The sequence below is a fragment of the Podarcis tiliguerta genome (assembly GCF_965153285.1).
Source record: "Podarcis tiliguerta genome assembly, chromosome: 7".
NCBI classification, from domain to species: Eukaryota; Metazoa; Chordata; class Lepidosauria; order Squamata; family Lacertidae; genus Podarcis; species Podarcis tiliguerta.
In genome coordinates this window covers 42,807,572-42,868,045 of record NC_139540.1, presented here as the reverse complement: position 1 = coordinate 42,868,045, position 60,474 = coordinate 42,807,572, and the positions used below count along the sequence as shown (strand labels likewise).

At 40.7% G+C, this 60,474-nt stretch overlaps 1 protein-coding gene across 3 annotated transcripts; it reads right to left on the bottom strand.

Annotated features, from left to right (window-relative positions):
- Positions 1-4,183: 4,183 nt before the first annotated feature.
- CHST9 (carbohydrate sulfotransferase 9) lies at positions 4,184-58,833 on the bottom strand. Of its 3 annotated transcripts, none has more exons than XM_083451660.1 (4): positions 58,480-58,833; positions 46,844-47,055; positions 11,604-11,641; positions 4,184-5,567 (listed from the first exon to the last, which is right to left on the bottom strand). In XM_083451660.1, exons 2-4 carry the CDS (start codon positions 46,941-46,943, stop codon positions 4,470-4,472), a joined length of 1,236 nt encoding a protein of 411 aa, XP_083307786.1. In that variant the 5' UTR covers positions 46,944-47,055; positions 58,480-58,833; the 3' UTR covers positions 4,184-4,469. The 3 variants fall into 3 exon arrangements, with proteins under 3 accessions (XP_083307786.1, XP_083307787.1, XP_083307788.1); XM_083451661.1 differs by lacking the exon at positions 58,480-58,833 and adding an exon at positions 47,516-47,799; XM_083451662.1 differs by lacking the exons at positions 46,844-47,055; positions 58,480-58,833 and adding an exon at positions 15,025-15,125.
- Positions 58,834-60,474: the final 1,641 nt, after the last annotated feature.

Sequence of the window (60,474 nt, the reverse complement as noted above, 5' to 3'; positions counted from 1 at the left end):
TGGGGAACAAAGAGGAGAGCTGGAAGCAGAGTAAATTAGAAGACAAAGGGAAACTCCAAAGGGGAACATGAAAAAGCCCTTCCCAGAACACAATGTTTTACAAACTGCCATTATTATTGTGAAATCAGTGCCAACATTTATTCTTCTGATTTGCCCCAGATATAATGTACTTCTGCACACAAGAAGGACAGGAAGTCCTGTAGAATCCTAATAGAATCTCTGGGGTCAAAAGCCATCCATGTACCAGACAAGACTGCCATCAATTATCAGCATGGGTCCATACTTGTCAGCAAGTCTAAGGAGGCTCCCAGACTGTCACTAGTTTCAGGTGGGATTCAAACACATGCTGGCAAATGCAAAATTGCAGTGGATTGGGAGATCTTCCCCAAAAGACTGGACTTTTTGTAATGAGGAAAGTGACGGGAAGAGGCACTATAAAGTGAGGGATAGCACTTGCTTTGACACAATAAACTCCAGCTTTGAATCAGGATGAATGCTCAACAAGCAGGTCATCTGGGAGTACCCTGAATCTCATCAAGGAAAGGGTAATGCATCTGTGGGCTATGAACAAGACCAGGCGTCATATCAAGTTCTTATAAGATTCAGAACCAGCTGTGTAGGATAACAGATCTAATCCAGATGGAACAATGCCAGATCTGGTCCTTTCCATAAACCTGTCTCAATAGGTTTCAGTAATGCTTGCCTCCAAGATTGGGTGGCATATGGTTTGGGAAGCACTGTCCATACCTCTTTGCCACTTTTCCCTACATGCAAAGAGCACATATTGACAAGAACAGGCATGAAAAGGAATAGCAATTTTTAAACACAGAGTTACATTTTGCTGCAGCTTTGCGAATTTACACTATGCCATTTAATGGTACAGGAAGTTCTCAATACATAACTATCTAAGGATATCAGAATGCAGCTATCCCAACACTAAAGTTCCAGGAATCAAGCTTTTGTTTGATATGAAAGTGTAGCTACATCAACATCAACACTTGTTTACTGATATTAGCAATTTTAGATCATGTTCGCAGATTCAAATGACCACCATGGTTTTAGTGAAGAGCATACAATTATTAGATTAGGCCTAATTTTAAAATTTCACATTTAGTTTTTGCTCACCTGACCTTCGCTTTAAGTCAGGAATGGGGAATTTGTAGCCCTCCAGGAGTTTTTCAGAAGCTGGAAAACTGAAAGTTATATAATTTAAGCAGGATTTCAGCTCATTTCTAAAAATGGTTGGAATGGCACAAATATGTACAGATTAATTGCTTTATTAGTCCAACCTTGTTTCGTGAGCACATCTGGCTTCTGGACACACACACACACACACACACACACATTGCCATAGTCTCTCCCTGCTCAGGCCAAGAAAGACAGGCTTCTTCATCACAGCAATGAGTAAGAAGGTGGGATTCAAACACATGCTGACAAATGTGACATTACATGGGTCTCCCATTATTGCCACTGCTCTCATGTTCTCACAAACATGGGATGCATCCAACAGAAATGATAAGAATGGAGAACCAATCTCAAGATGCTGAAGAGTACTGCACTGTTTATTAGTGCTTTGTTTTCCCAAAAGGTTCCTGCCATCCCTTCCCTTTCTGTAATGTCGAAACTGCAGATCCTCTTGGGCTTAGTTGGCTATAAGAGGAGGGGGAAAAACCTCAGATCAGGACTGGCATTGTCACTTCCCATCTTACTTTGCTACTGAAGAAGACTGTCACTACCATCACAGATTTGCTTGCAGACATGGCCAAAGGAGGGGAATGCAGTGACTTTTGCTGTTGCATTTCAGCTGCTATGATCCTAAGCCTGGAGAGCAGGTGGCTGCCATATATTTGTCTCATTCATGTCTCTTAAGCACCAAAAATGACCCTCAGAATACAAGGGAAGTTAGGTATGGGAAGGGTTCTCTCTCAGACTCCACTGCAATGGCACAGTGTTCCAGAAGGGGTAAAGGAGCACCACGTGAACTGTGTTCCTCCCAGCCGGCCCCATAGTTGATTGCTGGGTTGGAGGGTGTGTGATTGCAATGGGGAGGAAGCTGTTTGGGGGAACTAAAGGAAGCACCTTCTCTCGTTGATAGGGTGGGGAAGGATCTGCTCTCCTCTGCCTCATCAGGGACTTTGAAAGTGAGGATCACGCTGGCTGCTGCCTCTGTAATCCCCACTTTAAAAGGATTTCTTACTCATTGCTGTGATGGAGAACCCTGCCTTTCTTGGCCTGAGCAGGGAGAGACTATGGCAGTGTGTGTGTGTGTGTGTGTGTGTGTGCGCATGTGCACTCAGACCACGTTGATGCCACCAACTTAGGCTCTCCAATGGTCACACATTACTCCATGTGGTCCTTGAGGGCAAAAGGCTTGTCCACCTCTGCTCTAGGAGAATATATGGAAAAATTAATCATAGGATACTTGTGCTAACAAAATATGATTTTTAGCAACTAAGGTTATGGTCTCTCTCTCTCTCTCTCTATTCCCATCTGGTGCTGAGCACTGGAGCTATCATTTAGCACAGGGCTGGGTAACCTCAGGCTGGGAGCCTATTTGCCTGGCCCTCAAGACTCCCCCAGGCCACCCTTGGCCCTGCTCCAACGCCTCTTCCTGGAACAGAATGAGGGACATGCAGTTCAGCAAGTGATAGCAAGCTGGACAGCTGTAATTTTGGCCCACAACAAAAGAAAATGTGAGTAAAAAGCAGAAGCTGCTTACTTTTAATCACCTTCTGTAGAGTCATCTCTTCCGCCTACCAGCTCACATTTCACAAGGTGACCATTCAGAGGGTCAAAGCTGAACACATATTGTAAATTCTTCAATGATTTTAGCTTGATGTGAAAGTTTTATCAGATTTCCTGGTGGGAAAGTAACTGAGGAGTAATTAGCCATGTCACAGTATTATGGTCCAAGCTGGATGAGATGGTGATCCAGCTGCCATGCATACGCAAGTCTAGTTAGAAAGCCAGTTGGTACTACACAACTGGGGACAGTGAAGGAGTGGTGGTGGTCTGAGTTTCCCATGCTCCACAAACAGCTGCTTCTCCCATTCTCATAGCACTAGGACTCAGGTTCAGCCAATGAAGCTGAATGTTGAAAGATTCAGGATAAAGTGCTTCTTCACACAGCACACAGTTATGCTGTGGAATTTGCTTTCACCAGAAGCCATGATGGCCACCAACTTTATGGCTTTAAAAGACAAATTCATAGAGAATCAGACTATCAATGGCTACTAACCACGATGGGTGTCTTGCATCTCCGTTGTTGGAATGCTGTTGTGCTCTGGTCCTGCTTCTGGGTTTCTCATAGACATCTGGTTGGTCACTGTGAGAATAGGATGCTGGACTAGATGAACTACTTCTTAAGTTCCTATGACTGGTAAAGGTAAAGGGACCCCTGACCGTTAGGTCCAGTTGTGGACGACTCTGGGGCAGCGGCGCTCATCTCGCTTTACTGGCTGAGGGAGCCGGTGTACAGCTTCCGGGTCACGTGGCCAGCATGACTAAGCTGTCATGGTCCAGTCTACGGGCAATCAAAGTCCTGGCTGAGGACGTCGGGACCGGGGGCAAGATGGCGGGGTGGGAGCAGGAACAAAAGTCCAGAAGCCAGGGGTCCAAGGGTCAGGAAGCAGGGAGTCATGAAGTCAAGGGTCCGGGGGTCAAGAAGCAAGGAGTCAAGGAGCTGAGGTCCGAGGATCAGGAAGCAAGGAGCCAAACGCAGCAAGGCAGGAAACGTGTTGCTGTGGCAAAGAGCCGGAGGGAAATGCTGACCTTATATCCCTTCCTGGCTCTTGCCACCAGGTGCAGTGAGTTACCAAGCGGCCTCACCTGTGCGGCCACGCCTTGCCTCTCCAGAACAAACTTAGGAAGGCCCCAGTCCTGTGAAGCCCTACTGGTCACAGGGCCTGGCTCCTGCATGCACTCCTGACATAAGCTGCTTCTGGCGAACCAGAGCAGAGCACAGAAATGCCATTTACCTTCCTGCTGGAGTGGTACCTATTTATCTACTTGCACTTTGACGTGCTTTCGAACTGCTAGGTGGGCAGGAGCTATGACTGGTACAGCCATTTTATTTCTAACAAAGTTCTATGTATGCACACAGCTGGACTTGCTTACTATCAACCAATCCAACCCCAACAGTACATTTTGATGTTCTATGAATGCTTGAGATACAACATACAAATTCGTTAAGAAAGCTAGTTTTTACTTAATATTTCCTTGGAAATACAAAAATACATTCATGAAACATGACTAGATACAATAATATTATGCCATTTCAGAGGTTTTGAATGCTTGGCTTATTCCCTTTAGATACATTGCTTTGAAGACTCTAAAACTTTCTTAATGTAAAAGTGTTTTTCTGTCCAGACATTTCAGGGCAATTAATTTTCTTCTCATAACTTGTTGCGTTTCTTCTCCCAAACTAAATGGTAAAAATTGCTTATATACTAAACCAATCCAAGTCAGGGTTATACATATGGTACACTGTAGTTAAACATTAAATAATCCAGATAATAAAAGTTGTAAATCTGCTGTCTTTCTGTGGCGGAAATTTCTGCCAAGTATTGTCTGACAACTTCTAAATTTGTTCTTTTTTCACTGGAATGCCTGTCTTTGAAATTAGGAAAAGTCAGCCCCTCTGGTGCACCTATTAGTCTCAAAAAATAATTGGCATCGTCTCCCAAAGTCTCAAATTTTCCAATGTAATCATAGTTGATAGCACAAGGATAACAGAGTTGGCTGATCTGTTCCCAGTGAGTGTCCATACCTACTGGCCGATGGGAATCTAACAAATACTGGATGAACTCTTTAAATTTCACTCCTGAGCCCGTTGCCAATGCCACTCTATCTGCATTAAGTCTGTATTTCTTAATAATTGCCTTCCCAAATACAGGGTGGTAGTAGCTGTTTGGATGTTCAAACTTATCTCTGAATGCAGACACTAATCTTTCCATGGGATCCCGTACAAATATAACTTTGGTGTACGTCTTTAAACGCTTGTGTATCCCTTTTAGATTGTAGCTGTCTAGTTTTCTGAGATGCTTTCCATAATGTGCAGCATCATGCGTAATGTTAGCAGCAGAATCAGCAACGCCACTGAGCACCATCAAAACCCGCTTCCAGTTGGAACAACCTGCCTTAGGCACCTCACAGTACAAGACTTTGTGCTTATCTTCCACATAGATTCTGGACACCATGCGCGTAAGGTGAGTCCGGGGTCTGCTTTTGCCAGTGTACCTTTTGCAGAAATCGTAAAGGAAAGATCTTCTTTTCTCTTGCATCTCATCTGTGGTTTTCCAGTGATTGCTTTTGATTAAAGTTTTGTTTAAAGGGCGCAGAACTGGTGGTAAATTCACTTGCCTGAACTGTTTAAGAAGCGATTTAATCTTCTGCGACTCTTCAGATAATCCAGTAGTCAAGGAGCCTGCCATCCTTAGAATAGGGTCAGCATCTCCCTGAGAATGTCCAATCTCAATAAGAGCTTTACGTGGCTTGTCAAGCTTTTCACCAGTGACCCAGTTTTTTGGTTTTCTTTCAGGTTCCTCTGAAGAATAGAATCTGAAGTTCTAAGGGGGAAAAAAGAAACCAGAGAACTCTTAGAATGTTCCTCTATTGGGGCCTGCTAAAAATGTTGCTTCATAGAGAGCTGCTTTTCATGATTCCATCTGCCCCATTCCTTTCTCTCTTCCCTCCAATTTTTCATCCCCCCCACTGCCCCAACAGTTACCCAGCATGCTGTAGCAATTAAGCATGTTTTTGGGGACTCTCACTCCCTTAGGGTTTTTGTTTCTTTAGAAAAAACTGCCAACTACTACTGCAGCCCTTGATGTTTCCAGTGTATGCTTGCACTTCCCTCTTGAGCATGGGTGCTGTCTGCTTTGGCCACATAAGCCAAACAAATAGCACTTGCTTGCTGAAACAGATCTTATCTGCATTGCTCACCACCAGTCAACCTTCATTAACAAAGTAATGAAGTGATGGGTAATGAGTGAAATTTGCTGTAGGAAGGCACTCTGGAATCCTTGTTAGCAGATAAGGAAAATGGCTTCTGAGTATATTTTCTATTGAACAAGTAGTTCTATGTTCTTTAAAGGGGAAAATGAATATTAAGAGATGAGACTTATCTTTTTACAGAAGTTGAGTAACAAGGAGTCCTCTCATGCATGGTTCTCAGGGGTTTGCTAGATTTATTTATTTATGAGCAGATTTATAACCCACATATTTCACAAATGCTTGCATAAGGAATTGTGCAGTACTATAATACCAGGTTCTGTGGGACTTCTGATTTATCTTGTACTAGAGAAACCACATCTTTGGATTCTGCTTAACTTTTCTGATTAAAAAAAGATCTAGGATGTGGTATGAGCTATCCTTCCATGACTAGAAGACACCTTTCACATGTGGAAGGGAAGGACACTTTTGGAATCTTCCAACTGATTTTACTGGTGGTTTTATTTGTTTTATTTTGTATTGCAATTTAGTGGCTTTGTATGGCGAACTGCCTACAGGGCTTAGCACGGGTTGAGGTGAAAGCTGAATAAACAAACAGACAAACGAACTGATTGAAATTGACTAGCGACCAGGAATCTATTTATAACTGTACTTTTCTGAACGTTGTGTAGATTGAATCCCAGGAATCCCTAAATGATACAAATGTAGTTCTGCAGCTGAGAATATATACAGGAAATATGCAAATACAGGTAACAACACTGATATCACAAACATCTATAGATCTGAAATTTACCCTCAGTGTATTATGATTGGAAAACCTTTGAACGATTTCAACAAGAGGGAATGAGATATAAAAAGCCAGGTAATGGCTATTATCCAAGAACTGATTTAAATAAACAAGTCAGCTGGGACCCCTGACCAAAGCTCAAAGTTATCCCTAAGGACATTGCGGAGAGGTAACAGAAAGTGACCAGAGGACTTCTAGTGCAGCTACCTGAGAAAGAGAGTACGCACTTGCAGCAGGAGATGCTGAACCACTATGACAGGAGTGACTTTTGTTGTTGTTTTGTTTGCTAGAGCAGCTAAGCTTCTCAAAAGTGCCTCAGGTAGCTCTCCCCAGGTTCAACTGGCACACACACAGCAGGAGTGCCGTGGAACTGCTCCCTGCTCAGCTCTGGGAGAGAAATTGTCAGTCAGGAAGAAGGCAGCACTAATCAGATGTGGGGTGGAACAAGAGACAAAAATAAGGGGAAATGGATGTTGCAAGGTGAGGGTTACATTATGTAAAGCACCATTTTTGCTATTTTGTTTCATGGCCCCCATACTTAATCTTTCTGTAGTTCCAAAGTCATTAACAATGGTGCCAAGTAGTGACTAGTGGCTGGTGATTATCAGGTACTGAGTAAGTGAGTGCAGAGTGAGGGAAGGACAATCCGTGTCAGTCTGTTGGTTGCTGGTCCATGGTGACTCCACCACAGCCCAGCTTGGGTGGGATGCTTCAGGGACCAAATAGAGTACCAGTATCTGTGGGGAATGCTGATCCACCACATCAGATAGCATAAGAAGAACTGAATATTTTGATGCAAGTAGCATGAATAGTCCCTGTATTATCCTGCTTTTTGTTGAAATTGCAATGGTATACTGGCTTGTCAATAAATAAATCATCACCATGGCCTATCTTCCTTTTGTGAACCTGTGTGGTTACAGTGTCAGACTATGGCTTAGGAGACCAGGGTTCAATTCCTCACTCAAAACCTTGGGCCTAAACTACCTTGCAGGGTTGTTGTGTTTAAATGAGATGGGGAAGAATCCTGTATACCACCTTGAGCTCCTTGGAGAAAATAGTGGGATATAAATGCATTTAAATAAACATAGATAAAATAGGTTTATGTTAAACATAATGGGTGGAATTCAATGTTGCACTAATTTGATCATTCTCTCAGTGTTTCCACATGCTAGAAAGAATGTTCTCCACACACAGAAAAACACCTGGGCTGTTCTGGGAATTCTCCTGACCCCCTAGAGCTAATTTGGTGGGAGGGCACAGGGGAAGAGGGGAAAGAAGTCCCATTGCACTAGCAGGATTTGTTGTTCTGGCTCCTGCTAGGGCAGCTGAATCTGGCCCACTAACTGCTGCAATTAGTGAATGAAAACAACTAACGTTTGAACAGAGGCAGCCTCTATAAGTGCTTTGTTTTATTGACTCCATTTAGGAAAAGGAGCAAAGAGAAAAATGTAAAGTGCAAAGAGCAGCTGGCCACCTACTCAAATGGATGCAAGTTAGATATCTTGGAACTTGTTTTCATGTTTTCTGTATAAATTAAAAACCTTGGAAGTAGTGATTTTGTGTCTCCCTGTATTAGCTAATCAGCTTTCAGTGCTCCTAAGCAAGAGTCCCACTTTCACCTTCCGAGCATTCCCTGCAGTGCATCAGATGTGACATTCCAGGAAGCAGAGTGTCTATGTGCATTTCTTCTTGCATTCCCCGTACTGTTGAGGAGCTCGGAAAGGTCACTTTACCCTCAAAGCAATCTTGTGGAGATGGACAGGGCTTGTGAGACACACAGAGGGGCCATCACTGGATGCTCTTGGTGCACCCATGCAACACTGGTTTACTGTGCATTATGTTCCTCATGTTATGGCCACCTGCGTGGAGCAGCTCTCTACCAAGGTAGTTTCATGTACTTTCTACATGAAATGTGTGACCTCAGTGAACTCACAAACCAGGTGACCTTTGAAGGATGATCTTCCCCATTCCATAAGGAATCACAGTGGCCCTTAAATGTCTCAATAATAGTTAGCCTTGGGGTTGTGTCTAAGAATACCCAGGATTTCCTTGTCCAATGCAAGTGAGACAAGGGTCTCAGTTGCCTTGATAAATCAACCACTATGGTGCCCTCCGGATGTTCCTAGACTACAACTCCCATCATCCTTGACCATTGGCCAGATTGTCTGGGGTTGATGGAAGTTGTATTTAAACAACATTTGGAAGGCACACGTTGGCTATCCCTGCCGAGATACAGTAACTTCTGCATCTTGACTGCATAACCCAAGCAAGCCAGAACAGTTCAGAAAAGCAGGGATTTCCATTAGGGAAGCTATTTCAAAGGCTATTTAAGTTGCAATGATGTTTTAAACCTTTTAAATTTAGGAGTGTGGTTGCTTAAAATGTAAAAAATATACAAAATGTGAAATAAAATATATTCTGTCTAGTCCAGGAAAGGCAACCAGAAAGAGAAAAATGGAAGCAAGCTTTACTGTGTCTTAAATTTTATTCTCCATTCACTTGTTTTTGTATTTGTGTTATGCTGTGCCCTGAAACTGGATAAGATGAAAGTTGGCATTAAAATGTTTTAAGTAAATAAACTTGGGAATGCAGCAGGCAGTGCCCACTTATAGAAGACAAAGGGTTAAAAACCACAGAAAGAAGCCACAAAAAGAGGATGAAATGGGGTTAGTGGTGCAGGGGGAAAGGTTTAACCCTTTCCCCATGAGTAATTTCCCTGATTCTCATCTCTCAAAACATCAAGAACAGCTGTTAGTCCCATGGAGTGGGCTGTGGTGAGCTAGACTATCTTAAGTGGGTGGGAGTGGCAAAGAGAAAGTATCAAGACATAATTCCTTGGCTAAGTCAAAACATACCACTTTCTTTTAGCTTCTGATTTGTTCATACAAGACTGTATAAAATCACATGCATTAATGAAATGAGACAGTTTGCACAATCTGGTTCAACAAACTGATTTGTGTAGGCAGTAACTTGGATAAATGGAATTAATCTCCAATTTTGTTTGCCAATTCTTGTTAAACTGCTAATTAATTTCCCCCTTGTCTTCCTCTTACAGTCAAAATATTATGCATTTTTTTCTTAATAAGCTGAACTTCATGATGGCTGAGGAATTCTGAATCTTTGCCAGCCTAGTAGCATCTCCACATTAGGGCTACGCTCTATGATCCTATAAATGGAATGAACTGCTGGTAAATATTTATATGAATGCAGCTTTTGGCTCTAATCCAGAGAAAGTTAGTTGTGCTTAAGTTTTATTCAAATAAAGGAGATGAATTACTTGCAACTAAATTAAGCTCCAGTTAGATCTTCAGCAAAACCAACTTACTCTGGATAGGAACAACTGAGCTCTGTTAGATAATTTCAAGCCAGCTACAGAGAAAAGTGAAAAACCAACCCAACCCACTGGCTTCAGCAAGAGTTTTATTCTATGTCAATACATTATTCTTTTTGTCTGTATTCAAACATGGTAATGGATTAAGTTGAACCTTGAAATAATAAGAATACAACAAAAGATTAAATTATTTTGAAAATACCTAATCAATTTGTTTACTTTATGTTTTTAGCTGAAACTGTTGTGCTCCTTTTATTAAATGTTAAAATAACTATTTTAATCTATACCAAAAACCTGTTTTTAATGAATCTTCTCATTACACACAATGTCTGGCTCCACCTCCAGTCTGCAGTTTCTACATTTTCAATTCCTTCTTGTCTATTCATTGAATTAGACATAATTACTTCTAAACAATTTGTTTTTATTCACATTGTTTTTATGTTTCAATCCTGCTTTTAAGAGGGGTTTGTTTCATATGACTACAGTGGTACCTTGGGTTACATATGCTTCAGGTTACATACACTTCAGGTTACAGAGTCTGCTAACCCAAAAATAGTATCTCGGGTTAAGAACTTTGCTTCAGGATGAGAACTGAAATCGTGCAGCAGCGGCGTGGTGGCAGCAGGAGGCCCCATTAGCTAAAGTGGTGCTTCAGGTTAAGAACAGTTTCAGGTTAAGAATGGACCTCTGGAACGAATTAAGTACTTAACCCGAGGTACCACTGTATTTGTTCATAGGGAGTAAGGTAAAGGTAACGTTAAGGGATCCCTGGACAGTTAAGTCCAGTCAAAGGCGACTACGGGGTATGGCACTCATCTCATTTTTCCTGCCAAGGGAGCCGGCGTTTGTCCACAGACAGCTTTCTGGGTTATGTGGCCAGCATGACTAAGCTGCTACTGGTGCAACAGGACACCGTGACGAGTGCCAGAGTGCACAGAAACACCATTTATCTTGCCACCACAGTGGTACCTATTTCTCTACTTCCGCTGGTGTGCTTTTGAACTGCTAGGTTGGCAGATGCTGGGACAGAGCAGGTTATGCAGGTGACACTGTGGTCTAGGCCACTGAGCCTCTTCGGCTTGCCAATCAGAAGGTCGGGAGTTTGAATCCAGGTAATAGCGTGAACTCCCATTGCTCTGTCCCAGCTCCTGCCAACCTAGCAGTTTGAAAGCATACCAGTGCAAGTAGGTACCACTGCAGTAGGAAGGTAAATGGCATTTCCATGCATTCTGGCATGGTGTCCTGTTGCACCAGAAGCAGTTTAGTCATGCTGGCCACATGACCCGGAAAGCTGTCTGTGGACAAACACCAGCTCCTTCGGCCTGAAAAGTGAGATGAGCGCCACACCCCATAGTCACATTTGACTGAACTTAACCATCCAGTCATTTACCTTTTACCATAGGGAGTGTAGTGTGGCAGAAACAACAAACATCTGCCTATAAATTATTGAATGGGTTTTAGCCTAATACAAAGTACTGCATGTATATCTCATGAACTATGCAGTTAAAAGATTTATATACATTTTTAAAATACCTGATTAATTGTGTGCTGCTGTATTTTTTCTTCAGACACTGAAAGAAAAAATTAAAAATCAGTAAGTAGTAGTATATTACAATGAAGTGATCATGTACATAACAAAGCTAAGTTAAGAGGGAAAAGTTATGAAACAAATTGCAAAAGTATACAGAAATATTGAAACTAGCTACCTTTTTAATCAGTATTTTAGAATATGTTGAATGTTCACACATTAGGAAAAGCATATTGGCCTAGTTTGCATGTAACATTAAAACATGGTTTAAACAAACCGTAGTTAACAAATCATGGTGTAGTGTTACATGCAAACCCAGCCCAGCACCTTAACAATTAACTGTGTGCTGTTGCAACACTATGAAGCAACACCAGTAGTAGCACACCAGTGACACTGTGAAGCAACACAAGGAGTAGCACTGTGGCTGACCACTTCTTGTCCGATCTTTTGATCCTCATCTTATACCTACATCTTTAAAAACTCTTGCCTGGGAATTAAATTATATTTCCTTAATAAATCCAAAAGGACAAGGGGTTGAGCAGAAATATACTAAATGACTGCCAACAGCATGGTACTTAACATTTTATAACATAAGGAGTTTTCACACACCAGTCACTGCATGCCATATATAGTTACATCTTAATAGTTTCATTCCCCTTCAGAAGAGGATGCTCCAAATACAAGAGAATTTTGCTTCTGCCTTTTGAAGACAGCAGGCATTAAACACAGGCTTCTTGGGCAGTTACCTCAGGCCATGCAAGCTCCAGGATGGATTCCTAGAACATTTCCTAAGCCATAATACTGAGGAGCTGATGTACTAGAGGCTTGCCTAGGAAAGTTTTATTAGCGTATTCTATTACAACACAGCTTTATCTAGGGCTGCAGTCCCCAAAAACAACTACATATGAAAAGATATGACAGAAAGAGATGGAGCTTGCACATGCAAAAGTGATCAGGGACTGCATACATAATATGGAATACTCATTCTACAACAGAAAACGCCAGCACTGCAACTGAGGCAGGTAAGGTTTGAAAAGTGGTTTGACAGATTCAGGCATCTTGTTCTCTTATTAGAAGTGACTTGGGAAAACCAGCAGGGCCATTTAGAAAAGGGAAGTGCAGGCTGAAATCCTCTTTTCCCCTCCCTACTTATGCAGCTTAAAAGAATATGTTGAAAATAAAGGCAACAAAGGTTGTTGTTGTGTGGTTTTTTAAACTTTTCATGTGCACTAGGTTACCGTTATCACTGAAAGGCTTTCACCTTGTTTGTGGGAATTTCAGTTGAACTCCATCAATCACGGTTTTCTGGGCCAAGGATATGTGGATGGCACTCCTTTTACAGCTTGTCAGTGTCACAATTTGTGTAGCCAGAGGGATTGCTGTGGAGCCACATTAGGCAAACTATCAAACTGGCAGGTTTAAAGGCATTGACAAATGCGCTCACTTTTGTTCTTCTTCAAACACAGAAGGTTGAAGGTTTGCTTTCATGTTTACAAAATTGCATTTTTTCCCTTGCAGGACAACAAATGGATCAAACCTCTTTTTTTAAAAAAATAGTATTTTTCACCTGATTTACAGGTGCTGATCTTTCTACATGGCAGAACATCCAGTAATACCTTCGTGGTTACTTTTGTTATTGAGCATATTCAATCCAAATAATCTGGTGATTAGTATCTTTAAAACTGATAGGCTGAATTAAAAAGGTGGCAGATCTAAATTAAATGACCAAATGAGATAAGGCACACATTAACTAGAGATGTGAAATATACATATCTTCCTAAGAGACTCCCTTAATTTAACAGCATACTGTATATTATCATATCTATCCAGTAATGTATGCATGTCATAAGCTCCCCTGCAAACGAGATGGCTTATTCATTTTGGTGGAGACCTGTGTGTGTACTCCTTTTTGCACATAGACCAACTGATAAGAACATGTACTTTATATGCAGATTGGAGCAAATCCCAAAATCTCCATGCTCAAGTTCTGCATGTGTTACCAGGTGCCCCCAAGGTCTTCCAGTTGAATAGAAGAAGCATTTTGCTTCAGTCTTACAAATCAAGAAATTGCTTTTTGACTCATCTAGTACCATAGCTCAGTGGCAGAGCACTTGTTTTGCATGCAGAAGGTCTCAAGTTTAATTTTTGGACATCGTCTCTGCTTGAGAACCTGGGAGAGCTGTTGCCAGTTAGGTAGATGGCATGGGGCTGGATAGATTAATAGCATGATTCAATAAACCAAGGATAGAGCACCTATGGCTAGCTAGATGTTACTAGACTCCAATTCCCATCAGACCCAACCAGCATGGCCAAAGGTCAGGGGTGATGGAAACTGTAGTCCATGAACATCTGGAGGGCCAGAGGCTCCCTATTTCTGCAACAAAGCAACATAATATGGTTATTTCTTGAAATATGTGAGTTTCTTCTGAGAGCTGCTGGTGGTAAAGAATGTCAAACTGGAACTGGGTATATCCAGGCTCATTTCTCTACTCAGCTCTAGGTGACAATGAGCCAGGGACCATATATCAACCTGTCCTACCTCACAGAGTTGTTGTGAAGGTAAAAGAGGGGCATGAATTCTGTATCAAGCTCCTTGGATGAAAGACAGGATAATAAATAATAAAGAATTATAAAGAGTGGCTGTTAGCTGTGGAAGATAAATATCTGGAAGTGTAAGTAATTTTCTGGGTGATAACAAGGAAACCCAAATGGACTCAATTATTGGTTTATGACCAATGGTGTCCTGAATTTTGGAGTGCTTGGAATTTGGATTCTAGGTCTCTACATCACACAATTCCAAGTAAGGCATTTGTGAACACAATCCTAGTATTTTCTTACTTTGAAAGGTAAGTTTTAAAGAAGTATCTTGTCTAATGATCTCTTAAAGTAACTATCTTCCTAAAAAGAAAGAGAGAGAGAGAGAGAGAGAGAAAAGGATCAAGATTACTTATTGCTTTAGGCTATGGTAGAGGATTGTCTCTTTATGGTAATTACTTCCTGCATAATGGTGTACTATTTTGTTTTGTAGATACAAGTGTTACTTTTTTGCTTCAAGAAGGAAAATTAAACATTATTTAGGCAGTCTTTCAGTAGGCACTGCTGTGTTCATTGTGACAATTGAAATCACATCTTGAGGCTAATTTTTGTAACCAAATAAGGCTCTCTCTTTTTGGTAATAAAAGATTAAGGAGTATGTGTTTTAAACATCCTTTAATGATGTACAAGATGCTTGGAAAGACCAATGTTTGCAATCTCTGGTTGGATCAACTCTATTTTGCTCAAAGGTTTGTGGACTTTGAATACTGATGCTTTCCTGCTTCCCAGTACATTTGTTTTTAGGCTATTTTTATTTCACTTTAAAGGAATTTTAATAACTTTGTGTTGACAGCATAGACAGCTGGGGCTGAGAATTAAAGAAAAACTCACTTGCTGACTGAGGAAGGAAGTGACATCAATGAGCTTCTAAAGACAGCCCAGAGGGGAAATTGAATTTTGTGCATGTGGCCTGCCGTTTCACTGTATTTACAGGAATGCCTACAAATGCAAATGGGATCATTTATGGTATCTATCTCAAACATACCAAGAAATTGTAGAACTCTGGAAAGACTTCTCCGACAGTTTCATTTTGAAGGATTTGCAACAGGATCATTGGTCTAAGTCCTCATTACTAAGGGTAGTTTCCCCTAAGTATTTTGACTTGCACCATTATCTGAAACTATTATATTCTGGAAACTCAACCCGTTTGTACCCATGTTCTTTTCCACCACAGTGGCAACATACAAAGTTTTGTGGTGTTGCAATAGTATAGAAAAAACGATGCAAAATTCTTAACACACAATTTGCTGCCCTAGCATACAAGCCTTTACGCATTTCTACACAATCAGACAAACATTATCACAATTCTGTTTATCCACCTGCGTTACTACTCCTGCAAGCTCTGAGACAGCAATAGCAGTTTCTTAACATATCCCAACGTTATCACTAGGGAGGCTAGTCCTGAATGTCTTACTTGCACATTTGCTACTTTGCAGCCATTAGTTCTAATAACAAGCACCTTCTTCAACCTGAATGGCTCATCTACTGTTATTTGTATCTGTTGCATTTGCAACAGTGCTTTCACATTGTCTCTCAGGCACTTTTGCCTTCTCTAAATGTAGCAAACTCTAAAAATATAGGCTTGTCAAATGAATCTTTTCTCCTTGCAATCATTCTAGTTACTGCTCTTTGCACTTGCTCTCGTTTGAAAGCACATGCATATAGCACATAGTGGACTGACTAGCATTGAATGAATGATTTGCGTTGTAGGCTTGACTTATGCTGGAAGGTTGGACCACAGAAATGTTTAATACCTCAACAGTGTAAAATTGGAGAATTGCTTCTTTGCTTAAGAAGCATGCAAGCTAGTAGATTAAATACCCCCCCCCATGAACCATTCCAGTTTGACCAGATTTGAATATAGATATGTAAACAAAATTCAGTAAAATATGGTAGAAGTATGCGTCCTCTCCCTATTTTTTAGAGTGCCTTATAGCTTCACCATATTTATTTTGTGCAAATTAAGTGACAGGGTATGATGAAAAGGTCCCGCCATGAATTAATTGCCTTTTCCTTAGTATTGCATAATCGTAGCAAGCTGTCACGGTGCCAACTCACCAGTTACCCTGGCAGCGTTAAACATAAAAAGGAACCCCAAGTTGAAACTGATTGAACCAAATGAAGGAAAGCTGGCCATTTCAGAGCCTTTGAATTCTCACAGCATTCTACAGTCTTTCCCTGGCTAATTTTTGGTGATTACTTTTGATATGAAAACAGTTCTTTAATTGTCAGTCTCTAATAAGGATGCAGAGCTGTTCCTAGGAGGTTCAAAGGACCCTGGGAACATAAACATTTGCAAAAGTTAATGCAGCCAAATATCTTGTGCTGACCCACGTGTGCGCATTCAGCTTCTGCCTAATGAAGTCATTACCAACAATGCCAACCAAACAAGATGTTCTCCTCAATTTGACAAAGGGACTCTCATGTGAAAAGAATTTGGGAGTACACATTCATTATTGTTTTTGTGAATAAAAAGGGGAAAGTGAAATTAGACTTCAATTCTGAGCCAAAATTTGCCTTAGCTCCTTTTCTAAGCACAGCAGTATGTGTAAGAGGTATACATACAAGAGGTATGTATAAATAAAGAGCTGGCATGGTGTAATGAGGAAGAGACTGAGCTATGAATCAGGAAGTCCCTGGTTTGAACTTTTGTCTCTGCCATGAACTCAATAAGAGACTTTAGATAAGCAACCACTTCTTAGCCTCAGTCTATGTTTGATGGTAGATAATAGCAGTGATTTACAGGGTTGTAAAGATTGCAACGAGAAAATCCATGTAAAATGTTTTAAAGCACTATACAAGTGTTAATGATTCTTATTCATTATTATTGCCACTATGCTTAAACATTTCATTATTTTAAATATCGGATTTTACTTTGCACTGGAAAGCTAAAACAGTAACCGCAAGTGTTCAGAAAACACAAGAACACTATACCTAATTTCCTAAATAAGAACCATATGGCTGCACACTAAGTCAGCCTGATGGAATAATTTGATTGTTATCAGGAATCAGCAGCTCATGGATTTGGTCATGATTGCAACGTGGAGGTTATGAATGTAGTTGTTCATTTCTTGGGAGAGGTAAACCCCTAGTTTTGCCATACCAATTCAAAAGAGCTGAAATCAGGCTTTACACTAATTTTAAAACATTTACTTGCTCTTTAACAGGCTGTAGAATGAAGTGTCAGGTCAATTCTTCTTCCTCTTTTTAAATATTGACTTCTTTGTAAAAGTTCCTGTGATGGGTGTGTCATGAAAATGAGTGGAATTATAGCTGGCACGAAGTCATGTTATTTCCCCCCTGTAGTGGAACATTTTCTTCTTCTCCTCCCTTGCACACACCAAAAATTTGTTCTAGGGTTCCCTCAACCTCTGTAGCAGATTTGGGGGCAGTGTGCTTGTGTGTGTGTGAGTGTAAGCTCCATTGTGCAAGTGGAAGTCATTCTGCTCACACAATTATTTAGTTGAATATGGCCCAATGGTTTCGTGTTGCCACTCCTGTTCAAAGTTTGTATCATCATCATCATCAACAACTTTTATTGCACAGTAATTGTCTCCTGCTGCTTGGATGCCAACCCCCCCCCCCATTTTTAACACAAAATAGCTCTACATAAGCTCAATCAGGGTCCATGTGGTGAACATGACCTCACAGTGCTTGGTAGCCAATCAAATTTGAATATGCAATGATGCCACTGAGAGTGAATGAAGTTCTCCCACTGCTCTCGTTCTGAAGGGTGGGGGCAACAGAAGTTAAAGCAAACATGGAAGTTTGCTGCCCCAGCAAATCAGATTGGTAGTCCCATCTTGTCTTTCTGTGCTTGTGGTTTCATTACCTACCAACACTTTAAGGCAATACTTTTGCCCCAATCCAGCTTGTGTAGTACAGGTGTCTCTGCACCTACGAACAATTGACAAAGCACTTAGTTGTGTATAGGTACCAGGAAATAATTAAATATTTCAATTCAAACTCGGAAATGGTGGGAGAGAGCTGGAGAATCCTCATGGCTCATGAGGAGACCCTCCCCAGACCCTGAAGAGAATGTCAGTGAGGGCGGAGAAAGCCCTGAAGAGACCAGAGGTGCAGTGGGGTTTTGTTTATGCTGCTCTGCCTCCCGGCTTAACAGCTGATGTGTGGAGTAGTGCAGTAGCAGCCCCTTTCCTGCATGTCCTCCAACCTCCTGCCGGCTCCAAAGCTTCAGTTCTAGTTGTGGATATTTTTGGATACAGTATTTTTTGTATGGATTGAAGAGAGAGCAGCAGAGAGTGTGTTTAAACACCCTTTAAATTGGTGCTCCCCACTTTATGCAATTTATGCATGTGGGGCCCATAACTTAACCTCAGTGTAAGTGGGGGGATGCCTGTACACTACATGTAGTACATTTGTTGGCAGCAGGGAAAAGACCAAAAACATGGATTCAAAGTGAAGCCTTACTCGAATGCTAATTGATTTCAAAAATAAAACCTGTCTTGCTGCCAAGGTGGTTAAATGAGCAGCAGAATGGAAGAAAATTGCTCTTTCAGTTTACTAATGATGCTCAACTCTGGTTTATAGAAGCCTCCACAGCAGCAGCATCCTGCTCCCATGTGAACCTGTCCAGTAGTAGGCAAGGTGCCTCTTACTTTCAGAGATGAGAGGGATGCTGCGAGGGAGAGGACTTTCTATCTGTGGAATGCCCTCCTCAGGGCTATTTATCATGCACCTCTTTTCATCGCATTTAAGTGGCAGGTAAAGACTGCTCTCTTTGCCCAGGCATTTATTTGTGTTACGATCAATCTGACTTAGGCTTTTGCATTGTAATGTGGACAGTTTTATTTTAATCTGGCTTCTGCATTTGTCTTTGGTGCCTGGTGAACAATTTAGTTGCAATAAGGAATATCAATAAAAATAACGAATATCCATAGAGAAAAAACAAAGGTCCAACGGAGTGATAGATTTGGATGCTCTGAAAAGTGTGATTCAACATAAATACTTTGCTTGATCTATGTCCATGAAGATGGAAAGTGAAATGTTACCAAAAAAAGGGGGCTCTCTAAAACTGAATGTAAAACGCTTTCATCTTGTTTTATTATTAGAGTAAAATAAAGAAGCATACTCCAAATTATCTTATTTGTAGTGAAGCATGGCAGTAGCCAGAATGTGGGAAGAAACCAGGCGAGGCCATCACCTTTAAATTCATTCCTAATGCATGAATTTAAATTATAATTATACTGATGTCACACAAAAACCTCCAAGTAATCAGTTGCTGCAGGGAGTTCATTTTACCTACATTTTCCATAGTTAGATTATGACCTTTCAAGGCTTCTACTTAGATCCAGCTGCATTTATTGGAAATAATTTGTTAAAGGTCATTCATGAATGGGAATACTGCTTTTATATATGCAAAAGATCAAGTTGGTACCGCTTTACACCCTAAAGTTGAAAAAGGAATATAGAGGAAGATCATTATCACATCAGATTTGTGAGTTGTTATTTAAAAAGCGGAGGGGGGTATTCTAAGGACACATTCATCTGCCCCAGCTGCAACAAAACATGTCTCTCCTATATCGGCCACAGGAGGCACTGTAACTCTCCAATGGTTTGACATCACCTTAAAAGGCACACTCCTCCATTGTCACCCAAGACAGATGGATGCCAAAAACAAAGCTACAAGAATGAGGCAGTGGTGGAGAATCTGGGGTCCTTCACATTGTCGGACTCTAATTCCCATCAGCCCTGGCAAGCACGGCCAACCATCAGAGCTGATGCCCAGTAACATCTGGGTGCAGGGGGACCACAGACACTTCAAGAGAATTGAAGATTTTGGAGATGCTCAACTCTTTCTAGCTGCCAGTTAACATCCCACCCTTGCATTCTCAGGTCTCAACCAGCTACTGCTCCCTTTGTGGCTACCACTTCACTTTCGTTTGTTTTCCAACAGCTTATCAATTAATGGAGTTCTCTTCTGATTGAACTAGTCCAGTTCAGGTAAACTACGTCCCACTAAACTGGTCCCCAAACTTTATATCTTGATTCAGCTGCTAAAGGTTAAGCTGTAGAGCATGCACTTTGTGCATAGGAAGTCCCGGGTTCCATTCCTAGCATCCTCATGAAAAGAGCAGCAGAGCAAGGAAAGATTTCTTTTTTATGCCTTGAAGACCCACCACTAATAATAATAAATAATAGCCAATACCTAGTTCAATGAATACTTTGACTCACTATAAAGACTGCTTTATATGAACACCTTTTGGGTAAGAATTTGCCTTCCTTGCTGATGGGCTCTAGGACCAGAGATATTACAGCCAGTCTAAGCCAGAATCTGGGTTATTTGCAAATATTATCTAGGCTTTGGCCTGAACCCCCAGTCTCCAAGCTTTTTCAGTTGGAAATAGCAATCTCCTTGAAAGAAGTGGGCAAAAGTACTGTAGGTTGTGATCTACTAGTAGATCTCTGCATAATTTGACACAGATTTGCAAGGACTCCCAACTGTTTAACAATGTTTAACAATGGCAGCAACAAAATGACGGCCTCCTGCCAAATTATGTTGCTGAAATGAAGACATTTTGGGGTAAGGAGGAATGCTTTTGTGCGTGGAAGTAGTGTGATTTCAATTCCTGCATTCATAATTCTTTAATTCTGTGTGTAGTATTTTTTTGAACTGGATTCTGGTTTGTGGATCTCAGTGTTCTAGAAAAAAAAAGTAGATTCCACAAAACTGATGTTTGCTATGTATTATAAAATTCCACTGTATATTTTTTAATCAGCATTTGAAATATATAAATGGGAAATTATTCTCAGTTTAGCCCCAGCAACTGCTGAGATGTTCATTTGGCATGGTTAAGACACAATTAATTCTCCAGTATTGTTCTGAACTGAGAAATGTTGAAGACAATTTTCAGGCAATTGGTTCCTTTTGCACCTTCTATTGAACACTTGCTTGAATGTCAATTTCTTTGGGCCCCCCTCCAGATGACCCATTTATTGAGCATTCATCATGATTTGCGTGTGCAAAGTGTACACAGAGGTTAGATTATATCTGGTGTTTATTGAGTATTCATTCTGATTTGTTTTTGGTTCAATTACATGATTTGCAGGTGATTTACATAACTTCCCATTAGCCATTCATTCACCCTACACATTTCAATGCATTTCCCCCCTTATTTTTCAAATGGTAGAAAGTATGGGGTTTTGGTTTTTGAAGTGGATTTGCTGTGCTAGGGTGACAGAGAGCTTTAATCTACTTAAAATGCACAAACCACAAGTTCTGGTGTGCATTTGAAGCCTCCCACAAAACACTGATAGACTGGAGATGCCCTATATATACCCCCACCTTTCATCCCAGGGCCATCTCTATGTGGAGATAAATGCAGATTATTAGTATATTCCATATATGACTCTTATTGTTATGTGTGGGAGTTATTAAAAATGTAGTATTGTAATTAGCCATCTGGCACATGATAACTTCAATTAGCCTGATGAACAGACTCCTTTTTGTTAATATATTGTGTCAATGGGATGTTTACAACTGCCGGTTTCAAGCATTTCCCCCCTTTGGATTTCAAAGATAACTAGCTCCCAAGACCACAGAAAGAAGACAAACATCTTCGCTAATTGTGGCATGGTGCCATTATTGCATAATACAAGTAATATAATTGGGGGGTGGAGGAGCTGTATAAGCCTAAAGAGAGGCAAGACAGAGATGAATGTCAACACAAAAGTAAGCATATATATATATGACTGCATATGTCCTTGATATTGCACATTCTTGATGATTTGTGTTCATGATGCTATCAGGGCAGTCATACATGACCCGACTTTCAATACTGTTTTTGCTTGCTAAAGCTTTGTGGCGGTCATATTGCTTTCCAATCAGTTCATATCTAATAACTTCCTGCTGAAATCCTGTAACTTTTTATAACACAAATATTCTGATTCATTTCTATACCGCTTTTGTAGTGCTACAGCCTTTCCAGACAGCAATAATGTGGTAGCATTTTGGAAGCATCACCGAATGATTAATATAGCAGAATAAATCAATCACTAATGCACTATTGTTGTGGCATAAACATGTATCAGAATATACCCAGAATAAAACTCCATTCCTAAAAGGCCATTAGGAATGCTTCTGAGTCATCCCTCTTCAAATTTCACCTAGAATTAATGGTCCTGGTTTCTCTTGCATTGACCAAAAAATGTCACAGACATTTTTTTGTTTGGCTTTCGAGGATTTTATAAGTCTGTGTTTTGAATAATCAATATTCTGCTTTTCTTCTTTATCAAAGTTAGAAGGACATAAATCTATAAACAGTAAAACAATACTGTATGAAGAATCAGAACAACAGAACTGCAACTCAAATATCTAGAAGGGCTCAATAGCTTGATTTTAAGAAGAAAAGCTTTAATTGCCTTCTAAACACTGTCATTGGACTGCAAGAAGAGAAGATCAAACCTATCCATTCTTAAGGAAATCAGCCCCGAGTGCTCACTGGAAGGACAGATCCTGAAGCTGAGGCTCCAATACTTTGGCCACCTCATGAGAAGAGAAGACTCCCTGGAAAAGACCCTGATGCTGGGAAAGATGGAGGGCACAAGAAGAAGGGGACGACAGAGGACGAGATGGTTGAACAGTGTTCTCGAAGCTACCAGCATGAGTTTGACCAAACTGCGGGAGACAGTGGAAGACAGGAGTGCCTGGCATGCTCTGGTCCATGGGGTCATGAAGAGTCGAAGAGTCAGACACAACTAAACGACTAAACAACAACAAACACTCATTGAAGAAGACATTATTAGACATCTGGGAGAGAGGGAGGTCTAGGGGAGGGAAGACATCACAGAAAAGGCTGCTCATGCACTGTCAGCTTACCCTGCAACTTTAAACAACCACTCAGCATGCAAATATCAACCTAGCTAACTGCAGCAACATTGGAACCAAAATGAATCCCCTACTAATTTCACCCAATAAACTGGTTGTTATATGAAGAAAAACAGTCACAGCCTATAAAAGTACTCAACTCCATTAAAGACAAAGCAACCTGTTCAGGAAAAAAGTTGACAACCTTTCTTTCCCAAAACAATCAAATAAACATATAAATAATACAGCATGTTAAAATGACAGGTTACTAAGGGCTTTCCATATTCACTCAAGCTTCAAAATGAATGGCAATCTTAATTGAATTGACTGCTGTAACTTTTACTTCAAGAATCCCTAGATGAACACAGAATTTGAAACACCCAGTTTGAAAATAGTTCCAAGGGTGAAGAAATCTAATCAATGAGAAAATGTACTGTATCATTTTTTTTTGTTGAGGCACAAAATAATAATACTTGGTGCATATAGTTTTGACTATCCAAGAATTTACATACATTTTCAATGTAATCCTTACAAGAATGCGTATTTGTATTATAAGCAAGTCCATTTTTAGCCAGAGCAGCAGGTATTTGAGAAAAAGAAAGAACTATCAAGACAAGCATTGTTAAGTTTCCAGAGGAAAAGCCTTTTTCATCTTTTGGAGCAAAAACACTCTTGTAGCACCCAAAAAACCAACATACAGTATTAACTGTAAAGGGAGACTGCAACATGAAACTGTTGAATTGCAGTATGTCAAGGATTGCCAATGCTATCATGTGCAGATTTTTAGCCTGGAATAGGTGTTAATTGGCTTACCAAAGCCAGAATGTCTGTGTCATCAAGAGTTCTCTCTGTGTGTGAATTGCTGCTATTAAGCACCTAATTAACACAGTACATTTATACATTTCATTTTCACTTGACCTCACTTTCTATCATCTGTCTCTCCCTCCACTTAGGGGTGTGTGTGTGTGTGTTTGTGTGCCGCCACAACTCAGAATAACACTCCATGCATCTGATGAAATGGACTATGGTTCACAAAGCCTAAGCCATAATAAATCTGTTAGGCCTTAAGGTGCTACAAAACTCTTTATTGTTACAGTTGTGTCACCGCACAGATCAAGAGTGAAGTCTTTATAAATTAACACTTGTGTCTATTGCATAATTCAACATCCAAGTAGAGAGCATTAGAATCCCAACATGCCTTCATTGCCCATGGTGACTGGCGGTGGCAGCAGCAGCAGCAGATCAGCAAAGTACAGCAAGCCACTCAGGGGTCTCTCAATTTACTTCTCCCCATAGTTTGAATAGCTTGGCCACAGGACAGAGTAGGAGGGGGTGGGGGAAGAAATATTTTGGCAAGCTGGCCCTCTGCGTGCCCATGCTAGGTAATGCAAACTAGTAGACACAAAAATAGCTCTCCACTGATGCCAGCAAAGATCCATATAAATAGTGAAATTTCATAGAAATCATACTGATCCCATAGTGAGGGAAATAAATTAAGAAATTAAAATATTGTCCAGTAGCAGCTTAGAGACCAACTAAGTTAGTTCTGGGTATAAGCTTTCATTGCATGCACACGAAATCTTATACCCAGAACTAACTTAGTTGGTCTCTAAGCTGCTACTGGACAATTTTTAATGTTTTCAACTATGTCAGACCAACACGGCTACCTACCCGAATCTAGAATCATAGTGAGGGGCAACTCTGGAAGAATAAAGAGAAACAATGCATTGTTTTGCAGCAAGTCCAATTTTGCTGCTAGTTTTAGATAACTGCTCATCATTCTATCAGCCATCAAAAATCTCTATGCACCTGTGCAAAACAGAACACTGTAGCACAGCTTGCACTCCTGTGCTGCATTCTCAAACACACTCCAAAATACCTTCCTGCATCAGAAGCAGAAACAGTGACCTATGTTATAGTTAAAGAAGTCTGGTTATGCACCAAGCATTAGCATGCAACTAGTGTTAGCACTACTGCCCTCTATGTTTCTGATGCAAATATTGAACAACAGTTTTTAACTAGTTCTTCTCTCCCAAAGGGACTTCTGGAACAGTGTTCTTTTCTTTGAAGTCTTCTCTGATTCTTTTCATTCAAGCTACTACAAGAAACCTATAGTTTTAGACTTTTCAGCTTTGCTAAAATGCATTCTTTATTGATGCCCTCAACTCTAAAGCCATTAGTTTCTTTTTTATACATTTCACAGCTTACTTATGATAACTTTCTTCCCTCTGCTTTGACTCTTTCTGAATGCTAAGCTAGATATGTTGCAAAACCTCCAATCTGATTTCCAACATTTTTTTTTTAAGGTTCAAAACAACTATTGTGGACCAGATAAGAGCCATGACACCACTTCCCTAATTTATTCACCCATTGCATAGATTGACATGGCACAAAAAAAGGTTAATCTTCCTCTCCCCAAACACCATGGCCACAATTCAATTTGATATCCTCCATTTTTGGCTTGTTCTATATCTGCAGTTTGCCTCCATTCTCCTTGGTTATGTTTCACTTCACAGGCCCCCACCTCCTTATCAGACGATTAAGATTCAGTTTTAAAAACAACAGAGTGATTTGGGCTGCAACAGAATGGTTCAGGCTGTGTTCCATGACCAATGGACTGCCTGCTGGTCACAATGTGGCAGCAGGCCTTCTCGGTGATCACCATCTGAAATGTCCTTCCTCAGGCGATTTGTGAAGTGGAAACAGTAAGCTTTCTTGGGCTCTGACTTTTAATGTTTTAATTTCTTATACTGCCCAGTTAATTTCTTATACTGCCCAGTTTCTGATATCCAGTTGTGTTTGTTTCCCTTAAATCATTTTTACCTAGTTTTAAAGGAAAGTTTTACTGAATGTTGTATTTTTATTACTTTTATGGAAACTGCTTAGATATTTTTCTTATATGAAGTGGCACGATTTTAAAAAATTAAATCCTTCCTGCAAGTAATCCCACTTGAGCACAATGGGACTTCGGCAAGGATACACACAGGGTTGCACTGTCTCTCTGTCTGCTTTTTACATATTTTCTCACTTGGCCTTCTTAATTTCTCTGCTCTTGATACTTTCCCTTGTCTAAACCTTCTATTCCACTCCTCCATCCTTTTCAGTTTTGCTTCCATTTCTGTGCAACTTGATGCCCCCCTCAATGTCTCTCTCTCTCTCTACGAAAGCATTTAAATGTATTTATTCCCCTAAGCCTTTAACACCTGCCTCTTCTCTTCTTTCCCCTTCCTTTTTAGATTGCAACCCTGTGAGCAGGGGTTGTTCTTATTAACCTAATTGTGTGCAGTGACTAGTATCAGAGGCACTTTTATACATAAATATTTTTCTTAAATAGATCACTTTCCTTTCAAGTCAGCATTCTCAAAAAACCTAAAAACTCACACCCGTCACTAAACAAGTGATGATGTGAATTGTGTTTTCTCAACACAGTATATCTGTGTAAGAGCAATGTCTGAATCACCCTTAATAACAGCACCACACCTTTGGTGACAGTCAAATAAGTTTTACTCAGAGTAGACCTACTGAAATTAATGAACACTACTAAGCCAGCTCATTAATTTCAATGGGTTTACTCTGAGTAAATTTTATTGACTACTACCCTGTGTATGGACAGGAATGCCAACTTATATCAACTTCAAAACTCCTGGAGGTTAGTAGTTTCCATTTTAAAGTACCTCAACTGCTGAAATTAGATGCCAGGTCCACAGCCTGCACATTGACAATATACAGGTAACTCTCCAGAGCTAATCTTGCAGAAAATCAACTGTATTGTATAGGGGTTGAACAAGATCACCAAGTTTCACTTTCCTTTTTCTGTATGATGCTGCTTACATCTGAAGTTTAAAAGTACACATGAAACACATTTCTCTCTCTAAATTAAGCTCAGTATTAACACATGGAATTTTCACGGTTTTTCAGATGTAGAATTAAGCTCCCTACAGTGCTTCCTATTTTTTTGCATGTAACATAAAAAGGGTTTCCTGATTTTTACAATGATGATGTGTGCATCTCAAATGAAGTTACCTTAGATTAAATTTAACTGACTATGTTGATTAACACTGTTAACCAGTTTTTCAATGGGTCCAGGAAGAAAGCATCTCTTGCAAGCATCACTTCCTTTTTAGTTGTACCAGGTATCATTTCAAAATGCAGTGAACTGAGTTTTCATACAGGGGAACCTTATATTGAAATAAGTGCTGCATTTCCAAGGAACAAGTTAACAAAGATGATTCTGTGTGGTGAAGTGCCCTCTAGTGACAAAATGAAAATCAGGAAAATAAGTTTTGCAAGAAATAACCTCCAATTGGTTTTCCGTTTTTAAAAAATCAGTCTGAAAGTCTTCACCCTTACCCATCATATTAATAAATTTAATGTCATGTTTTATTGTATTTTATTACATTGTGGATTTTAAATAGTTGTAAGCTACCCTGAGTTATGCCTAGGGACTAGAAAGGCAGGGTAGAAATATCTCTATAAAGAAAACAAAATAGTTAATAAAAATAAGAATTTCAGTTATAATATTTTGTAGTTGCTAGAACTTAAAATAATAAAGCAATAATGTCAAATCAGTTGCAGCAATGGCTTACCTTTACAATCAAGAACTGTATAAGCCCCTTTCCCAAAGTCCTCTGGCATGTGCATGGGTCTTGGGAGAAGGATTCATTTTATGCTGGGGTAGAAAATATGTTGAAGCTGTGAGGATTCCCCATCACTGCTTGTTTCTCCCAGGCTAGCTTGAAGTGAAAATCTTGTGCCTGCCCAAGGCTTTCTGCAAGTGCCACCGAGGTCTGTAAGGAGTGGGAAATGTCTCTGCTTCTGTCATTCACTGAGAAACCCAGCCCCTTCCAAGACATGTGTGGAAGGAAGCTCTTCCACTAACACAGTCACCAGGAAGGGATTCCTGGCTGGGTTGGTGACCAAATGGCTGCATTTTGTGGAACATTGATAAGCAGTGCTTTTAGAAAGGGACACAAAGCACCCAGAAACTCCAAGTAGTATGCCTAATGCAAGTAGTCATATATTGGCAGGGTTGTCTTTATGAAAATTATGAAGCTCTTTTTGATGGGAAGAGAGGAAGAGACAACATCAGTGGGGAACTGTGGCAAGTGGAATAGCACAAGGAGATCATAGATGAAGGAACGTATTCTTACACATCCATTCACAGAAAGTGCCTGGTTAACGGATAGCAGAGTCACATTCATCTTCTCTCTCCCATACGCATACTTTCTGCCAGTAGCAATTAAAAAATCACAACTGAGAAGGAAATGCAACAAGATGGCGGGTTGGAGGGGGAAGGGGAAGGGGAGGGAAGAAAACCAAACCAAACAATGCAAGTTTCCAGATGGGGTAATGGGTATTTAAATAACAGTGCACAGGCCTATGACACAAGTTTGCACATGCCAGCTGATATACACAGATGCCTCTAATCAAATAAAGGTAATGGGTAGCTAAGAGTGTTTCACCAGCATTTTACTTTGCAGTGCACCAAACCATTCCATAAGCATAGTTTAAAAACTTTTTGAAAAAGAGAGGCAAAAGGGAAAAGGATCTGGGACCCATCACAAAAGATTGAGGGCTTGGGTTCCCTGAGTCAATGTCCTAGACTAGTTGGATGCAGAGGAATGGTGGGAGGCAGCAGCTGGGGTACCCCCAAGGGAAGAAAGCTCAGAGCCGGGGATTGGTGGTGGGATCACAATAAATGGTCAGTGCTTCAGTGCTTGCAACTGCCTCATCGGGCAAGACTTGCTGGGAAGAGTTGCTCTGTTCAGTAGGCCTGAGCGATTTCATTTCTTTGAATAAAGAGTTAACTTCACTGACACCTTGTGAGTTCTTCCTGACCTGCTCCGAACTCCCACCTTGACAGTCAACAGCTAACAATGCATCCAAATGTTATTCAGCTTAGGGTGTTTAAGATATCTTAGTCTACTACTAGGAACAGAACAACTACAGGCAATAGCAAATTCTGTCTTGAGGTCCCCATAGGAGCAAATGTCTCCTTAATATATGTAAGGCCCAAGTACTTTTATGGCTTTCAACCTTATGTAAACATTCAGAAAAGAAGGTAAAGATCTATGGTGGTTCAGGGATGGGCATTTTAAGTTGCAGCTATGGAATAATCTTCCCTCAAGATGCCTGCTCTGAGTTTTCCTTTCCTTTTGAATTTTAGAAAACTGGCAAATTACTTTATTTATTCTCTAGAACATCCTGCCTATGTCTTAAGAACTTCAGCTGAGGATCTTCTTTATGTACCTTCACTAGGGCTGCTATATGGCAAGAACAGAAGAGAGCGTTCTCTGACATGGCCCCCCAATTGTAGATTACCCTCCATGTAGAGGCTGGTGCTGACTTTACAATCCCTTTGGTGCCAGTTCAAAAATTTTAATCTGTTTGGACATTTTATGTTGTTTGTGTTGACTAGTCTCTTCTATTATTTTAGTTACCTATACATTGTTTATATGAAAGTTTTTTGTTCTACTGTATTATTATGTTTTAGTGTGATTAATTTTAATCATGTTGATTGTATACTGCAACAATAAAGGGCAGTCTAAAAGTTTAATTAATGAACAAAATAAATAACCTACCTTTCAGGACATACTGCCCTCATAAGGTGGTTTACTAATACATACTAAACCATAGTTTGCTGGTAGATGTCAGCCAGGCAAATTATGGTCTGAGAAACAATATAGCTTGTTTCCAAATCATTTAAGAATGTGTAACTGTAACAAAACTGAGTTTTTATTTGCTTATGCACAGGTATCTTTTTCATCCTATTGCTACTTGTTTCTGTTCTATGAATATTTTTATATAAGAAAAATAGCTATCAAAAATTTCCATACTTCAGAAGTCAACTTTTGCTCTGAAACTGAATAAAATATCATTATCAGCAGATGACTATTCTGATGCTTTTTATTACAAAATTTATTTTGTCCACATTTCCTATTTTGATGCAGCTCAATCTTTTTATGCATTATAGCCAACATTGTCATGACTTATAAATACCAGCAAGGGGAGTAGTTACACTTTAGGAAGCTCTCTCTATGTTTAGCTGAGGAAAATAATGGGGAAATAATAAATACATTGGTGTTGGGATTTATAAACAATGGAAAGGACAGAATTTTTATGTCCCACCCCAACACAAAACCTGATCCTTTAATGACTATACCTGAACAAGAATAAAAAAACACAAAGGAAGCAGACATGCATCATTACAGAAACACATTAAAAATAGCACAGCATGTTAAATGGAAGGAAACGGGGGGTGGAGGGATGGGACATCGTGTCATTCCAACAACCCTCCCCCCATGCTCAAATAGCTATGGGCATAAACTCAGAAGACACACTTTCTCGTTTCCTAAATGAATAACTCTGTAGCTGAGGTGCTATAATCTCCCATTCCTTTTGGGGGAAAAACTATGGCTGTTTATTCATATATATATACATGTTCCCTAGTTTTTCTTCTTAATCATGTATATATTGTCTTGAATTGCTTAATTTTATTAAATTCACATAGCAATCCTTCTGAAATCGGAACGACTATTACTACTCCATTGTCTAGAAGGATATTTAAGGCTTACTGAAAAACTTGACTTTTCCAAGGGCACCTATAACAAAGCTTGGGACTTTCAACATCGGCCCCATTGCAACAGCATGGCCATCATCTTTTTACTACCTAGATGAAGTTAGCCACCACCACTTCTTCAAATAGTTCTTCTTCTTCAAAAAAAGTAGACTGTCCCTTTGAAATCTCAGATAACTTCTTCAACTGGAAGAAGCAGAAGTTGAATGGACCTCCACAGCATTGATGTTTTCTCTAATTCTCTTTCACAAGAAGGATTTGACCAGAGACTATGTGATCATTCATGCTGCCTTATCCCACTTCAATTATAGTTGAGAAATACTGTGAGAAAGACTGTGTCTTTCAGAGGAAAGGGAGAATCTTCAGATCTGCTTCACCAAGGGGCCTAGCTGCCTAACTTGTCAAGCTGTTGAAACACGGGAGGCTGGGGAAAGTGTGCCATTTTTGCCTGTTGCTTTGCGGTACAATGCTGAAATCTGGCAGCAATTGATGTTCAGAGCCTCTCCCATCTCCTTCACTGTAAAGCCTGAAGGGAAGTAAAGGTGGCAGCCTGATTGGCAGCTTGGCTGTGAAGTTCCAGGTATTCAAAATTATTCACTGAAGGCCGAAGACTTCTGTCAAAAGTTGCACAAGACAAAAAACTCACAAACTCTATTATTCAGAAACCCACTTAATGTTGTACTTTATCACAAAGCCATGTGACCTCCTGTCAAGGAGTGAGCTCATATACTTAACTGTCATTCAAACATGGCAATGCTGCGACTATTGAATTCCATGGAAGAATAGCACAGAGTATTCAACGTAAGGACGGTCTAACTCAATCACCTAAACAAAATCATGAGGAATTACCTAACTTTTAAAAATCCAGTTAATGGGGGGGGGGGGGTTGATATAAAAAATCCCAGCAATTTCTTTGGGAAGAAATTCAGATAAAGCAAATCAGTGCACTGAGCATCCCAAACCGAAGTCCAGTGAGAAATGCATGTATCAAGCGAAAAATTTGAATTAACATGGTGGTGGATGAGGTTTTGTTTTACAGTTCTGTAGGCCAATTCATGTAATGCAAGATCTACTTCACAACACATTTCCCTCACCAAAGGAAAATGTATCTTGCATTATTGAATATACAAGAGCCAACATGTCTCCAGGACTAGCCAAATTCAGTTTTTGTGAAAACTGGCTGTGGTCATTTTGATGGTTTTTATGTGGCTAGAACATTTTCCAGCATGTAATGTGAACACAACTGGCTACTTGTATTGCACTTTGGGACTAATTTTTGTCACATATATCAGAAATCCTCATTACTTTCCTGCAGTTTGTCTTATATTAAGACTTCAGCTTCATGTGGAAACTACTGGTGTAAATACAAGGCAAATAGTGGGGTATACTACACACACACATTTATATAAAGAAAAAAGCCACAGTAACAATCTTCAATATACTTAAACAGAAACAGAAGTGATGGATGTAGTATGACTTAAATATGGAATACATCTGGTATGCAGGCTTTCCCATTCCAGAAGGGTGTGTGGTGACTTCTCATTGATATATTCTGTTTTAGTCTGTTCTTTTGCTGGTCTAAGCTGATGCATTAAGTGATGTGTTAGCTGATAGTTATACTGTTCAACATGCTAAGCACAACCCAGTACATGTGCTGAGGAGCACCAAAACGACTGACACCTTTTAATTCAAAAAGCTAACTAAAAGATTAAAAACTGCGAGAATTTTTCCATTTAGGTAGACAAAACTATCAGTAGGGAATTTCTCTTGGTACGCACTGAGAAGGCTTGAAATGTGATGGAGGATTGCTGGGGAAAAGAGAAGTAACACTGCGTTTTGAAAGAATCAGGCATTTTTTCTCAGGCCTCACCTCACATGCTATTCCTCACTCACTAACACTCACACTTATGTGAATCGTACAGGCAATCACGTAAGTCATACTAGGACTGGGCTTATAAATCTCATGTGAGAAGCAAAGGACTGTAGAAATGAAGGACAGAAGCTGACCATTAACTCAAATAACCACCGTAAATAGTGAAAACAACAAGAAGCTGGAGTAGGGAAACAGATTTTGTATACATGTTAAAGAATTCTAATGGTATTATATTTCTATTTTTCACATGCAATGTAACTCATGCATTATAATAAAAAAGAAGAGAGAAAATAGTCTAATATGTGGAATTCTGAGAAAGTGCTATAGGTGCCAGTACAAAATGGCTGACGTAGTGTGTCATAAAACAAAATGACTGCCACATCCAAAAGAGTAGAAAAAGAGACAGGATCATAAAATAGTGCAGACCATAGGTGTCAACTTTTCTCCTTTCTTGTGAGGAATCCTATTCGGAATAAGGGAATTTCCCTTTTAAAAAGGGAAACGTTGACAGCTATGGTGCAGACATGTCCACCATTAAAGAAAAAAGGCAACTACATCAGCCACCACCACACTAACTCACAGAAAGAAGTTATTTCACCTCTTCTCAGTGCGGAAGGAATAGTGAGTGTCCAATCTGAGCACCCAATGAAATATGGGCATTGTGAATTTTTGAGATGTTTACCAAGACCTTTTGCAGGCACTATAAGAGGTACTGACAGAAGCACTGGGACCAACAGGTGCTGTGTTAGTGATCCTGAAACAGAGGTGGGCATTGTAAAATGAAATCAGTAACAATTTTTTAAATTATGTCCAGAACGCCTTAAAATATTATAACTAGAGAAGCAACTATACTTCTCTATTACAAATAGATAGCAGAGTTTAAACTTCTGGTGAACTTTTGGTGTCACCGTGTGCATTGCCCTCATATTACTTCCAATGGCATGTCAAAGCATTTTTTCAATGACCTTTTTTTCAAAAGGACATCTATTTCCAGCTGTTCTGTTGGTGCTGATGTGAGAACAAAAGGTAGCTTCGTTACTTAAACATTAAAACCTTGTTTAGTGCTTTTCAGCCTAACATACTCCAATCAATTTCAACCCCTCTCTCCACTTATTAACAGTTGAGTGTTTTTGCTCTGTTGCAGAAAATCTGGCTCCAAAATGTCCTCAGACCTAATACTGCATATACATGCTCTTGTACAGTGACTCTGTACACTTAACCCAGCATATTTTGTTTCGTTTTGAAGGAAGGAAAAACACTTAAACACAAGGAGTGAAATAATTGTGCCTGTAGTCAATTGGACATTTGATTATTATTTTTTGGATTGGATTATTTTAAATGCAAATTAAGAATTTTAAAAATAAACTATGAACACTATACAAACATAAAGGTAAAGGGACCCCTGACCATTAGGTCCAGTCATGGCCGACTCTGGGGTTGTGGAGCTCATTTCGCTTTATTGGCCGAGGGAGCCGGTGTACAGCTTCCGGGTCATGTGGCCAGCATAACTAAGCTGCTTCCGGCGAACCAGAGCAGTGCACGGAAACATCGTTTACCTTCCCACCAGAGTGGTACCTATTTATCTACTTACACTTTGACGTGCTTTTGAACTGCTCGGTTGGCAGGAGAAGGGACTGAGCAATGGGAGCTCACCCCGTCGTGGGGATTCGAACCATCTGATCGACAAGTCGTAGGCTCTGTGGTTTAACCCACAGCGCCACCCGCGTCCCCTATACAAACTAACTACACACTTATTAAAACTGAATCATGAGAGTCTATCAAGCACTGTCAAACCATTATTCATCATGATGGGAATGAGCTATGCCTTCCTTCAGGGGTCATGTGCTCCCCTGCCCTGCCTCTCCTCTTCCAGGATAGCTGTGAGAAGTTTAGAAGCTTTCACTTACAATTTAGTTTAGCATTACACCAGAAACTCTGGCTACTCTTAGCTATGTATTGTTGAAGGAATCCAGGTGCTCCCTTACTGCTGCTTTTCCTATATTGGGCTGCAGCTCCCTCTCTGCATCATTTATTTTATTGTCACCACATTGGGGGCAATGATGGTTTCCATCCATTTTATTAGCCATATCTACGGTAAGTCTATTTGATATATAGATATATCCCTGTTTGATATATAGATATATCCCTGTATCCTGGGTTAACATAAAACACTGAAAAAAGTTTTGCTAATGCTTTTATGTATGACTGTTAAACACAAACACACACACAGCTAGCTGTCCATGTTTCAAGTTTGCAAGGTGCTTGGCAATATATTGCTTTTCTTTTCCTCCATTTTGTAGACAGGTGCTAAACATACTGTTTGTTTCCTCATTTATCACACTAATGAAGATGTTAATTGTTCATTTAAAACCTGGACCCAAGGATGATCTCTGTGCCACAAGATTATCTTTCCCCAACCCAGTTTGTTCATTATCATTTGTCACTGTCATTTCAGCCCTTCAACTAATTTACTGTTTGTATCTCTCTTTTCCTATCTAAGTCAATCTGAGTGGATCCTTCAGGTCATATTTCATGCAATTATATTAAATGTATTGTTGCATGCCACCCCAATCTTTGAGTGGCGCAAGACTGCAGGGGTCCCAGGGTTCAGTTTCCTTGGAATGAGGGCAGCAGAGATTGTGGTGCCTTTATTTACACATACGTACAACCTGAGCCAAAGATCGACAGCATTAACACCCCAGAAGGTCTTGCTTCTCCCATGCTTCTCCCTGGGATTCCAGCAGAAATCAAGCATGGCTCTCACTCTCTGGCTTCTGCCTGCAGCCTGCTTCTAGTGAGGTAGGTTAGAGCTTTGTAACTGTTATCTGTATGGGGTCCTCCATATGGTCAAATTTGCTAGGGCAGAAATGTTTATAATCTCCTCTTCTTTGGCAGCTTTACTTTTGAAGACAAAACAAATGCAAGAGGGCATACTACCTTGTTTGGAAAATTCCACGAGCTCCTAAAAATGCACCTTCTCTTCCTTCGCAAAATTAACCCAGAACCAAATTTGTATCATACTAATGAGACACCCCCTCAAGTAACCCATGAAGAACAGACACAGTCAATTTCAAGTTCCTTTGGTGGAATCCCCACAAAGATGCATGGGAGCTTTTCATGTGTTTCCATGAGGCATAATGGAAAATTATGCCTTAGGCTAGGTAAATACAGGCAAGTCTCCAATCCTATGAGGAGCTACATTGCTAGAGTTACCAATTACAGGCCCAACCCCTGAAAGCAAGTTTTAGTTCCTTAGCTGGCATAGAATACGCTTTAATTTCATAAATACTTTCCTCTTGTTTGTGAATCTTTACTTCTGTGAAACTATTTGTTGCTCCTATTACGCTATTGAGTTGTTGCACCCTACCCAAATCTCTGAGCAGTGTGAGACTCCCAGGGTTCCAGGCACTTACCCAGAGGTCAGTTTCATTAGAATGCGGGACAGCAGACAACGCTGTAGTGTTTTTGTAATATATGGCTTTTTACACATATATACAACTTGAACCTATGATGGAGGAGCGCACTGCATTAACACCCCAGAAGGTTTTGCTTCTCCCATAATCATAGGCTTCGATTCAAACAAAAATCAGGAATGGCTCTCACTGTCTGGCTTCTTCCAGCTTCTAGCCCAGCTCTCACATACTCTACTCTGGCTATTATCCTTCTCTCTACCAGCCAGGTGAGGGAGGGGGCCCATCCACTTGTCCTCTGGCACACAGCAATTTCCTTTGTCAGACTAATGACATGCTTAGGACTCTTACCAAGAAACTGGCCTGGCTACTTCAGCAGTTGAATTTCCCAAAGTCACAACAGTACACTTATTTTTCTGGCTTATCATTCTAAAATGCAAGTGTTCGTGAAAGCTCTTATATAAATTACATTGCAAGAAAAAAACACAAATATGTCTGCAAGTAAAATGGTATGAATAGCCTAACCCCCATAATTGAGCCTAGAATAGTATTAATATTCAGAACACACACTGTAAACCCCCTCCCAACTATCTATATTTTTCTGAAATCAGATGAGCAAAACGAAAACAAAAAACTAGACTAAATTCTGCCACATTATTCATACATGCTTCTGTACTTTGACATAAAGTAGCTGAAGCCTACAAAATGCTATTTGAGGAGTTGTTGGAACTATTTTTTGTATATATTTTTCAAATAATAAAGACAGATCAGCAGCCTGAAAAATGTTATTGCCCACAGGCCTGGAACAATGTGAATTCTTTGTCAGGCAATGCAACGTTGCTTCTCAGATAACCAAGGGACAACAAAGATTAAGATCTGAATGTTACAGAGCTGAATACTTAACAGATGAGTTTGGCAAGTGAGTTCCAGATCAAAGAGCCATTACAGCTTTACAGTCCTTCAGCAAAGAGCAGCAATAGAAATATAATGTCCTCTTGTACAAGTTAGCACAGTGATCAGGGTCTGTATTATCATTATCAATCCGAACTGCTGATGGGAAATGCTCACCTGGGGGATTATTCAGACTTCCTTTTGCACTGTGCTTTCTAGGCACATGCCCACACATTCCAGGTCTAGGCCTATCCAAGCAGTACTTTTTTGTCCCACTGCTTTCAACAGGAAAACCCACTGTTTCCCACTGAATCAGAAGCAGCAGCAGTTGGGGATTCCAACACTTGCAATTTGTTCCAGTTCAACATTAACAGTGGGTTTTCCCAGGGAAAGTGGCAGGAGGGGGGGGGGCAGGGGCGGGAACCCACTTACACACAGCCCTGCAAAGTCCAGTGCAAAAGGAAGTATAATAGCAGAGTTATGGGCAGAGGAAAGTATGGCATCAAGGGATGGGAAGGCAAGAAGAAGGAGTGGCAACTCTTTGAAGGCTATGTCCTTTTATGGACCTTTCACCAGCCAACAAGTTTTGGGTTGACATGACAGCCTACTGTACTGTACATGAAACTGCTGGGCAAGATAAAGCAACCAGCAAATAACCACCACCACAACATCCTTCTTGATGGTAGTGCTGCTGTTGAATGTGTGTCATCCCCTAATAAAAAAGCACTCATCTACAATTTGATCATGGTTCATAGAATTGTAGACATCCCTTGCAATGCAGGAATCTTAACTCAAGCATCCATGACAGATGACCACCCAACTTCTCCTTAAAAACCTCCAAAAAAGGAGAGACCACCATGACTCATGGTAGTCCATTGCACTGTTGAGTAGCTCTTATGCCAGATGTTTAGTCAGAATCTTTTCCAGGCTAGCCAATTCCCTCAATTTAAGAGCTCTGCTGAATCTAATCTAGCTTCCTATCCTCATAGAGTGCTTCTGGGAAGTCTGCAAGCAGCAGCTGACTACAAGAGCACTCTTTTGACTTGTGATTCCCAGCAACTGTTATCCATACCTAAGAAGAACCTGGCTGATGGACCAGAGCAAAAGGGGGCCATCTAGTCTAGCATTCTGTTCTCAGAGTGGCCAACCAGATGCCCCAATGGAAAGCCCACAAGCAGGAAAAGAACACTCCTCACGTGATTCCCAGCAACTGGTATTCAGAGTCACAAATCAGAATTTCTATAAGTACTTTCAGTGGTACTTCGGGTTACAGACACTTCAGGTTACAGATGCTTCAGGTTACAGACTCTGCTAACCCAGAAATAGTACCTCGGGTTAAGAACCTTGCTTCAAGATGAGAACAGAAATCACGTGGCAGCGGGAGGCCCCTTTAGCTAAAGTAGTACCTCAGGTTAAGAACAGTTTCAGGTTAAGAACAGACCTCCAGAATGAATTAAGTTCTTAACCTGAGGTACCACTGTATTTACAATAACTAAAATTAAGAATAGGAATTATCAAATTCTTCCATAATTCAAAGAGAACGCAATTTATTACAATCAATCACTTAAAATCTCCCTTGCTTTCATTTTGGCAAAAGTATCAATTACATATCAAGGGATTTGATTAGCAAGGGGGTGTTCCAGAGCACTGTTTAGTCCCTGCTGTGTCGATTGAGTTTCAGTTAGTAAAGCTCAAGAAATTGGACAAGGTGCTTGGATTGGTCAGGGCAACCACTTGCACCCTGGACCCTTGCCCCTCTTGACTGACCAAAACTAGCAGGGAGGGGAAAGCTGCCTGGGCCAGGGAGGTGAAACATGGATGATTCTCCCCCCACCCCACCCAAGATGTGTGGTGTGGGGGACAGAGTGATAAATCCAGCAAAGTAGAACATAGTTGCAAAATTTCTGAGTAAGTGAAAATCTGCAGTGCACACTGTCAACAGTTAACCTCACATGATATAACTCCACCCTACTCCTAAAAAACTTTTGCAAATGAAGAGTAATAAATTGAAAGTGCCGCTTTGACATTGAACAGTAACTAAACAGTTCCCTGCTTGTTCCACACAGGCGAGAGGACAGTATAATTAAACAGTTCATAAAAATGGATTTGACAGCAGCTGATCTATAGTCTTTGGTGTACACATTGTGCCTCTGAACTGGAATGGTTTTATTTCTGCTCTAGTTATAAAGGTTGATAAAAACATCCAGGCTTTAAAAATAATAAACTGCTTGAGAAAAAATTCTGGTTAATGATCCTTGCACTTGATTATCAAATTCCCTAAACCCTGATAAGGACATCTCAAATACTGACTAGGTTGTGAGATATCCCTCAATACAAAATAATTGTATCCTTTATTCTGGGTGGGAGGGAAAGGAGAACACAGACACAACTTGGTTCCATAATACAAGAAATACATTTTTTCATTATTTCAGAGCCCTTCTGGTCTAATGAACTAACAATGCAGCCTTGTGCGGTATTTCAATTTTAATTATGTCAATGTTCTGGCAAGCTTAAAAGCTGAAGTTTAAATAAAACATTGAAAAGGAGTAAAACAATCAAGAGTGCCTTTACCAAAAATCCCATAATTTTATACATAACTAAACTATGTCTATTTTGCCACTGGCGAGAGCTTTACAATACTTCTTCAAATTCCAGTCTTGTGCTAAATGGGTTTTTCAGAGTGAAATCCTGCTGCCTGATTGAAAAAAGAAAAAAGGTACAAATACGATACAAAAAAAACTCCCTATATTGACACATTGGATTGAAAGTGTGGCCCATCTGCCAGGCTCAGCATCTGAACAGCATACTGTTTGCAGGGCTTAAGACACAATGAGTGCAACTGATTGTTGAAGAAAGACCTACAAAAAGATACAAGAGGAGGCAATTATCTATGAGGATCTCCATCTTCTGAACACCTCCTTGTACTGAAAACATAAAAATGTTCCTCAAAGGCGGCACTACAGTTGTTTTATGAAAACACTAACCGTTAATTAAATGACACAGTATTCATTTCCACTATTAAGCACTAAGTAGTTCTGAGAGATCTTTTGATAAATAGGAAAGTGTGTCAACCATACAGTGAACCTGGGACTGTGTATCACTACCATTGAACACAGGGCCAAGAGAAAGAGAAAGATCAACAGAAAGTCATGCAAGAAGCCCTTTAACACTGATTGAGCCAAGGCCTGGAATCTATAAAAGCCTTGAGATCAGGCCTTGGTTTCTTTCATCAGTACTAAAGGGATACTTGGGTTGCTCTGTTACTCTGCCACAAAATCTCCCCTTCAGAGAGGAGCCATAGTTCAGTGGCGAAGCGCATGATTTATGAAGTGCAGGTTTTGTCCCTGGTAAGTTCCAGTAGGGCTGGGAAAGACCAGTGCCTGAAGTCCTGGAGGTGGCAGCCAGTCTGTGTAGTCAATACTGAGCTAGATAGACCAATGAAGAAAGTACTTCTTCACACAGTGCATAGTTAAGCTATGGATCTTGCTCCCATAAGAGACGGAAGGATTTAAAAGAGGATTTGACAAATTAATGAAGGAGAGGGCTGTTCTTGGCTCTGTTTCCAGTTGAAGGCAAAATGCTTCTGAATACCAGTTCCTGGAAAGGAGAGAGTGAATTTGTGCTCAAACCCTGCTAGCAGGTTTCCCACAGGCAAGTAGTGGGCCACTTTGAGAACAGGATGCTAGACTAGATGGGCCATTGGCTCAATCCAGCAGGCACTGACTCAGTATTTAAAGCGGCTTCCTAGGTAACAATTCAGATGAAAGTGAACGCACATGTACACACACAGCTGTTCATTACTTGTAGAAAAGTCTTTGCCCATCCTATTTTCCTCTTTCATATATGTTTCTATAAATGACCCTCTATATATAAAACCCTCACTCCTAGGTGTTTATTGCAAGCTTCTCTGGAAGACCAAATCGGACGCTTCTTCTCTGATCGTTAATCAATCTTTCACTAGCCAATTCAGAATTTGCTTTTGCTTTCAAACATTTATTTATCCACATTTACCTGAGAGGTATGATTAATCATAGTCTGTTGCTAGGATACAGATGAAAGTTCATTTAAGCTTAATGTTTCCCTTTGTAAAATAATGCCACAAGGAATACACAGGTTGGTGGCAAGGAAATGACCTTGTATAAATGACATTTAAAACCAACCCCTAAACCTAAAGAAATCTGAAAAGAGTATGGGTGCACTGGGAAAAATAAGATTGAATGTTTAGCTTGCAGAGCACAGCTTCACTTGGAAATTAGATTTTATGAAAAAGTACCATATAGTATGATATTGGGGGGAAATATACAGTTCTTAAAAATAAGTATTAGGTAGGCAGGAAAGCATTTGATAAAAATACATTATTTAAAATTTATCTACAATGAGTTTGGGCCAAGATTCAATGAAATGCATGAGGATGTATTTTTCCATTTATTATCCATGTTTAGGGCATAAAACTATATGCCACATGGATCTGCAAAAGCTAATATGATGACAGTCCTCTGTCTTCTTTTCCACTCATGGAGAATACTTGGAAAAGATGGCAGAGAGGCAAAGGCAACATCAGGGTCTTCTCTAGCTAAGACTATACACTTTCCACTTTCTACTCTCCACTTGGCAGGGCCAATGAACATCTACTATTTCCACAAGTATTTAATGGTATACAATTGAAAAGTATGGCTCAGCATCAAATGGAAATAATAATAATAATAATAATAATAATAATAATAATAATAATAATTTTATTTATACCCCGCCCTGCCCAGCCAAGACCAGGCTCAGGGCGGCTAACAACCAATAATTAAAACAAGTTGATTAAAATACAATTAAAAGATTAAAACAATTAATACAACATTAAAACAATTAGGGAGCAATCTCTTCATAGGAGGAGAAAGGAAAAAGAAAGAGGGGGAGGGAATCAAACTGATTCTGAGACAAAGGCCAGGTGGAACAACTCTGTCTTACAGGCCCTGCGGAAAGAGATCAGATCCCACAGGGCCCTGGTCTCGAGAGACAGAACATTCCACCAGGCCGGAGCCAGTGTTGAGAAGGCCCTGGGCTCTGGTTGAGGCTAATCTAACTTCCTTAGGGCCTGGGACCTCTAGGGTGTTGCTATATATGGACCTTAAGGTCCTCCGTGGGGCATACTAGGAGAGGTGGTCCTGTAGGTACAAGGGTCCTAAGCCGTGAAGGGCTTTAAAAGTCAAAACCAGAACCTTAAACGATGCATTCTTCTAATATAGTTTAGTGCTTTTGAAGCAGAATACAGGATGAAGTGTGGGCAATTGTTGAGAAGGAGGCGAAAACAAAGTATTGTTAACTATAATTCATCCAGTCAAGATTGTGTGTGGTTAGTTCTACCAATTTGCAAGGCTCAACTGCCACATTAGAGGAGGCTGGCGCATGATAGGCTCTGTTGCCCCTATAACACATATAGAGAACTGTAACATGCGGCCCTTATCTCCTTTAGGAACAAGGGTGGGATAGACCTTTTAATAAGAATTAAAAAACATTTAATGAAGACACAACCCCAGGTTTCCAGCTGCCATACCAAAGGCAGCCCCACATAGAGTGCATTACAGTGATCCAATCTTGAGCTTATCTACACATGGGTCACTGTAGTCAGGCTATCCCTGCACCAGCCACAGCTTGGAAAAGATGTTCCTTGCCACTTTGTGCAATCAGCACAAGAGATGGTTCCAGGATCACCACCAGACTGTGTACCACCTACTCGTTCAGAGATAATGCAGCCCCATCTAAAACAGGCAGCCTACCTAATTCCTAGTCCAGGCCTTTATCTTTTCAAGAATCAGCCTCAGCTTATTGGCCCTCATCCAAATCACCAGTATGTCCAAGCACTAGTCCAAGCACTGCATAACTGCACCTGATTAAGATGTTAGAGAAATGGAGCTGAATGTCACCTTCTCCAAATCCTCTGATGACCACTCTAAGGGATTTAAAATAAGGTTAGACAACTGCATGGAGGATAAGGCTATCAATGACTACATCACGGTAGTGCACAACCATCAGTATCAGAGGCAGAATGTCTCAAAATATCAGTTGCTTGGGAACAAAAGTAGGCAGTGTGCTGTTCAGCTCATGTCCTGCTCACAGGCTTTCCATAATTATCTGGTTGCCCACTGTGAGAACAGGATGCTGGGCTAGATGGAACTTTGGTCTGATCCAGCAGGTCACTTTTAATGTTCTTCTTATTAGAACATACCTTCTTGAACCAGTAACCGAACTTCAGGTCTCCCACGTCCACTCCACTCCACATATGAGTTCTTGGCAAATGGAGAAGTATCACATGGAAAGATGAACCCTTCTCTTAGTGAAGAACACTGGATACTTCTTACATTTCCCATGTAATGGCGCAACTTGAGCATTGCCCAGCTGTTCCTTTTTATGGCAAGTAAGCTGAACTGGACGACAGAGCTCCAAGCTGCTTCTGTCTTTGACCATCCCATATACAATCAACTTGTACCGACAAATTACCCTGCACATTTAAGTGTACGGGAGACTTTTAAATTCAGCATTTCATTTAACACAGATGCATAAGAATCCCTTAATTCATCATTCACCATGAAATCACTTGAAAGCTGAGGATTTAATAGCAGGGTGGAGTACAGAGTACCTATTATTATAATTCTTTCACAACCCTTACAAATCATAGGGCTACATGTTGACTCTCATCCTGTCAAGTATTGTCGTAAATAGTTAAAAACAAAGTACATTTGACAAATAATGAAATTTTGTGCCATTTCCCCCTTGATTAAGAAAGCAAATAATCACATAACTCATTCATTGCAATGGATTTTCAGCCTATTAGAGTGGATTAAGAAGGTTTTTGTGTACAATAAATGGAATTTATATCCCATTGAAGAGGTAATGACGAGACTGGTTTCTTGAATTATAAAAGCTGGGAAAGGAGCATGCTACTTATATTTGTAACCTCCATTCTTATGTTCTGAATGGTGGAATAATAATGAGCACAAGGTTTTTTGTTGTGGGGTGTTTTTTTTAAAAAAAAGTCATTTGAAGTTATTCACATCTGATTGCCATTTTTAGCCCTTTGGGGGGTAAGAGGCAAGCCTGACTACCAAAACTGCAAATAAGTTAAATGAACTTTTAATTAGACAGAAAGTTAGCAGAACTCTTTTTTGTATCTCATTCACCATTGCAATTTGTACAAATTTGTTGCCAATGCAGTTAATATGACATTTTGTCTCACTGCATGAAGGAGATTGGTCCCATCTTTTGATTTAACATGTTCATTGGAAACTGTATCTGTTCATCTCATTTCTAACTTCCATTAGAAGAAACAAAGTACAATCTTTGAGGCTCATGTTAACCCTGTCCATCCTCATTTTGCAGAAGTGTGCTGCTTAACTGACCTCAACAACACCATAAAACCCGCATAAAACCTCTGCAATTCTCTTAGTATTTTCTGTTTGACGAAAACATGTTTTTTTTCTTGAAGAAAGCAATATAATCACTGTCTTGTGGTTTCATGAAAGAGTTTCTATCAGTGGAGATAGAGTGCTGGAACCGTCACCGTCACCCAACACAAAGGAAAACTCCTCTCAGCTCCCCACCAGTAAAATAGGGATTTGTTTCATCAAGAGTATGAGTAAGAATGGAACACTTGTGCAGATGCAGAGTTTGAGTTCTTTATCACAGCTGCTTTGATTAGAAAAAAAGTTGTTAATGGGTTTCTTTTGTTGTGTATACATTTTTAGTCTCATTAAGGATTACAAAATGAAACACAGAACAGCATTCTTGACTGTCCTATTCAATAAAGCTTTGAGGACTTTCACATTTCTGAGGATCTAAACTGAAGATCACCTTAACTAGGTAACAGTGCTTTGATCTCCTTTACTAATAATATACTGCACTGTGAAAGTACAAGTGATGAATTTGAATGCAAAGCAAGAGAGGGATATGGTTTTGAACAGTGTGTATTTCAAATTTTCTCAGAGCTAAGCTGTCCCGTAACAGAAGACACCCAGAGCACTTTTGGAAGGTGATGAGTTGACAAGTCTTCCTCTCTCTCTCTCTTAACACAGTGACAACAGCTGTTCAACATTTTGCTGAGCATGTATGCCCTTTGAGAAGACTAATTTGAAGTTGAGTTATTCCCAGCAAGAGTTCATTTTCCTAGCATAGCCCACATGCCATTTTAATCAGCAGTAAAACATAACTTACAGCAGGCACAAAAAACGCAGTAGCTTATTGGGGGAAATCATCACAACACAGAAAAAAACTTGTTTGCATGTCCTCCATGACACCAAATTGGCTGCATATCTCCTATTGGGAGACTTCAGAACTGTAAACATGACCTCGAACCATTCCATGGTAATCTCCTCCTTACTAAGTAGCACAGTGCACCTTACAGAAAGAAGTTCTCTAAAGTCCTCATCTGTGCCCTTACATTTATCTTCATTTTGCGGTGTCTGAAATAATTGCTATTCCAGTGGAGAGGCAAATATGGAGTTTTGGCTGGTTGAGGGGGAAAAGGGCTGTGATTCTCAACATCATTTCCAGGCTTCATTCACAGTCGTGGGCCTTACATGTGCACAGTCAGTCTCCTCCTTTTCAAAATGTAGTTTCTTGAATTGCCTCTCTATATTGAAATTACTTTTTATTATTATTCATAACACCACAATAGCCTATTGAGTCATTAAACCTAGTAGAATATTGGATAGAAATACTGACTGGTTGCTCATGGTACAAATTAGGATATTAGTACATATATACAATGAAGATAGAAAGAGAGCAACATGCAAGCCTGCCTTCGAAACATAGCCAAATTATGGTTTAGTGAGATGTGAAGGTGTTCGGCTTGCGCACTCCCTACTCCTTCTCCTGCACACACGCCTGCCTATTGGGGGAGGGCATGGGCCAACCCCCTTGTGGATATACAATTCCATTCATTTAGAAGCCACTGCAGAAAGTGTTTCTCTATTAGTGGGCTTCTTTGCAGGCCAGGTGCAACTTACAAATCCTATTAAAAAGAATCTAACAAATTATTTAATGAAGAAGTGAGGACTTCCTTATTCCAACAGACTTTTGGGAACTGACTGTTTTTATGAACTGTGTTGTTTTTATTGCAATTATGTCTAATACACACACCCACGCACACACGCACACACCCACCAGTATATTGTAGCTTTAAATTATATTAATGTTTAATTGTTTCTTAATGATAAAAATGTTTTTTAGTTGTTCTTAATTTTATTTGTAAACCACCTTGAGTCCCTGTCAGGCAAAAAGATGGTATATAAATAAATATACCATGATGAGGCGGATTTAAATTTGTAGATCATATATTCATGCTGGATGTGCCTGGCTGCTGCTGCTTTTAAATTATTAAATTTGTTATTTATGCTTTTGAGTGTTAATTGACTCTTGACATCTTTGGACTAAATAATGGCTTATAAATGTTTGTGAGATAGAAAAAAAATGCTGCTTCTTATTTCCTAAAAGTATACAGCATGACTTCCAAACTCTGTACTGTACTTACATATATGTTTTTTGCCACCTACAAAGTAATCAAGTAGTGGTCTAAACATTCCTACAGTATTAAACATTTTGAACTAATAAAAGCAAATCATACACTTGTTTAACTTTTGCTGGGATTTCTCTCAAATAAGCTATGTAGCCTCTTACCCAACTACATTTTCCAACTTCCTCCATATTTTTTTCCTTTTTTTTAACTTCAAACTAATTATGGAAAAGAAAAACATTATGCACAGTGGGTGGTCTACTCTGACCACAAAGTTAAATACCATGTAATCCCTTAAATTCTACTTAATCAGGAGCCATTCATTTCAGATGAGTAAACATGGCTGCTTTGGAATTCTTTGATGTATTAGCTGTTAACTTTCAGAGACAGTCATACATGGGGATTTCTGCCCCCCTCCCCCCTCAGCTTTATCTTGTGAATGGTTCAACCCACATATGTGTGATTACACTAGCCACTTCTCAGACGGTGTGTGTGCATATCACAAGCCCGTGCCATTATTTATTTTTCCACTGAACAGCTGATATGGATTTAGCTAGCTTATTAGTTATTTTACCTGTATGTTGTTCTTCAATCCAATCTTGCAGGTACATGAAGAGGAATAAACCCATTATTCCAAACATCAGTACAGATACATAGACTAGTTTTAGGTTCATGGCCCTATCGGAGGACTACATTTCTACTCGCTTCAGAGGACTGCACAATATACTTTTCAGATGCTTTCAGTTCATTATCTTTTTCTTCTTCTGTTTTTCTGGAAATGCCAATCTGGAAAAGACACAATAAGAAAAATTCATTTTTCTAGTGCACTCTTCTTATGAATATCACAGCATACTATATATACCTTTGCAGGTTCCCCCCTTCCCTTTTATTTCTCCAAGTGAAAAGAACCAACAAGCTTGTGTTTCCTTCTGGGACTATTTTCCCCACTTCCTCAGTAATTCAACTTTGGATTTAAACTGGGAGTTGTGAAGATTCTTAAAATCTGATGCCTTTAAAAAGGCTCATCTCAGGATTGCACAAATGGTAGTCATGTTTTCTCAAACTTTCTCTTACTGCCAGAGGTAAAGGCATCCAAGATTGTGAGAAACTAAACCAAATAACAGCCTTGGGAAACAAATCAGCACAACTGTACTACTGTTTCCTAGCAGAACACTTGTTCACATGTGCTTGGATTGTTATAAGAATTTTAAAGTCATATACATATAATAAATGTTCATAAATATACCAATGTATGGAGCAGCACAGGAAGACCTTCCTGAAACCATTTTGACTCCCAAACTGACCAAATGTTTTCTCTGCAAGGAGGGAGGGGGTGAGGGAACTTTCCCATTGTCTCAGGAAGTGGGTAATCACCAGGCAATCAGATACAGCATTATCAGAAAACCTGCCAGACAGGAAAAACAACAACACTCAAATTTCTGTTGTAGACCATCCTATCTGTGATGTAGATATGATGTTTGTGGGGGTGGTCTTGGGTTACACCCCTTCTGTGATGTATGTATGATGTATGGAGGGGTGGTCTTGAGCTCCAGGGCAGAGAATTTGAAATGTCTATAAAAGGGCCGTATAGTAAAAGCTATGGTTTTCCCAGTAGTGATGTATGGAAGTGAGAGCTGGACCATAAAGAAGGCTGATCGCCGAAGAATTGACGCTTTTGAATTATGGTGCTGGAGGAGACTCTTGAGAGTCCCATGGACTGCAAGAAGATCAAACGCATCCATTCTTAAGGAAATCAGCCCTGAGTGCTCACTGGAAGGACAGATCGTGAAGCTGAGGCTCCAATACTTTGGCCACCTCATGGGAAGAGAAGACTCACTGGAAAAGACCCTGATGTTGGGAAAGATGGAGGGCACAAGGAGAAGAGGACGACAGAGGACGAGATGGTTAGACAGTGTTCTCGAAGCTACAAACATGAATCTGACCAAACTGCGGGTGGCAGTGGAAGACAGAAGTGCCTGGCGTGCTCTGGTCCATGGGGTCACGAAGAGTCGGACACGACTGAACGACTAAACAACAACAATAAAAGGGCAGGCACACCTTTGTTAGGGGTCCTCCTCTGTCCTCCTGCATGTGAGGGGAGCACCCTGTTGCAACAGCTTTAATAAAGATCAGGCTTACTAGCTGCTTTGCTTCTCAATATTCTCTGGTTGGCCTCTGTTATTTTCTCCTACCAATAGGGAACCCACGTAAGGACTCTATATGGGCTCTTGGATACCCCATAAGGGGGGAAAGGGCAGATTTTGTTTACAACAGGGTAAAATTTAGAAGGAAACACCTCTGACTTGAGAGGAGAACCAAAAGAATAAAAATAAAAATTAAATAAAAAAGTTCTGAACCTCTTACACCGCTATTGTCAAGATGAACAGCTCTCTGGAAGCAGGAGGCAGTATAAATACAATAATATGGGAAGCCAATGCAATGCTATACCTTCCTATAGGCCAAAAGTTAGCTCAGTGGCAGTTCCTATTAAAAGCACAAACCTGGCTCTGCAAGGAACATACATCAAGGTTTGTTTTTTTATAGGACCACTTTGCAGTCATCGATTCAAACTACATAGGAAACAACCCTATTAAGAGCCAGATTCTCACCAGTGGCTTCAAGTGGAACAGGCTCAAGCCCAAAGCTTTCTGAAGAATAATCTTACTTGCAACACAGAGCCTCAGGAGAGGGAAATCATTAATTTAAATGCCCTTCACCTGCCACTCAAAAACAGCAGGATGTTAGAGTTGACGAAAACGCAATACAGAACCTTTTGTAGAATGCTAGAGAAAGTAAAGCTTCTTAAATTGCTTTTAAAATCTAGCACATTGTAATTCAATTGAGTATAGTATAGAGGGAGTATTAAATTGCAAAGCAAAAAATCCAAGCCTATCCTGAAATTCAGTACAATGATGCCCTTGGAAAGAATATTCAATAAGCAGTGTTTCGAGTGAACTAAAGAAAAAAATAAGTAATAAGGTAAAATAAGACAGTTGGGAACAATCATTTGAGAACTATTTGATGTTTTGTTTGCCATTCTGGTGGTGAAGTTTCTATTTGTAGACCTAGATCTCTGCAGAAGAACAGGCCTATAAACAAGTTATATAAGATTGAACACCATATGGTATACAGACAAATGAAATTGGCCCCCAAATACTGGATTCTCCATAAGTTTCAGAGCCAGCTTTTTGGTTCTTATTAAGAGAAATGTATAATGTAAGCAATAGCTATCATAGGAACCTTTTAAAAAATGTAGCCCAGAAGTCTGAAAATGAAATGATTATGCATTGATAAAAGAATACAGAAAAGTTAAGGACTACATGATAATTTCAACCAAATGCTGCACAGGGAACAAAACAACTTAAATGTCAGTATAGGATGATTATCAGAATGCCAAGTTGTGTTTAAGTAAATAATAATAACAAAACTAATTTTTAAAATGCCTAACAGATACTGACCTCAAACACCTGTAAGTTTTTGGAAAGTACCCAACCCTGTGCCAGTGTGGTGGAAAAGCTGTGGCCCTAAAACTACAGATTCCCTCATCCATGATGATTGGCCATGCTGGTTGGGGCTAATGCGAGCTGAGAGATCAGCAACATCTGGAGTGCCAGAGGCTCCCCACTTTGCACAGGCACTAGCACTTACTAGCACAGTGACAGAGGCATGGAAGCAATGTGGTTCATTGTACCACAGGTCGTAGTTGCTGATTGGACAACTGCTGCCCATCCTCCTCTATCAGGGCCAAACTACATGTTTTGTTAAAAGGGCATGGCGCTGCATGATTCTTTTAAAACTTTAAACCAAAGCTGCAGGGAGGGGCTGATAAGAATTGGGTCAGAATCAAAAAAGAATTAGGATCACAGCATTACGCTCACCTTGATGAAAGTCCCTCTATCCCTGAGCTGCTATTTCCATAAGGGGAAAAGCTGCCATTGGGCTCAGGTTTGGTTTTATTTGAAGTTTGGAAACAATAAATGTATAGCCTGCTCAAACCAGAGGCCAGTCTCAGTCAGGCTGACTATCTATTTTTCCTATGGGTTTATGAACATCTAAATGAGCTCAAATGCATTCAAGTTACCAGGTCAGGTCAGGTCAGGTCAATTACTTGCCACAGCAAGCATGCACTTGCTGGTGATGAATGGCGAGAAAGCTAGGTTGGGGCAAAATTTGTTTTCGTCAGTGGTGGAAAATATTTTAGGTGCAATGTAAAATCATTTATGTTTCTTTTCTTTTTTTAAGGCTGGTTCAATTACCTTAGAAGTAAAGAAATAACAGCATCACCAGATGAACAGCTGTACTCCATCTAGGGGGTTGTGAAACTAAGAGTTGAATTGATAATTGTTGTCCCCTCTGCCCTATAGATTTCTGAACGAAGGCTGTTGTCAGAGGGTTCTATGCTTCATTGTGTTGCTATTCATGCACACATCTTGATTAACTACATTTTTAATCAGCACTTCATCAATTGATCCCAGAGAGTTACAACAAAATGTAAAACAATTAAAACAATCCAAACTAAGTAAGAGAAAGCCATAATCAGGGGTGGGGAACCTTAGGCCTAGACCAGATGTTGCCCTTCACTAGTCCTGATTCACAACGTCCCTAAATGTTTATGCCAGGCTGCAATTTGTCCTTGAATGCTGATAATGTTGCTTGCCTGCCTAGACAGAGGATAGAAGGAAGGATAAGTGTGTGTAGGATAAATGTGTGTGTAGGATTGATATTTATTGCTTTTCTCCATTTATGTCTCTGACCCTTCCCAACACTGGTATGTGGGCTCCAGCAGGGTGCCCAGGAGGGAATGCAATCCTTCGGCTGAAAAAGATTCCCCACCCCTGATCTAAATCAAATGCACATTAAAATTCTGCCACATCTATTGTAGCAGTGGGCCAACATCCCATAAATACCTAGGCGAACAGGCATGCTTGAACCTGGTCCCAAAATGTCAATGAGGTCAACGCCAGTTACACTTTCATAGGAATGGCATTCTATAACTGGGACACTGCCACTGAGAAGACCCCATGTTGTGTCGGCACCTAATGAATTTCCTCTGGTGTAGAACAATGAAAAGCCCCCAATCTCTCATAACTAGGAACCTGAGTAGATTGATATACGGAGAGGCATTCCTTCAAATAACAGGACTCCAGGTCATTTAGGGCTTTATAGCACAACAGTGTCACCTTAAATGCAGCACAGAATTGAACAGGTGGCCAATGGAAATCTTTCACAATCAATATGGCATGATCTGATGGCTGCCCCAGTCTACATTCTTGCTAACTGAAGGTTTTGGATTTATATTTAAAGGTAGGAGTGGTTTGTCACAAAAAGCAGCAAAAGAAAAGAGAAAGGAGAAATGGCATGGGCTGGGGGGCTGGGAGCATTAGTTCTTTTTTTAAAAAAAAACAAACCCCAAAACACTGGTTGCATGCTGGCTGCTGGGGCTCACCTGTGGTTGCTGCCTCACATTCTACTTTAAGAATTTTGGCAGTCACACAATTTTATTGTGTTTAGGCAGAGTTTTAATTAAGACTCACACACTTCAGGCTCAGACTATTTGCACAGTTATTATTCTGCATAAGATTTGAAAAATGCCAGCCTGATTAACTAGTGCAGTTAATACAATGATTTGTGATCTACAGCCTGCGCTCATACGCTTCATTAAAACCGTGACTATGACACGAAGATAGATCATTGCCTTCTGTGTCAGACACAGCAGGAGGTAACTTTTTCTATTAGAATTCTCTGTAAGAGTTCTTAAGTTTGTGCCATTAGCATATTGCTAAGGAATAGTCTCTTTCACACAAAAGTCCCAAAAGTTCTACAGACCTCAATTCTATCACCTGGGAATTCACCTCATGTGATAAATTTAGTTTATGCCACCCTACCTGAATGCAAGAGCTCTGCAGTGAAGTATGTCTCTATGAAGTTGAAAGATATGAGCAAGATGTTACTGTTCTGTTATCAGAGAGATACTCTTTAGAGAAACAGGTTTTTTTTATGAAAAGCACAAGAATCAGAAAGCAACATTTTTTTTAAAAAAATAAAAATAAATCCAGAGTACAGTGGTACCTCAGTTTAAGAACAGTCCGATTTAAGAAGGATTCAGTTTACAAACTCTGCAAAACCGGAAATAGTATCCTGGTTTGAGAACTTTACCTTAGTCTAAGAATGGAATCCAAATGGTGGAATGGCACTGGCATCGGGAGGCCTCATTAGGGAAAGTGTGCCTCAGTTTAAGAACGGTTTTAGTTTAAGAATGGACTTCCAGAATGGATTAAGTTCGTAAACTGAGGTACCACTGTATTGGAAAGTTCCTGATTTTGGAAACATTTCGGGCTGAGAACACCAGCATCTTAAAACAAGTTACTTCATCTTATTTATTCCTATTCCTTTATACCCCACACTGAAAATCTTTACTCTGCTCAGAAGGAGCTGGCCAGCAACCAACCTGGCAACTTCATTTCATGCCTGCAGCAACAATGATTGAAAGCAACTCAACCAGAATGCAGAAAATACTGAACTGAACGAAGAATAGCATGCCCAAGTATAACCAGAACATTCCAAACAAGGAGACAAAAATGGGCAGAGCAACATATGGGCATTTTACATTCATACAATAGGCTAGTTTCTACACATGTTCCTCTCTATCTTTCATCTAGGCAAGCACGAAACATTAACAGAGTTCAAGGATGCATTCCAACCAAGTAAAAATACTTAAGGAGGCTGCAAAGCAGGGCTGGTGATAGATGCAGCCTGGGGAGATGGGGCATGGCCTGGCAAGACTCTCAAGTGCTAGATAAAGCGGCCTGGAGAACCCCATGTGACTCCATACCTGAAGTTCCTAATCCCAGCAATAGTGCTCTTGCAGGTACTTGTGGAAGAAAGAGGGGTGGAAATTGTACCTGGTTGTATGTTGAGACAAACAATATGGAAGCAATAGACTTCCAACAGGCTAAGGAGCCAGATTTGGCCTTATAAGCAACTCTCTTTAAACCAGTGTAAAACAGCTACACCAGGTAAAAAGACCAGCATAAACCTTAAGAAATCCATAGAAAGTGGATCTGTTTTATAACCAGTATTGGGGTAGGGTTTCCCTATAAAGCACCCACATGGATAGAGTCCAGCAGAAGACATCTTCATAGCTCTCACTGGAGGCAAACGATCTATGAGATGTCACTGACATGCACACCATAGCAGTTGCTTCAAAGAACCCTCATACAATTTTGACACACAACTTTATTGCAATGCAATATATGATAGACTTTAAAGTAGCATTTGTGCATAATGAAAAGCCCAAATTTCTGGGCTCATTATAGTTCATCAGAAATTAGAAACATATTGGTTAATGGTACCCAATCACTGCTACCTTGCTCTTCATTTGGCACTTAAAAAGGTAAAGGGACCCCTGACCATTAGGTCCAGTTGTGGCCGACTCTGGAGTTGCGGCGCTCATCTCGCTTTATTGGCAGAGGGAGCCAGCGTACAGCTTCCGGGTCATGTGGCCAGCATGACTAAGCCACTTCTGGCAAACCAGAGCAGCGCACAGAAATGCCGTTTACCTTCCCACCGGAGCGGTACCTATTTATCTACTTGCACTTTGTGCTACCGAACTGCTAGGTTGGCAGGAGCAGGGACCAAGCAATGGGAGCTCACCCCGTTGTGGGGATTTGAACTGCCAACCTTCTGATCGGCAAGTCCCCCCCGGTCTTCTGCCAATGTGAGTAGCAGGGCTGTGGCCCTGCCACTCTGCAAAGCCCCACCAGCAGGGTATAGGCATTTGAATTGCCCCATGAAACTTCATCCTAACCTTCTTTACTCAGAAACATGCCCTACTGAATTCAATGGGGCTTACTCACACTGGGTCTCAAGTAGCTGCCCTCTCCTACATACAATATAAATTAGCTCTTAGGCCTAAAACAAAAAGGTGGAGCAAGGTGGTATTTTGTACTTGTCTCCAAAACATTTTGCTATAGGTATTTTAAAATACGGTGGAGAGGTGATTGCTCCAGAGTTGCTTCAGAACAAACAATATCAGTTGTGTTATTGAAGCCTTTAGAATGATGCCAGAGTCATTTAGCCTTGTCATTAAAGCTAGAATCCACATACAATCAGCTTAAACTGCCGTATATCACTATGATCTGGAAAATCCCCATACCTGTTACAAGAGATGTTGGCAATCTGTATCAAAGTTTTTTATTTTATAGGACTATTGTTCTGTACCTACAGCTGAAAACTGGGTTAGAAACCTTTTAGAGTTGTCTTTTAAAGAACAAATTGTTCACTACAGGAGGCTGAACTCAGAGAAATTGCCTATCATTTGTTTGCCTATTCCAGAATAGTAACCTTTTATTGGTACTGGAATATCCCTCTTATGCAAAACAACAACCTGTCATTCCTTGCCAGTTTTTTTTTTAAGAATTACTCCAATTCAGCACTTAAGTTATGTTAACCTTCTTTTTAACTTTTACTGTCAGTTTATTCAGGGAATGTTTATTTGAAAAATTGGAGGAGGATTGTCTGATAATTAACTGTTATCTTCTCTAGATTCTGATTATACTAGGTAAAAGTAAAGGGATCCCTGACCATTAGGTCCAGTCATGGCCGACTCTGGGGTTGCGGCGCTCATCTCGCTTTACTGTCCAAGGGAGCCAGCGTACAGCTTCCGGGTCATGTGGCCAGTATGACTAAGCTGCTTCTGGTGAACCAGAGCAGCGCAAAGAAACACCATTTACCTTCCCGCTGGAGCGGTACCTATTTATCTACTTGCACTTCATGCTTTCGAAGTGCTAGGTTGGCAGGAGCAGGGACCGAGCAACGGGAGCTCACCCCATTGCGGGGATTTGAACCACCGACCTTCTGATTGGCAAGCCCTAGGCTCTGTGGTTTAGACCACAGCGCCACCCGCTGATTATAATACTGAAACCTTAATTCTGCTAGTCCCCTGCTAATTATTTAAAATATGCAACAACCTGAGCTGAAGCTCATCAGAGTTCGGCCCTAGACTGCACCTTGAAGATCCTTCCCAGTCTTGAAAAGTGTTTTATTTGCCACTAGAGAGGAGGACTCAGAGAATGAACATTTCAGTCACACCTGCAAATAGGAACAAGAGTTTCTAATTTTGCAGGATGTATCTCCTAGACAGAATTAAGCACCAACACTTCTGTTTCCTACTATTAATATTAGTAAAGTTAAACAGTTCTGTTCTACTAATACTGCTGTAGTTTTCTACATTTAAAAAGTATTTGCTTAAAGCTACAATAGTGTCAAAATGTGGTTTTTTAAGCAGGAGGGGTCGTCAGAATGTATGACACCTATACAGTGGTACCTTGGGTTACATATGCTTCAGGTTACAGATTCCACTAACCCAGAAATAGTACCTCGGGCTAAGAACTTTGTTTCAGGATGAGAACAGAAATCGCGTGGCAGTGGCAGCAGGCAGTGGCAGATTAGCTAAAGTGGTACCTCAGGTTAAAAACAGTTTCAGGTTAAGAACAGACCTCCAGAATGAATTAAGTTCTTAACCCGAGATACCACTGTACTTGTTCTCTCTGCTGAGGGGGCACAGAACACTGGACAGGAAGATGGCAGAGATACAGAAATGTTCACACTGACAAGTACAGCAAACACATTCAGAGAGTATTTCACTTCTTTCTTACAAGAGGAAACCAGAGAAAGTGTCAGCACTGGACAGAACTGTAACAGTATTAAAAACAAAACACAACACAAAATAGACTACTACCTAGTAATCCAGTGAAGTCAGAAGCTGCAGAAGCACATACTAAAACTAAACCCAATTGAACAAAGCCGGACCTACTTCCAAGCAAGCATGTCGGACACATTCTTTTTCTGTTAAAACTTTTTTTGTTCAACAAACAGTAAATCATAAACTGGAGCAAACTTTAACTAGCAAAATGACACTATACATTTGGGTCTGCATTGACCCAGCATCTGATTTGCATGCAGAAGGTCTCATGTTTAATCCCTAGCATTTCCCAGTAGGGCTAGGAAGGACTCGTGTCAGAAAACCTGGAGAGCTTCTTCCAGTCAGTGTAGCCAATACTAAACTAGATGGAACAAGGGTCTGACTCACTATAAGGAATCTTTCTATATTCCTAATTCTCAGTATACATGATAGGAAATGATTGCAAGTTCAGTTGTATGTGGATCATGATCACAAAATTGCCTCATAATTCAAGCAGTTCTTTCCATAACTGTTTAAAGTGGTCTTTGTCTGTTATCTCCACTTTGAATAAAAGTTACATAGTTATGGAACGTGCCAAAGAATACTTCAAGTCCATTTGTTTTGTAGCCATTTGCATCCAGCAGGGTAATTTCTCAGTCAAATAAGAAGCCAAAAACCACTTTATTTTTAAAAAAAATATTGACTGATCAACAGATTTTAATCAAATGGGTCCACATAAAGCAAAATGGACAGCCATTTTGACCTTTTAGATGGACATACAGTACAGAAAAACAACAACCCTGTTCTGTTTTCTTTCAGTCACACTATTAGCAACTTTAAAGAGTTTTGTGTCAACCAGTTATATGGAACTAACTTATATTCAAGTAATTTCCATACAGAAGCTTATTTTCAAAATGTAGCTAGTGAATTTTTGACGTATATAAATATTTGAACAGCAGATGCTCAAAATGATGTGAATTATCCAAAAAGCATGATTTTCTCAGTTCCTATATATGCCAAGTAAGCAATCTTGACAGTATCCCAGGAAACTTTGTCTTTGTCACTTATGCCTGCTTTTTGCTTTGAGACGAACGTTTAAGTTTTGCACTGCAGTATCTGGAAAATAGTGTCTAGGTGACATTCTCACAAGAATCACTTAAGTCCCCGACTTCTCCTTAACTTTGAAGACTACTTTTAATGCACGTCAAAGCCCTTAAAAAGCAAACTTTCTTTTTAAGGGTTTTCTGCAACAGCCTAGTTATTCCATTCTCCTATGATATCTTGATAGGTGTTATACACATACTCAGAATATACAGGAGGGAAATGAATAATTTGAAGCTATCTGAAGACACTTGCTATATTTCCACTGATGTCTGTAGACTGTGGTGTCAGACCTAAATGCACAAACTCAAAGACTTCACGTGTCAACCATCACCACAATTTCTCTCTCTCTCTATCTCTCTTTTAAAAGGTTTTGTCCCATGCAGCTGTAAATATGTGCAAACTTTTAAAGACACACATTTAAGAGATGGAAACACAGACTCTGCACCAGCCTTGAGGAACAATGCAATGCATTCTCTGGAATAACTCTTTGTAAAATCAGGATCACACCCAATAAGTACAGAATGCAGATATGACCATTTTGATGACAGAGATCCTTAAGTCCTTCTAGCAGGACAAGAGTTAAAAGAGTGACAAAGTGCCTAAAGGTCATATAAAGGTCCTCAACAGTGTGCATGGATTCTTTAGTCTAATTAACAATACTGCATCCATACAGTTCGTTTCAAGCATTCAGCGTTCACGTTTCAGTTTCAGATATTTTAAAATTTCTTTAAAAATCCGAAACCACCACCTCAGCAACCTAAAAGCCCTGTAAGGAAGGCTCGTATGTACTGCAGATGGGAAGGTGGAGCTCAGCTGACAGTCCCTTGTCCAGAGCGACCCCTTTGAGTTGTGTGCAGCCTTTGAAGAAAGGAAATCTCCAGCTCCCACACTTGCTCATTTTGGATGGGATGGACCCTTAAGACACCGTAGGACGGTCTCCCCCTCGCCCTTAACAGATGCAGGAACTCGAGAGGGGCAGCACCTGTTGAACTTCCGCTCAACCTGCACCACCAAGCACAGTCCCAGGCTCTCGGGGAAGGAGAAACACAAAAGTTGCGGGCTTTTGCGCCGCGGGACGGGGCTTCCCATGTGGGAACGGCGAGGGCGTGGCGAAAGAGCCTGTCAGAAAAGGCTCGGGCAAGCAGAGGCAAGCAGGTGCCCCAGAGGCTCCTTCCTCTGCTCTAGTCTGAGGGGGCGAGAAGAGGAGACGAGTTCGCCCCCTTTCTCGCTGGCGGACTCCGGCCAGCCGCCTCGGGCAGCCCCAGCCGCCGCCTCAGGAAGGGCTGCGGCCACCGAGTTCGCCTCATAGGCGGGCAGAGGCGCTTGGAAGCGGACGCGCCAAAAGAAGCCGCTTGTTTACCCCGCGCGAGCGTGTCCTCCTCTCCGCCGGCCTCCCCCCCCCCCCCCCGGAGAGGGCAGCTTACCTTGCTGGCGCGCCCGCGGCTCGCTGTGGAATGGCACCGGGCGGGACAGAATTCCCCGGCTCTCTCTTCCTCCTCGGCTCGCCGAGCCCCGCCCTGCAAACTTCCCAACCTACCCGAGGACTGGGCGGAGGCGGCAGAAGAGCGCAAAAGTGTCGGAAGGTTCCCCTCAGGCGCGCGCGGCGCCCTCTCGGAGACCTCTCTCCGGCCAGGGCGGAATAGAACAAGCCCCAGCAGCGCGTCTCCTTCTCCCGACGCGCCCAGGGCCGGGGGCGCGAGGCGGGCTGCGCGTGCACCACCGCCTCCTTTTCGCGCCACCTCCACCACCCTCGCCCTTACTTTCTGCCAGGAGAACTTGGCGCTGCACTGAGGCTGCAGCTCTAGGGACGCGGAGCGCGCGCGCGCGGGGAGGGGGACGCTCCTTGGAATTCGCTGCTGGGTTGACCTGATGGTAGTAAGGCGCGCAGACCCCGCTCTGAGAGCGCTGCCCACCCCTCGAGGGGTCCTGCGAATTGTCAGAGCGATCTGACAGGCAGAAAGGGCACAGGTGCAGAGTTGCGCATTGTAACTCGAAGGAGAATTGTTCAGGAAACACGGTTTAGATTTGTATATAAACTTTTTTAAAGAAGGTTCACTTTCTGCTGAAGCCAGTGAGGTTTAGTTATTCAAAAGTATACTTTCTGTGCATGCTTGCAGAGAAGTAAGGTGCTAAGTTTCTGTGTGATAAAAGATAGGCTTGCTTGCTTTGCAGGCTCAGAACAAGAAGCTTTATTTTAAAATGTTTTAATAGGTTTTAAAGAAAGGTGTTTTTTAATATAATTTTTTGCAGTGTTTTTATTATGTTGGAAGCTGTCCTGAGTTGCTGGGGTAACCCAGTCAGATGGGCAGGGTATAAATAATAAGTTATTAAGAAGATTTGGTTCCCCCCTTATTTTCTCCTTCCCCCCTCTTCCACCATGTTGTTCAGTTGTTTAGTCGTGTCTGACTCTTCGTGACCCCATGGACCAGAGCAGGCCAGGCACTCCTGTCTTCCACTGCCTCCCGCAGTTTGGTCAAACTCATGTTGGTAGATTCGAGAACACCGTCCAACAATCTCATTCTCTGTCGTCCCCTTCGCCTTGTGCCCTCAATCTTTCCCAGCATCAGGGTCTTTTCCAGGGAGCCTTCTCATCTCATGAGGTGGCCAAAGTATTGGAGCCTCAGCTTCAGGATCTGTCCTTCCAGTGAGCACTCAGGACTGATTTCATTAAAAATGGATCTTATAACATAGCTCAAATATCACCATCAATAACATCATCATCATAATTTTATTATTTATACCCCACCCATCTGGCCCATAACCCATTAATACAAGAGGCTATTTATTGATGAACAGATTAAAACACAACTGGATAGGAAAATGAACCATATGAAGGGTCAAGTCTTTGTGATGCACGAGTTGCTTAGCTAGGACCAAATGGCAAGTGTCCCAACAGGGGGTGCAATATTTTTATATTGTGAGCCGCCCTGAGCTTTTTTGATAAATAGTGGTATACAAATCTAATAAATAATGATGAAGGGGCAATTGCTGCTGTTCATGTTAAATCAGAATTAGGATTTTTCGTGTTTCATATATGTGGTTCATGAATATGATTAACAACAACAACAACAACAACAACAACAGTCCTGCAAATTAATTTTTTTTTTGTTTTATCATTAATACAAATAGCAATTTGAGGGGGGGCACACAATATATGGTGCGCACTGGGCACAGTTATGGTTAGTTGTGGCACTGCTCATAATAGCAAGAGACACTGTTTAACTGTATTACCTGTTACTACCTAAGGCCTATGGTGTTCAATGGTGCTTGCTCCCAAATAAGTCTGGGTATGACTGAGTGTGCACAGTTCCCCTTCTCTCAGCTGAGGACCAGGGTTATGATGACTAGGATGGGGCCATTTTTATCCCCATCAGACCACTTGTCTGAGCAGAGAGGTTTAAACCTTGGCTATTTTAATT

Excerpts from the sequence above, each read along its gene's own strand:
- CHST9 (XM_083451660.1), bottom strand. The coding sequence starts at position 46,943 with ATGAACCTAAAACTAGTCTATGTATCTGTACTGATGTTTGGAATAATG. Across the intron at positions 11,642-46,843 it reads GATTGAAGAACAACATACAG|TGTCTGAAGAAAAAATACAG; the intron begins GTAAAATAACTA and ends TTTTTCTTTCAG. Across the intron at positions 5,568-11,603 it reads AGCAGCACACAATTAATCAG|AACTTCAGATTCTATTCTTC; the intron begins GTATTTTAAAAA and ends TTTCCCCCTTAG.